The 72,089-nt window shown below is 37.1% G+C and overlaps 2 long non-coding RNA genes across 3 annotated transcripts; both read right to left on the bottom strand.

The window, feature by feature from the left end:
* Window positions 1–17,475: 17,475 nt before the first annotated feature.
* On the bottom strand, window positions 17,476–52,844 carry LOC134735606 (uncharacterized). 2 transcript variants are annotated; one of them, XR_010118867.1, is made up of 3 exons: window positions 49,399–52,844; window positions 19,676–19,772; window positions 17,476–18,197 (listed from the first exon to the last, which is right to left on the bottom strand). It is a non-coding gene; the product is annotated as an uncharacterized lncRNA (long non-coding RNA). The 2 variants fall into 2 exon arrangements; XR_010118868.1 differs by having other exon boundaries at window positions 17,476–18,194.
* A 3,144-nt stretch (window positions 52,845–55,988) lies between these two features.
* LOC129472403 (uncharacterized) lies at window positions 55,989–57,888 on the bottom strand. Its single transcript, XR_010118866.1, has 2 exons — window positions 56,400–57,888; window positions 55,989–56,300 (listed from the first exon to the last, which is right to left on the bottom strand). It is a non-coding gene; the product is annotated as an uncharacterized lncRNA (long non-coding RNA).
* Between the last annotated feature and the right edge of the window lie 14,201 nt (window positions 57,889–72,089).

Here is a 72,089-nt window from a genome sequence, read left to right as displayed (position 1 = left end):
TACTGGTGCTTCCTCTAGTAACTGAGAAATAACTTTCTCTAACTAAATAAGTTTTTAAAAAAAAAAAAAAGTTGCAGCCAAAAAAAAAAAAAAAAAAGGGTCTTATTTTGCTGTGTTCCAAAAATCCTGCATGAGCTGATAGAGTTTTTCACTAATGCAGATGCTTATGCTACAGAAAATGTGTCACATTTGTTGATAAAAACATTAATAATAAGCTATAAAATATTTCCAAAATAATTCAGTAAAATTTGTTATGAGACTGCACATCTATTTCCAGGTTCTTACATCCCTTCAGCTAGTAGAAAATGAAACTTCTACAGATTACTTAAATTAAGAACAGTGGTTCTTAACCAGGGTGATTTTGTTCCCGGGAATATTTGGCAATATTGGGAGACACTTTTGGTTATCACGACTGGGAGGTGTTGCTGGCATCTAGTGGGTAGAAACAAGGGATGCTGCTAAATATCCTATCCTACAGTGCATGGACCAACCTTCCTCATAACAAAGAATTAGTCCAAATTGTCAATAGCTTTGTGATTGAGAAACCCTAAGTTAGAGGCATAGATAAGTATTATAAGTAAGCCAGCAAGGCTGAGAAAAGACAGCATACAGAGCTTGCAGATTTAACAAATGAAACCTGAATAGTCTACGGACTGTCTTCCTACCTTCTCACTGGGTACTCCTTGTCAGTTTCATCTTCTAGCACTTTCTTCTCTGATTGACTGATTCCTAGAATGCTCCAGGGCTCAAGGAAGCCTTTTCCACTCCTGTCTCCCTAGGTGGTATCATCTTTTAACCACTTTCGGTCTATTTGCCAGTTTGTAATATGAAGAGGCTAGATCAGATAATCACTGTGGCTCTTTCTACCTCTTGCATTGCAAGATTATTTTTTACTTAAAAAAAGAAAAAGAAAAAGAAAACAGAAATCCACAAAAAGGGAGAAAAAAAAAGTAAAGCAAATACAAAATAGCTAAAAGGTGTTTAGTAAATGTTTGTAATGTGAAAGAATAAAATACTTCCCATTGTTTTGGGGGGACTACCTTCTATGCTTATTTTTAGGTGATGCAGTGCTGTTTTTTCTGGGACATGAGGAAAGTTCCTGTTCTTCAACTCCACCATTTTCCTAAGCAAGTAGAGTTATTTGACTGTAAGCTCAGCTCCAATTGGGGAAGGTTGGTCAGTAAAATCACTGCTCTCATGATATTTTTTTTCTTAAACAACCTATCTTTTTAATAAAAGTGGCTTGGTAAAATAGAGTTATATGGTCTGTCAACAGATACTCCAGTTTAGGGAGGAAAAGAATTTGGAAGATGAGTGCAAAGGGAAAGTCAAGGTTAAATCTAAACAGTTTCTAACTTTACATAAAATCTACTAAAAGCCTCTTCTGTGTACCTCCACTTTTTGCCTGCTTTATTAGATATGTAGGAAAATTTATGACTCTTCTTCTACTTGAAAGATACTATTTTATTAGGAAGTTTATCACATGAAGAAAGATCCAAACTATTTAATGCCTAAATATCCATTCTGACAAAGTGAGGAAGTACTTTTGATTTGAAATATTCTTGAGAGAGATCAATGTTATCAAAATGTCTCTTGTAATTTTAGAATTAAAATTCAGTGTTTGATAAAATGTACTTATTCCATAGAGGTAACAAGTATAAAAACATTTTCGGATTCCAGAATGTAAATTTTGCATAAGTTTATTGCCAGTTTCAAATAGACTATGATCATTTCAATCAAATCAGCTTTGAAAAATGCGGGGCCTCCTTTGCTAATTTCCTTTTATACAGAGCTCCCTTTCCTGTCATCCTTTTTTTAATTTATATTTTGATGTGTCTTGTATTCCTAACTGGTTGACTAGAAACATGAAATCTACTAACTATGTGATGTTATCCTGAATTGCTACAGTTCTGCATATATGCTAGGTCTACAGTGTACAGCCCCTGGGTCTTTCATTCTATCAATAACATTAATTTTTTGTTTGTTCTTATGTTCTCTGTTACCTCACATTAGAAGTATTTTGGCAAATTACTGACTTGCACCATTCCAGTCAGATCACATATAACAAAGCACAATTCAGCAGGAGTGATCATAAAAACAGAATTATCTCTCAACCTGGGAGGCTTGCCCTTCCTTGTAAAGGTTGAAATAAATACATGGAAGCTCACACTAATAATGCCCCTCACAGCTTACCAGACTGTGAATACAACACAACTTCAGTAAAGGCAAACTGATGGGCATTTTTGAGGAGTAGACTGAAAGGAAGCTAGTAAGCAGATGTAAGTAAAAAAAAATGCTTGCCTGCAAAACCCATACTGAGGAAGTGCCATAATACACAGGCCTTAAAAATGCAAGCATTATCCAATCGCTAAAGTATTGTAAGATTAACCACTTAGATTTAAAAATCAGAATGCATCTTTTTCTTGCTTATATTTCAACGTTCCTTGGAAAGAGAACATTTACAAACATTCATTTTTCTTATTAAGATAGCGGTTTCCTAAAAACCTCATTAATTCTAAAATAAGTTTAGATGGGACCTGAGGGTAAAGACAGCAGAGTAAAAGTGAAATACAGTATCTCTTTTATACCTCCCTCTTGCCCCAAGAAAGAAAGAAGAAAAACACAGCCACCACGACTACCTCAACAGTAATATAAACAGGTAAGTAGCAATATGGTGGCCAAGAACAGAAACAGAAGAGTCTGGTGTGGTTTGTATTTTTTCTAGGGTGCTAAGCCTCCCCTCTCTTTACCTAGTGATATAGCTTGAATATTTGTCCCTACCCAGATCTCATGTTGAGATGTAATCCCCAATGTCAGAGTTGGGGCCTGAAGGGAGGTGCTGGATCCTGGGGGCGGAGGATCCCTCATGAATAGCTTGGGCCATCCCCTTGGTGATGAGAGAGCTCTTGCTCTGAGTTCTTGTGAGATCTGGTTGTTTAAAAGTGTGTGGCACCTCCCCCTGCACACTCCTGCCATACACATGCTTGTTCCTCTCTCTCTTCCTCCTGCTTTTGCCATGTGATATGCAAGTTCCCTTCTGACATGAGTAAAAGCTCCTAGAGGCCTCCCCAGAAGCCCAGCGATGTTGGCACTACACGTCCTGTACAGCCAGCAGAACCATGAACCAGTTAAACCTTTGTTCTTTATAAATTACCTAGAGCCAGGTATTTCTTTATAGCAATGCAAGAACAGCCCAATACACATAGGTAGAGTGCTGGAGATATAATGTGAATGAGCATAATTTAAAGAAAACCATTGACTGAGAGAGAAGCATACTGAGAAAGTGAATAATTGCCTGGGGGGTGAATTGCAGAAAGGCTATTGGGAGAAGGTTCTATCTACTGTGGCGGGGTCTAAGGGAAAAGATAGAACCTGGGCTGTCCCCATTATAAAGACTCAGTTTGGGGAGAGGTGGTAAAAACAGAGAGGTAGGGGCCAATAATCAAAATCAAATGTAGTTAAATATCTCAGGTAATAAAATGGAACTTATTAGAATTGAATACAAACATAAACAAGGCAATGTCTTCAGAAGAAAAAGAAGCAAAAGGACACATAACGATTCCTTCCCAAGTATCAACACTGGGACCACAGGTGGCTTAACATGTCCCCTAGTTTAATGCAGACTCTGATTCAGGGACTCTGGGGTGAGGCCTGAGATTTTGCATTTCTAAGAGGCTCCCATGCAATGCTTGTACTGCTGGTCCACAAAATACTTTGAGGAGCGAGGAAAGAGAAGAAATTAACAAGTGGATCTGACTCCATGATAGAAAAATAGATTTTAGGTTTGCCAGAAATAGAAAGAGAAAAATTATTGAATTGATAAAGAGTCCTAGATCATTGCTTTCATGCTCCCAACTATTGCTATGCCAAAATTTCAGAAAAGAGATCAGAATCCACAGTCTCCAACAAAGACAGCAAATTTGCCAACGGATCTCTCCACTTTGCCCTTCACTTCCCTGCTGACCCTGCTACAAACACACACACACACACAGACACACACACACACACACACACACACGCGCACACACGGAGCTCTTCCCACTACCTCAGACTATAGAGAAAGCAGATCACAACACTCACTTTGTCCTTCTGAGGTGAAGACAAGGTATCTTTAAGAAGGTAGAAAAAGAGAACAGGATAATTCACCATATTGGACTAGAACAAAACGAAAGTTTAAATACAGACCCCACATTATGCTCAAGCAGAAATAAAAAGAAAAGCATGAAGACATACTTTGGAGAACAACAGAAAAGGAATAAAGCATGCAAAAAGCAGATGAAGACCACAGTCAGAAAGAAAATGTAACCCAGGGATCAAAATATTTTCTAAGAGCGATTCACACTATGCAGGAATTTAAATTGCAATAACATTAAGTCAAAGATAAGTGATTTAAAACAATGATTTAGTTGAAAATGGAGATTGTCTAGCTAAAAGAACATCACAGGAAAAAAATAATATGTACAAGAACCATATTGCCAACAGTGAGTGCTATGGTTCCAATGTCTGTCCCCTTCAAAACTTGTTGGAATTTAATTGCAGTTGTGATGGTGGTGGAAGGTGGGGCCTTATGGGAGGTTCTTGGGTCATAAGGGCAGCACACTCATCAATGGATTATTGCTGTTACTTTAGGAGTGGGCTTAAACTCTCTCTAGTCCTCTCTTTGCCCTCCCGCCACATCATGCCCTCCACCATGTTATGAGGCACCAAGATGGTCCTTACAAGACGCCAGCCTCTAGATATAGGACTGTGTAGCCTCCAGAACTGTGAGCTGACAAATTCCTGTTCATTGTAAATTACCTGGTCTGTGGAATTCTGTCATAGCAGCATAAACAGATTAAGGCAGTGAGTTAGGGTTGGCTAAATCTTAGTGATTGCAAATAAAAGTGATAAAGATATTAAAGAAATTAATGATGACAAAATCAGGAACATATAGACAATATAACAATATTTGGTATTATCAAAGTAAAGATTCGAACATGTCGACAAAAGTGATCAATCACTTGATAGAAACTTCTGTGTTTATACATAGGGATACACCTCATGTTCTGTTTTATCAACTCAATGAAAAGATGAACTGAGACAAATTAAATGCATTAAATGGATATAGGTAGCTTACCACTCCCATAGATTATATATAACTATACACAACTACAACTAAAACATTTACAAGCATAAAACATTAAGGACAAACAGAAAAAAAGGAATCATAAGGTGAAAAAAAGGCCGTTTGAATAGTCACAGCAGGTATTACATCCATGAAACAAGAACAATATTGTATTTAAAAATAAATATTAAAAGAACAAGCAGACAAACATAACCTCGAGATTTTAGAAATTAGACATATAACGGAAAGGAAAATGTATTAGAACAATAGGAAAATAAATTTAATATATTTCCCAGACATATAAACTGTCAAATTATTAAACTACTGTTTACCCTTCTCAGGAAGTTACTAGAAGGTGGGCAAATAAGAATGATCCAAGAAAAACACAGACATATAATCTAAGAAAAAAATGGAAGCACATTGAAAACAAAGGCAGATGGTGAAGGGGACATTGACATGACAGCTGTGTAACAGGTATAGACAACATCCAGTCCAGATTAGACCAGGTGAGCGGGGTCAGAGAGACAGGTCCCCAGCATTATACAATTGGCGGACCACTGATGTATTTGGAAATATTGAAATGAAGCTCCCATTAAGTAAAGTTTTAGAGAATTAGTAATTAGTACAAGTATAAGTAAGCAAAGAAATAGCAAGATAATAACTCCAGAGTAAAGCACAAGTTGTTCAAGATAGGAAAAGTAATTATAGTCTCCTCATGGATCTTTTGTAAGTAACACTGACATAGTAAAATGAATACAAAATCTGAGATAAAACCATATCGAGAGGGCAAGTCAGATTAAATAACAATGATGACAACATCAACACTTATATGATGCTTACTATGTCTGTGTAATGTGTAACTTGTTTTATATAATAACTTACAGTAGATAACACTACTATATGCATTTTTACAGGGGAACTGGTCTAACTTGGATATTTTTAACAAAAAATTGAATATTTAAAAAAATAAGTCTACATACAGCAAGACCCATTTATGCTGCAATAATAATTGTGTAAGAAAAGTCAGTGTAGGCCAGGCGCGGTGGCTCACACCTGTAATCCCAGCACTTTGGGAGGCCGAGGCGGGCGGATCACGAGGTCAGGAGATCGAGACCATCCTGGCTAACACAGTGAAACCCCGTCTCTACTAAAAATACAAAAAATTAGCCGGGCGTGGTGGTGGGCGCCTGTAGTCCCAGCTACTCGGAGAGGCTGAGGCAGGAGAATGGTATGAACCCGGGAGGTGGAGCTTGCAGTGAGCCAAGATAGTGCCACTGCACTCCAGCCTGGGTGACAGAGCGAGACTCCGTCTCAAAAAAAAAAAAAAAAAAAGAAAAGAGAAAAAGAAAAGTCAATGCCAATGCCAGTTCATATCCTGGTTAAACTATTGAATCTTGAGAATTATGAAGGAATTTTTTTCATCACCTCAACAGGAGTAAATCCAGGCTAGTATTAGGATTGTTTATACAATATTCATTTGATCATTCCACAAATGTTTTAAGGGCACCCCTTATGTCCAAGTCTTCGTGTCGGCTGCAACAATAACAACAGAAAAAAACAGACAAAGCACTTCCCTCGTGGAGTTTGCCTTCTCATTAATTCAATGCCAGAAGACAATGGAACAATGTGTAAAAGAACCGACAATATTAAATGCAGACCCAATACTGTTTAAATATAACATGAAAGAACAGACATTTTTAAACATGAAAATGCTCAGGAAATACACTTTTTGGTTCTAGCAAACCAAGCGGTAACTCCAAATAAATAACTCTGGAGTACAGAGACCATGGTAAAAGAACAAGGAGTAAGTACTTAATAAGTTTAAATATAAACTTAGTTTTAAATAACTATGAGAATTTTATTACAAACTTGTTAAAAATCTTGACATCACATAATTCTTTATTATTTTAAAATATTAAGACTCAGAAAACATAGATGGGAAAATGTCTCTTCATTTTCTTCATTTAATAGTATAGCTAAAACATATTGACCTTAGCCTTTTAAGTTTTGTAATAATCTTTTTTCTTGAATTGAGAGAAATTGTTTTGGTAACTATGTCTAGAAGTTATTTAAAATGTATCTGGATGTCAGTAATTTCTTTAACATTATTTCAAGATTTTTTTCTTTTTTTAAACATGACTAAAATTACGTTTGCACTTTTGTGGATATATACATATAAACTTTCATGTTTGTAATATTCTTCCTTCTTTTAAATTTTGTTTCTAATTTAACCTACTTATATTTCTGTGGAAAAAATGTTCCCTTTTATCTAATAATGGCCACTTCTGGATGTTGATTTTAGGTATGCTTTTCTTTTCTTATTCTTGTTTGTTTTCTGAATTTGTTATAATAAAATGTATCATTTTTTCAAAATAATAGACAGATCTTAAATATAAAAATATATTCGCAGGGTTTTTTTTGGTTTCACTCATTCAATTTTTTACGTGCTTTTTATAGCACACTTAGACAATTGCCAAAGTAGGTTAAATTTCATTTTTAAAACTCCAATCAGGAAATTGTTTTGTCACGAAAAGGATTAAGATATAACTAATCCTTCCCAGTACTATAGCAAAAACAGGAATGATATAATTACACAGATTCCAGGTGGAGGCTGTAGTTCTGGAGGAACAAAGTTGTCATTTCCCGGGCAATAAGGGATTAATAAAAATCTAATTGCAGAGCATTGGAGAGAACAAAATGCCCTGGAATTTCAGGATGGTTGTAAAAATAAACTTGGTGCAATTACAAATCTCTGGAAAATTTGTGAATGCTGGGGAGTAACCACTTCCTGAACCAGAAACTGAGAATCAGCAATCCCTGAAAAACGCACTAAGTGGAGGAATTCAGATCTACCCAAACTAGGTACCATTCTTTTAATTACACTGAAGAGAAATTGGTGACAACTGCCAATCATCCAATTATAGTTGTTTACAGCTACATTTATGTTATATGTAATCTATCTACATTCATTGTATACATTCAATTCGTTTCAGTTCATCTTTTTATTAAGTTGATGAAATATGGAATTAAAAAACCACTTCAGATGTTTTCATCAATGAGTTCAGGCAATCGATACCAAGTAAGCAATGAATGTTAAAGAGGCCAGTTCCTACCCTGGAGAGTTTATAATCTGATGGAGAACACATCAAATAAGCAGGCCAGAAGAATGCAGGGTGCCCCCACTGACTCTTGCAGTCAAAACACAGGCATACTCATTAGCTAAACTGGAAAAAGGTGCCAGTCCCAGAGGGCTGGGTTTCAGGGTTCATTTAAAGGCAGAAGTTCTAGATGTTACACACCTTGGGTTCTTTTCCAACAAAGCAGATGCCTCTAATCTCACCCATTTGCCTGGTCTTCCTCAGTTCCCATTGCGATTTTAACGCATTTTCTGTAGATGCTTGCTGAAGATCCAGGTTTAGCCTACATCATTAGGAGGCCTCAATTAAGAGTCTACCTTTGACCTTAATCACATTATCACCTATATCCTTTTACCTACTAGATTAAAAAAAGAAAAAAGAAAAAAGAAAAAAAGCCATGTATCATAACCTGGTATCAACCTATCATTTTAATTCTTTCGTATGTGATTCGCAAATGTTTCTTGAATTTCTTCTGGGTAGCCAGCCCAGCCATCCTGCTTTACAACCATGCGAGCTCTTTGGCCAAACTTAGTCTCAATTTCCCCACACTCATGCCTTAATCTTCCCTAGTTGGAAATCTTGCTTAAATCTCTCTCCCACCTGGAATGCCCATCTCCCTAATTCTGACATTTGGTTTCTACTCTCTCTTCAAAGACCAGTTTAGGTTCCAAAAATTTTAACCATCCCCTGATCACTTCAAGCCACAATGATGCTCATCTTCTTTTCTACTCTTCCAAAGAACTGGTTTCCTCTAGATCTAAGTGGATACTTTGAATGTCCCACTCAGTATTGCCAGTTAATATTCATTATGCCACTTTCCTCAAGATGATCGAAATTGTGAAAGTCAGGGGCTTTGTTTTCTATTTGGTATCCTTTGCATTTTCTAGCCCAGACCTCTACTCCTGGTAAGCATTTAGAAAAGCTAAGTGAACTCTTTGCTTAATTGTCCTTTTCTCACCCTCTGTGTTTTCTTCAAGTTTGTAGTGCTCTGTTCTATAAAGGTCAAAGCCATTGTGACATTCCCGGAATTCTGCTTGCAGCATTCAGGTACAGAGATGCTAAATAAATCAGATCGTGTGTCCTAGGTACATATTTCTGCCTCTACAGATATCTTCTGTTGTGGCAGGTCAAAAGACAAAACCAAATTACAGGAATCACCATCGTGCATTAGCATCTGGGATCCAGGGTATCGGTAACTCAGCTCAGGAGATGAGAGGCTAGCAACATAACTGACAGAAAAACTTGAATGAGACATTTAAACAGAAAAACAAAAGTCCAGCTCAAGATTTTTCACATTAGGATTGATTCTTAAACAGATATGCCAAGTTCCGCCTACACTTCCAAACAGAATATGCCCCTTGCTGCCATTCCACTTCTTAAAATAGTCTCTTTAAAACACTTAGTGTGCCTCAATTAGAAATATGAACGTGTATATAAATGTAAGGGCTTGTGCATGAAGAATGCGAAAAGGGAGACTGAATATGAAAAAGAGGGCGGAACAGGCCTTGACAGAGAGAAGCTTCCTCATCTCTGTTAGTCACACCGCGAGACTCCCTTCCCATTTTTTCAGGGTGTGTAGCCTTTTGAGAACACCCAAGATCAAATCACGGCTATCAAAGACCGATGCTGCCTCATCACATTGCCGGTGGCCAGGAGCCAGGACTGTCATCACTTGGTTTTGTGCTGCTTAGAGCAGAAAATCTGATTGTTCAGCAACATGTAATCAGCTTAAAACAAATCTGGAAGATGTTACCCAAAGACTAGATGATATCCAGGCCCTGGAACTCTGTCCAGACAAAGAAAATGAAGGATTTGCTTAAAAAAAAAAAAAATGTATCTGTGATCTGTGGCAAGAAACTTGAGACATTGGAACAAGAGTCAAGTCAATAAGTTTAATAGTAAGGCTTTAAGAAACTGGGATTACAACCCAAACAAGTCAGGCAGGTCCTGCAGAGCAATGAGAAACCAGAGTTGACTTTCTAGAGCCGATATCTTTGCTGTATTTGGTGTCCAGATATCACTTATAATGTATTCCTCAGGAAAGGCTCGCTCTTATAAGAAATATAATTACCTTTACTAAACACCAAGATGATAGAAGTCTTAGGAGTTGATCTGAGTCATGATTTAACTATACACCATGTGACCTGTGACCTTGCATATGTCACCTTGTCTCCATTAACCTTCTTTATTTGAAAAAGTAGGAATAGGAATACTAGTTTTACCAATATTTTGGTACAAATATTTTCTTCTTCCTTCCATATTTTCTCCCCCACCACACCTCTTGGGTGCAGAAGGGGGGTTTATAATATTACAGAGGGTTGGAAAAGAAAACATTAAAAGCGGTGGGAAATATATTAGCAAGACATTACTCCCCAAGTGTAAAAGCCTGCTCTCCCTGGAGAAAATGCACTCTAAGCCATTCCAGTCAGTGTCTTTGCCCCCTTCTTTCTCCACCCTCACAGATACTTTTGGCCTCTGACTCTGATGACCACCTGGGGCAGCAGAATGGGGGTAGAGGATTGGGGTAAGCATGAGAAGCTGTGGGACCTGAGAATACAGATCCTGAGCCCAAAGCCAAGGTTATTTAGAAAGGCTATCTGGGCCGGGCAGTGGCTCACGCCTGTAATACCAGCACTTTGGGAGGCCAAGGCAGGCAGATTACCTGAGGTCAGGAGTTTGAGACCAGCCTGACCAACATGGTGAAACCCCGTCTCTACTAAAAATACAAAAAAATTAGCTTGGCATGGTGGCACATGCCTGTAATCCCAGCTACTCGGGAGGCCAAGGTAGGAGAATCGCTTGAACTTGAGAGGCAGAGGTTGCAGTGAGCCAAGATTGTACCACCGCACTCCAGCCTGGGCGACAGAGTGACTCCATCTCAAAAAAACAAAACAACAACAACAAAAAAAAAAAAGAAAAAAGAAAAGAAAGGCTATTATCTGGAAACAGCAGAATTGAGTGAGCCTTTAAAGGTGAGTGAAAATAGATAATGCTTATTGAGTGCTTTCTACTCACCAGACACCATTTAAGTACTTTATCCATATTATTTTATTTAATCCTCATGATAAACCCTTCAGGAATATACTCTTGAGTATTCCCATTTTGCAGATGATGAAAGTGGGGGCAGAGTGAGTTTAAATAATTTGCCTGATACCTCCCATGGAGTAAGTGGTAGAGCTGAACCAACAAGGTCTAAACCCAGAAACCACCCTCTTTCCCAAGATGATCTAATACAATGTGGAATTACCCAGGAAAGAGGAAGAAAGTGGCAGATTGAGGCAGAAGAAGCCATGTGAGTGAATGCACAAAGGCCTGAAAGAAGATTTGTCTTCAGAGACTTAAACATATGAGGAAGCACATAGGAGAAATTTTTGAAGTTGGCTATAACCAGGTACAGAAATATGATTTGCTGATTTATAAAAAGCTGGATAAGCATTAATATTAACTGATATAAATTTTCCCTGTTATCTCCTGTTATTCAATGACCTTTCTTTTATCTTCTGGGCCATGATCCATCAGTTGTCTCAAGAAACGTTGATAAATCGGAAGCAGAAAATATCTTGAGCTTTAAAAGGGCTTTGGAATTGCAAGAACTCTCAGATTATTGTGTTTCTAAGCACTAAATTACTTGTGACATAAAAGAAAAGACTTAGATTAATTCCTCATAAATAAGAGAAGGTCTCCACAGATAATACAAAATCATTCCACAGGTTGATGGGAAGGGCAGGGAGAAAAGCAAGGATGACAGAAACCTTGGATAGGGTGGGGTGTCTAAGAGAAAAAGGAAATGTACCCCCGAATCCAGATAAAGTCCAGAGCAAGATCTGGAGTTTCTCATTATCCAGCACTGGAAAGGGTAGCAGCATACAAATCGTATCATGGATCATCTAGATAAAAAGACTAAGTTGCAACACATTTCCAAGAATGTTAGGGTGGAAGCAGGTAAACTTGTCTTGCTGCCTGAGGAAAGAACAATATTTCCTATGAGAGAGCTGACCTGGAGAGACCATGAGTTTGCAATAAAGAAAAAATAGTGGTGATGTGCATATATTCAGAAGCAGAGATCAGGTGGTGCGATCTAAGTCTCAGCAGGTTGTCAGTGTGGATGAGTGCTGTCAACCTGGACCAGATTCCTTTTGCCCTGCCCGACCTCCACCTATCTCTTGCCCATATAGTTTTAACACTAGGCCCTCCTTTCTCAAGGACTGAGTTTAGGGATGAGAGACCATTCAGCGGCAATTTAATTTTCAATACATGGCAAAAGGAAGCTCAAAAGATAAAATAAATTCAGTTATATGAATATAAAATTAAATTCCTTTGTACCTAAATTTATGACTTGGCATTCATGCCTAGTTCACATCTAAGTGTTATTGTTTTGTTAGTTTTTCCTATCTGCAATGTATGAGCCAATCAAAAAAGTATACTCTGAGATAGATTTTAAGGAAAGCAACTAATGGGAGGAGAGTAGGTGAAGCTATTAGGTCGGAAGCAATTAGTAAGACTGACCTGGAGGGCAGGACCAAGTCTTATCAGATGAGCAGGTATTTCCCAGAGGTGGACAATAGTAATTTTATACCTCTGTACTCACATTTGTTTTTCAAATTAATCTGCAAACAAATGCACTTGTTTATTTGTCACCCTTTCTGTCTATGTATGACTACTGGACACTCTTCTTTCCATTTGTTTTCTCCAGACAATTATTCCACTTCTCACTTGGGCTGGTCAGCCTCTCCTAACCTTGGGTGATTAAGGTATTCAGATCTTCATTCCTTAACTGAAGCCTGAGATTTCAGAAGCCAGCATTTTGCTTAACTTCTTCTTAACTCTTTGCAGTGCCTCACACAGTACTATAAAACCTCTGTTAATATAATTCAATTCAATAACATATTTATTTGCAAGTTTCCATTCTGTTTACTTCATTTAAGTTTTCTAAACTTGGAAATAATTGTCAGGTAGTTTGATTTGGTTTGAAATTCCAGAAACAGTACCATTTGTGCCAATATCGAGGATCCAACCTAATTTGAATCATTATTTCAAATAACCATAACTTTGTACAACTCTAAATTTTCCAAATCTTACCTTTTTATATACTAATCTGTTCCAAAGTAGGATGGCAATTTTAATGACCTTAAAAACTTATATGTAATCCTTAACTCTTCATATAAAACTTCGCTTTTATTATATCCATATGATTATTTGAATAATTTTTGTATTTCTCTTTTCTAAGTGTTGTCTTATTGTGACCTAGCTCTGAAGAGTCTGTATGACATTTAACTTGTTTAGACTCAAATTTTGTCATCTTCAAAACAAACTATATTTATATTAAAAGTTATAACTAGAATATTTATTTTGCAAACACTTACATGGTACTTGCTGTGTGCCAGGTTGTATTCTAAGCACTTTGCAGATATTACTTAGGTTCATCCTCATAAGAGCTCAGTGAGTTGGTACTAGATAAAGAAAAATAAAGGCAAAAGGGATTAAGTAGGCTGGGTGCGGTGGCTCACGCCTGTAATCCCAGCACTTTGGGAGGCCAAGGCAGGTGGATCATGAGGGCAGGAGATCGAGACCATCCTGGCTAATATGGTGAAACCCCTCTCTACTAAAAATACAAAAAGCTAGCCAGGCATGGTGGCGGGCCCCTGTAGTCCCAGCTACTCTGGAGGCTGAGGCAGGAGAATGGCATGAACCCAGGAGGCAGAGCTTGCAGTGAGCTGAGATCGCGCCACTGCACTCTAGCCTGAGCGACAGAGTGAGACTCCGTCGTTAAAAAAAAAAAAAAGGTATACTCAAGACTGAAAAGTTTACAAAATAAAGAGTTTTAACTGGACTTACAATTCCACATGGCTGGGGAAGTCTCACAATCACGGCAGAAGGCAAGGAGGAGCAAGTCAAGTCTTACATGGATGACAGGAGGCAAAGAGAGAGAATGAAAGCCAAGTGAAATGGGTTTTCCCTTAACAAACTATAAGATCTCATGGGACTTATTCACTATCACTAGAACACTATGGGATAAACTGCTCCCATGATTCAATTATCTCCCACCGGTTCCCTCCCACAACACCTGGGAATTATGAGAGTACAATTCAAGATGAGATTTGGGTGGGTACACAGAACCAAACCATATCAACATGTTTTCATTTTCACAACAACCCTTAGATATGGATGAGATCACTACTCCATTTTTGAGATGATAAAATTAAGGCTGAAATGTTAACTAATTTTTCAAATTCGCAAACATATTTAGTGACTGAAGCTTGATTATATCTTAAAGTTTTATTCTGTTTCTTCTATCTATTGCTTCATGACAAATGTCCGTAAAACTTATTGATCTCAGACAACCATTTTATCTTACTCATAGATTGATGAGTGGGGAACTCAAAAGGGCTTGATTGAATGGATCATCTCTGATCCACATGGCATCAACTGGAGCTGCAGGGGCTGGAGAATCCACTTCCAAGATGGCTTCTTTACTGTATTAGTCCATTTACATAAATAATTGCTAAAAAGAACTGCCTGAGATGGGGTAATTTATAAAGGAAAGAGCTTTAATTGACTAACAGTTCAGCATAGCTAAGGGAGGACTCAGGAAACTTACAATCATGACTGAAAGTGAAGAGAAGGCAAGGTACCCTTTTCACAAGGCAGCAGGAAGGAGGAGTGGTAAGCGAAGGGGGAAGAGCCCTATATAAAACCATCAGATCTTGTGAGAACTCACTCACTATCATGAGAACAGCACAGGGAAACCATCCCCATGAATAAATTACCTCTACCAGGTCTCTCCTTTGATGTGTGGAGATTATGGGGATTATGGGGATTACAGTTCAAGATGAGGTTTGGGTGGGAACACAAAGCCTAACCGTATCATTCTGCCCCGGCCTCTCCCAAATTTCATGTCCCTCCCTTTCACATTTCCCTTACCCACTCTCCACTTTGTGTCTCATTATCTAGAGCAAGCTTGTCCAATCCATGGCCCATGGGCCACATGGGTCCTAGGATGGCTTTGAATGCGGCCCAACACAAATTCATAAACTTTTTTAAAACATGGGTTTTTGTGTGATTTTTATTTTAGCCCATACGCTATCGTTACTGTTAGTGTATTTTACTTGTGGCCCAAGACAATTCATCTTCCATTGTGGTCCAGAAAAGCAAAAGATTGGACAACTCTGCTTTAGAGCATCTTAGAGTGGATGGGCTCCTTACAGCACAGTGAATTTAAGATGTTGTCACTTTTTACATGGAAACTTACCTTTAAGAACAATTATTTACAAACGAAATCAACAGAAACTGACAGTCCTTTGAAAGTATACCTACAGCTAGCACAGCACCACTTCTGCCATATCCTATGGTCCAAAAAGTCAAAGCCCATCCAAAATTCACCAAGCAGGAAAATAGACCCCATCTCTCAATGGGAAGAGTGTCAAAGTATTTGCAGCTATATTTAACCAACCAAGCATTGGCACTCAGAAGGTGGGTGGGACTGGAGTCATTCAAAGACTGGGAGGGACATCTGAATTGGCTCCCTCATAGGACTGAAAGCTGATGTTGGCAATTAGCTGAGAGCACAGATGAGGCTGTTGACCAGGGTGCCTACCCTATACACAATCTCACCATGTAGATTCCTACATCATGATGGCTGGGTTCTTAACGAAAGGGTCCTAACAGGATCCTTATGAGAGACCCACTCAGAAGTTGCAAAGCTCTGCTTCAATCTATTGGTGACACAATTCATTAAGAACAGGTTAGATTCACGGGGATAGTAATTAATTCCACCTCCTAATATGAGGTGAAGTATTTTCCAAACTCTAGCACGGTTGCTAAGCCTTCTCTTTATAAATGGTTGCTGAACATGTGCTTCCCTTTGTCACTGCATTTAATTCTATCAGACAGCATTGCTTTTCTTACTAGTTATGTATTTCATGCAATGAAAGGGTATGGTTTATAGTATTCAAGAAAACATGATTCCTCAAATTAAGGAACTCTTAGCAGAGAGAGATTGAACCATATGAAATGTCTAATATTTAACCAGCATTGACTAACAAAAATTTGTAGGATGATTTTCAATTTTGTATGATTCAACTTAATACTTCAGGTATCCATCAGCATTGAGATGTATATTTTAAAAATATTTTATATTAGTGTTTAGCAAATTCAGAAAGAAAGCTTTGAAATCTTAACTTTGAGAAAAAGTGAACATTTTATGCTAGGTCAGGATTGCCAGACCAACATGTCTATCTTCTGGTTACTTATGTCCCTTAGTCCAGATTCCTGAATCCCTTCCTGGCATTGATTCTCTGAGTTAATGAGGCCAATGCTTGGATTTGGCAAAGACTTGTAAAGGCCTTCTCTCCAACCTTATCCCCTTGGGAGGGAATAAGGTCAATTCACTGTGTCAATAGCAATAAAAGCGCTCTCCTTCTTACCAAATCTTCTATTTTTCTTTGTGACTTTCCCAGTGTTGCTCCCCACATGAAGGACCTGTCTTACAATTTACTTCTAACTGGAAAGCTTTTCAATAATAGATCCCCTGTGAAGGAACCCACAACTCTTAAAGTGAGGGAAGGTAGCCAAACCTCAAAGCTCAGAGCTGACTACTTGCTGAGTTGGTATATTTTAGGAAGGGATTATTATGTGTCAATAACTCTCTCATACTATGGTTTATATGGTATGAAACACTCAACAAATATAAACTAGTAACAGCAACATGACTATAGCTCTCCTTTGTCTTCTATTACTTAAACAGTATTAATTGAAGTACACAAGTTTTCTATCTCTCACACGTTAGACATTTTAAATATTTAATTATATGTGCTTCAAGACTCTAGTGTCTCTGGTCTCTAAGATAACTCCTTTTGTCTTTTAAGTGAGGTTCTAGTTATTAACATTGAGAATTTATAGACATTACAAGCTATTCGAAACACAACATTCTGATAATAACACTTCTGACCCTATGAAGCCAGAGTAGACAAAACGTTAAGTGGGAATCAGAGCAAAAGGGATTGTCTCCATCAGTGATGTCCTCATAGTGGATTACAAGAGGGTGTGAACTCATAATAACTAAGGAGAGAAAGGCTGCTGACTAAGATCAGTTCTATCTTTAAGGAAGTCTGGGCTCTGCTTAGTGTTAGGGCTGAGATACAAAACAATTTCTCTATTTTCCCAAATAGTTCATCCCTCCCTAATTATAGCCCTCAGATGAATGTTTTGTTACCATTAGAAAGCAGGCAAAGCAGGAAGGAAATAATCAGGCATTTTTATTTAGAACATTGAATTTTAATACTGTTTTCCTCTTGCTAACAGACCTTTCAATTTTACTTCTTACATATTTTAAGTGTGATCAATTTTACCTTTCAGGATATTATTCCTCATCCATAAAATTACACAAAAATTGCCATAAACAAGCTGGCTGCAAAGGAACAATCGTCATACATTAAAAAAAATAACCTTCGTGTTTATAGAAATAATACAGCCCATGCAGTACTTCTTTTAAAGATCTTGCTCTAAACAAACTGAATTATTCATGCATAGAATTGTGCAGCATTAGAACACCTGTTTTCAATCATGCATAATGTAAAATCGCTCATTACCTCACAAGAGCCTCTACATCTCCAGCAATCAAATGGCATTGAAACAGCAAAACAGGTGCCTGGCAGGTGGATCCAAGCAGATGTTTTGGGCTTGCATGCCTTTTCTTGTACAGGTGTGATGATTTTGTTTTCAACTGCATAATTGCTATTTAAAAAGGTAATATTTAATTCTTATGTACTTTAATATTTATTTTTGCTTCTTCAATTCCTCTCCTTCTTTGACACTGCCTGGGCTTGAGGTGGATTTGAAAGCTTTCAGGATCCTGTAAGGTGGAGTGATGCCAGTTGAAGGTGCAATCCCACTTAGACTTTCGTTGCAAAGGAACTCTTCTGGGTGAGCATTTGGGGTTTCAGCAGCATGACTAACTACTGAACAGAAATGGAAAAGTTACTTTCCCTTGTTAGGTGTCATCCAAAAGTCATATTTAACCATTTCTCCTGTGCATACAAGGAATTTTAAATTAAGTTGATGCAAATCTATGAGTGCAAATCAGATAGAGAACATCTTTCTTCAGCTGCCGATACACACTTTATTGAACTTCTTCAAAGATAGCTCTGTGTGTATCCTCCTTGTGAGGCATCCAAATGCATTTGCTTAAGCATGTTTTAGTAAAACATCTTTAAGTCTCAGCTGGAAATAGGGTTTTCACTTCGTACTAGATTTATCCAATATAAATTCATTCAAGCGGAATAAGTAATGCAGCTTTCAACACGGGGTGTTACAGGCACCTTATTTCCCTGTCTGTTTGTATAGTTCTTCCTTTTTTTAATAATCAACAAATTTAGTATCAGTGGAAGGTGCTATATTGAAAGCTGCAAAGACAGGAAGCTCTATTTTTGAGAACAGGTGCAGCATGAATTTCTATGGCATCCCATCAATGCTATCCTTCTCTACAAATCCTTGTGACTCTTTTAGCCATGGGTTGACAGTGAGTTAGCCTGCCAGAGTAAAATTAGAAGTCCATTCTGCTGACATAGTTGAAGGTTTGGGCACGCATATATCTCAATACTTTAGTGACTGCCATATCAGGCAAACAAACTCTGGATCACACCAACAACAATGTATATTTTTGACATGCTACATTATATCATAGATAATATGGGTAAACTCTAAAATGTCCAAATACATCTCCGTAAAGAGAACAATGTTTTCCATGATACAAATATTGTATTTATCTCTTTCAAGTATCCAGACACCTTGCATTATTCATGTACAACCAAGACCTGGACGATGGCTTTCTCCTATTCTAAAGGTAGTTGGCTCTATGTAGACACGGCCATTATTAAGATTAGACGTGTGATATTCTTTCCAATGAAAATACTCTGAAATGAGTGAAGGAAAAATTCTATTACGTTTATTTTACTAGCTAAAGTATTTACATTATTTAAGTTACTGCAATAGATTTTTAAAGTAAAAAAGTTAACCCTTTGTATTTTCTTGTATTTTCACCTTATTACTGATGATTTGCTGTATGGATAGTCATAACTTTCTCTTGAGTTCTACCTATATCACAAGTACAGTGAGAATGAACTGTCTGTTGCAGTCTATATTAAACAAATCAATCCCATTTTTTCATATCTATTATATTTATCCTACTTATATATTAGTTATTGATATTTTCTTGTTAGAAATTATTTTAACTATTAGTTTTATGTTAATTAAGATCTATTACCATGTGTGAATAATAATCATAATAAATCACTATTACCACCATTTCTTAAGTGCCTATCATGCACCAAAAATGGCATTAAATGCTGTTGTACCATACACCCACACAAATATTACATGCACTATTGTTACCTTTACCATTTTTATTATTTGAGTATGTTACAAAACGTAGACATACCAAAGGTGATAATACAAAATCTATTGTTAAACTTGGTTTCAAGTTCTTTCCCAGGTCAGCCCACTTTAGCTTGTCAGAGTTTTTAACTCTTCAGGAGCTGTGGAGTAGAATATAAATTTGATATAAGACTCCATAATATCCCTATGTGGTCACTGATAGAAGAAATACAAGCTGGTTCTAAACAAGGCATTTAAAAAAGCATTTCCAATACAGTTATCAAAGCAAGTATTACCCTAGATACAGAACCACTCTATCCTTAAATACATCTGTATTTATGTATATGTATACAAGTTTATCTATCTATACTACATCCTTATCAATAATCTATTTTTATTCTTTAACATGAAAATATATATTTAGTGTTTTGCTATCTCAATGCAAGAATACAAGAGTATGCTTTCTCTGGAGTAACATACATTTTAATATAAATATAAATAACATTCCATATCACTTATAGTTGGTAGCAATACGAGTGGAAAAAAACGAAATGCAAGCATTCATTATTATATAATTTTTAAAAATCTACAATAATAATGTAAAATGCAAGGATTTTTTAACTTATAAAATTGCAAAATTTACTCAGAAGCAAAGTAGAATAGATAAAACAAGTCAAAGAAGCTTAGGAGAAAATGGAGCTTCGGTAAGATGGAAATTCAACACAACACAAGATAAAAGTGTCACCACCAACAAGCAGCTACACTACGATCTTAACAACAGTTCATTACTGGTATCTTTCGCAACTTTTGCAGTAGAACTTCATTTACCTGTTCCCTGAATTTGTCCTGAATTTTCTACTCTATAATCATTTCATCATTCTATCATCTACATTCATATATATACAAACATACATATGTTCAGAATGAATCTGTGCAGACGTATCAAGACTGAGTCCACTCCAGGGTGGTTGACTGAGTTCTTACTGAATTCTGCCAAATATACAGAAAAGAAACTACACTGAGAGCAAAACACAAGAATAGAGGCTCAGGGATGAATTTTTTTTTATAAGACATTATATGGTATTAGCTGGAATAGATAAATAAGTGAAACATTATAATGAAACACTAATGATCGGTTTCATTTTCAAAAAAAATAATGTCTCAGAATCTATTTGGAGACAGGAAGGATTGTGGTTAGCAGCTCCCACAAAATACCTAGTCTTCAAAGATTGGAAGGTAATTTCCATCCTCCACTAATCACCCTTTTTATCAGAAATTGAAAAATAACTTGCAGAATAGTCCCATTTGCTACATTTCCTTTCCTGCTAGCCTACCTTAAGGAGTCTCAAGGACACCTGCCTCCATGGAAGTAAAAAGTGACAGGAGGAACAAAGAGCCAAATGATCTTGAGAAGTGAATATCGATGTAATAGACATCAATCTCTGTTTCATTAGAAGAAAACTAGTGTTCAAATGTAAGTCTCAGCTTAGAAAATTATATGACTTTCTTTTTCTAAAAAACACTATAGACAGAGTATTGGGGGAAATAAGATAATTAGGCATAGACATAGGGAAATAATACAATTTTAATCTCAACTCAAGCACACACTCTAAAGCCAAAATACGTCAGCAAATTACATAAAAACAACTTTTCCCAAAATCCATCTGTATTAGTCCACTTTCACACTGCTATAAAGAATACCTGAGATTGGTAATTTATGGACAAATTCACTCACAGTGCTACATGGCAGGGAAGGCCTCAGGAAATTTACAACCATGGCAGAAGGCAAAGGGAAGCAAGCGACTTCTTCACAAGGTGGCAGGAAAGAAAGAGAGTGAAGTGGGAAGAGACCCTTACAAAACCATTAAATCTCGTTAGAACTCATTCACTATCATGAGAACAGCATGGGTAAAACCACCCCCATCATCCAATCACCTCCACTGGGCCTGTCCCTCAACACCTGGGGATTACAATTCGAGATGAGATTTGGGTGGGGACATATCACCAAACCATATCACCATTTACCAAGAGGTCCGTTCCCAAAGGAGACCTTTGTTAACAGCAAGAATTATCTTGATTTTAATAGAACTTGCCACCAAGTAAAATTTTCTTACAAACCCACTAGAAAGTGCATACAATATTTGGAAATAAAATTATGAAGTGTAGCTGTTCTTTATAAAATGATATTAAAGGCAGTATTTTATAATTAAACACATTTTGGGGAAATAGAAGTTGGTGATAGTGCCTGGATTGATATAGAGATGAGCTGTTGATGTCCTTCTTATTACTTACATGGTCACCCTTCCTCAAGACATGAAGTGTCTCTTTAACTCATGGCAGTTGTAACATTGGGTTCATTTCTGACTTCTTCTCCTTGTAAACCAACATAGATTCCCTGAGCTTCCAAAGTTGAGACCGCCTCCCCTCTGCTACCAGGCAGTGAGGCTAAGCTTTCACAGAGTTCCTATTTCATTAATTCTGTCATTTCCACATATGGCATTTCCTATTACCTCCCCCATGACTCGGGTTCCCCAAACTTAGGAGCTTTAGAATTGTATAGAATGGGTATCCATTAAGTTGTACTGCTGAAACTGAGTTATTTCTTTTATTTATACGTGCTACAGTTTTTGATTTTGTCTTACAGATGTAGGGTCATGGTCTTTTCTACATTAGCCATACAAAAATATCTTGGACTGCTAAACAAAATCAACATTTTTCTGCCATTTTTCTTTTATTTATTTTCATAAGAATTAGTATCCTCTTAAAACCTATTTTTTAGCCCCTTTAAGTTCTGAGTAAATCAATTTTTCAACTTTTTGGAGAAGTTTACTTTCTTCAGAGTTAAGGGACTGGCAAAAACCTATCTGTAAACCAAAATAAACTCCAGAGCACAGATTTTCAGCATTAACCAGAAAGCCAATGACCTAGGACAACATATCAACTCAACTTATAACTAATGTTCGCAGTTAAATGCACGCTAACTACAGTATTTAGTTATCTGGTCCATTTCTTCAAAGTTCCAATTTCTGTCCAATTTACTGAATGCCTCACTCTCCTTCCCCTATCTGTCATTTACATAATACCTAGGTGTAAGGTACCAGTTTACTCTTCACAGGTAATTTGATCACTTATGATGAACCATTTGAGTGGAAGCAAGAATAAATTATTATCAACCCACAAGCAAGTGGTAAGAGTTAGAATCAGTGTAATATGAACAAATTCTTAATTTTACTCATTGATATGATTTGGACCACTGTCCCCACCCAAATGTCATGTTGAAATGTAATCCCCAATGTTGGAAGGTGGAGCCTGATGTAAGGTGATTGGATCATGGGGGCAGAGTTCCCCCATGGTTATCACCATCCCTTTGGTGCTGTTCTTGTGATAGTGAGCGAGTGAATTATTGTGAGATCTGGCTGTTTAAAAGTGTGTAGCACAGCTGGGTGCGGTGGCTCACACCTGTTATCCCAGCACTTTGGTAGGCCGAGGCAGGCAGATCACTTGAGGTCAGGAGTTCAAGACCAACCTGGCCAACATGGTGAAACCTCATCTCTACTAAAAATACAAAAATTTGCCGGGTGTGGTGGTGGACACCTGTAATCCAAGCTACATGGGAGGTTGAGGCAGAAGAATCACTTGAGCCAGGGAGGCAGAAGTTGCAGCGAGCTGAGATCATGCTACTGCACTCCAGCCTGGGTGACACAGTGAGACTCCATCTCAAAAACAAACAAACAAAAAAGTATGTAGCACCTCCCCCTTCTCTCTCTTCCTCCTGCTCTGGTCATGTAAGTAAGACATGCCTGCTTCTCCTTCATCTTCTGTCAGGATTGTAAGTTTCCTGAGGCCTCCTCAGCCATGTTTCCTGTACAGCCTGCAGAACCATGAGCCAATTAAATCTCTCTCTCTCTCTCTCTCTTTTTAATAAATTACCCAGTCTAAGGTATTTATTTATAGCCATGTGAGAATGGTCTAATACACTCATATTAATAGATATTTTGCCTAAAGCATTTATACTTATTTAAAAGTAGATGGCGAATTTTCAACTGAAGAGAATAAAATGGAATTTACCAACATGATGAAAATGAGTTTAACAAGTTGATTCATATGGTCTTTTAAGGTTTTGAAGTTCTTCAGAGTTATCATTTTGAATATCAAATCTCATTATATTACATACGGGCAGACATGAGGTTAAAGAAATTTTTCACTTGGTAGAATGCCATAATTATACTTTTCTGCTTTTAACATTTTAGAAAATAATTACAGGAGTATAATTTGTGTATTCTGTCCTAAGATTCCTTGCTCAAAAAATTGTTCAAGTTATTTAATAAAACATGTTTTCATTAGCAATTATTCATTTTTGCTATAGGTACATGTAACTTCTCTGCTCATATTGGATTACATTTGGCAGCATCCAATAGAAATTAGTCAAATGAATTAAATTTACAGAAAAAAGCTAAGATTTTTACTTAAATTCACTTCTTTTTTATTGTATCATTTGTAAAGTCTATCAGGCCAAAATTAAATTTAAAATATTTATTTGTAGAGGCAATAAACACAGTGTTATTTTGGGAATCTTTCTTTTACCAAAGGGCTTTTTCAAGTTTCCTTTAATATTAATCATAAATCCTCTTATTATGGGATGGCTGGCAAGATGGTCGAATAGGAACGACTCTAGTCTGCAGCTCCCAGTGAGATCAGCGCAGAAGGTGGGTGATTTCGGCATTTCCAACTGAGATACCTGGCTCATCTCACTGGGACTGGTTAGAGAGTGGGTGCAGCCCACGGAGGGCAGGCAGAAGCAGGGTGTGGCATCACCTCACCTGGGAAGAGCAAGGGGTCACGGAACTCCCTCCCCTAGCCAAGGGAAGCCGTGAGCGACTGTGCTTTGAGGAATGGTGCACTCTGGCCCAGATACTATGCTTTTCCCAAGGTCTTCACAACCCGCAGACCAGGAGATTCCCATGGGTGCCTACACCACCAGGGCCCTAGGTTTCAAGCACAAAACTGGGCAGCCTTTGGGCAGACACTGAGCTAGCTGCAGGAGTGTATTTTTCATACCCCAGTGATGCCTGAAACACAAGTGAGACTCTCCCCTGGGAAGGGGGCTAAAGCCAGGGGACCAAGTAGTCTAGCTCAGCAGATACCACCCCTACGGAGTCCAGCAAAGTAAGTTCCACTGCCTTCAAATTCTTGCTGCCAGCAGAGCAGTCTGAAGTCAACCTGGGATGCTTGAGCTTGGTGGGGCAAAGGGGGTCCACCATTACTTGGATTGAGTAGGAAGTTTTCCCGTCACAGTGGAAACAAAGCTGCCAGGAAGTTCGAACTGGGCAGAGCCCACCACAACTCCGCAAAGCCGCTGGAGCCAGACTGCCTCTCTAGATCCCTCCTCTCTTGGCAGGGCATCTCTCAAAGAAAGGCAGCAGCCCCAGTCAGGGGCTTATAGATAAAACTCCCATCTCCCTGGGACAGAGCACCTGGAGGAAGGGGCAGTTGTGGTACAGCTTCAGCAGACTTAAACATTCCTGCCTGCCAGCTCTGAAGAGAGCAGCAGAACTCCCAGCACAGTACTCGACTTCTGCTAAGGGACAGACTACCTCCTCAAGTAGTCCCTGGTCCCCGTGCCTCCTGACTGGGAGACACTTCCCAGCAGAGGTCGACAGACACCTCATACAAGAGAGCTCCGGCTGGCATCTGGTGGGTGCCCCTCTGGGACGAACCTTCCAGAGGAAGGAACAGGCAGCAATCTTTGCTGTTCTGCAGCCTCCACTGGTGATACTCAGGCAAACAGAGTCTGGAGGGGACCTGCAGCAAACTCCAGCAGACCTGCAGCAGAGGGGCCTGACTGTTTGAAGCAAAACTAACAAGCAGAAAAGAATAGAATCAACATCAACCCAAAGGACTTCCACACAAAAACCCCGTCCGAAGGTCACCAACATCAAAGACCAATGGTAGATAAATCCACGAAGATGCGGACAAACTAGAACAAAAAGACTGAAAATTCCAAAAACCAGAATGCCTCTTCTCTTCCAAAGGATCACAACTCCTAGCCAGCAAGGGAACAAAACTGGATGGAGAATGAGTTTGATGAGTTGACAGAAGTAGGCTTCAGAAGGTGGGTAATAAATAACAAGCTCCTCTGAGCTAAAGGAGCATGTTCTAACACAATGCAAGGAAGCTAAGAACCTTGAAAAAGGTTAGACGAATTGCTAACTTGAATAACCGGTTTAGAGAAGAATATAAATGACCTGATGGAGCTGAAAAACACAGGATGAGAACTTCGTGAAGCATATGGAAGTATTAATAGCCGAATTGATCAAGTGGGAGAAAGGATATCAGAGATTGAACATCAACTTAATGAAATTAAGTGTGAAAACAGGATTATAGAAGAAAGAGTGAAAAGGAATGAACAAAACCTCCAAGAAATATGGGACTATGGGAAAACACCAAACCTACCTTTGATTGGTGTACCTGAAAGTGAATGGGAGAATGGAACCAAGTTGGAAAACACTCTTCAGGATATTATCCAGGAGAACTTCCCCAACCTAGCATAACAGACCAACATTCAAATTCAGGAAATACAGAGAACACCACAAAGATACTCCTTGAGAAGAGCAACCCCAAGATATATAATCGTCAGATTCACCGAGGCTGAAATGAAGGACAAAATGTAAACGGCAGCCAGAGAAAGGTCAGGTTACCCACAAAAGGAAGCCCATCAGACTCACAGTGGATCTCTCTGCAGAAACCCTACAAACCAGAAGAAAGTGGGGGCCAACGTTCCACATCCTTAAAGAAAAGAATTTTCAACCTGGAATTTCATATCCAGCCAAACGAAGTTTCATAAGTGAAGGATAAATATAATGCTTTACAGGCAAGCAAATGCTGAGAGATTTTGTCACCACAAGGCCTGCCTTACAAGAGCTCCTGAAGGAAGCATTAAATATGAAAAGGAAAAACCGGTTCCAGCCACTGCAAAAGCACACCAAATTGTAAAGACCATCGACACTATGAAGAAACTGCATCAACTATCGGGCAAAATATCCAGCTAGCATGATAATGACAGGATCAAATTCACACATAACTCATTTTATGAGGCCAGCATCATCCTGATACCAAAACCTGGTAGAGACACAACAACAACAACAACAAAAAGAAAATTTCAGGCTTATATTCCTGATGAACATCAGTGCGAAAAACCTCAATGAAATACTGGGAAACTGAATCCAGCAGCACATCAAAAAGCTTATCCACCACGATAGAGTTGGCTTCATCCCTGGGATGCAAGGCTGGTTCAACATCTGCAAATCAATAAATGTAATTCATCACATAAACAGAACTAATGACAAAAACCACATGATTATCTCAATAGATGCAGAAAAGGCCTTCAATAAAATTCAGCACCCCTTCATGGTAAAAACTCTCAATAAACTAGATATTGATGAGCTCAAAATAATAAGAGCTATTTATGACAAACGCACAGCCAATATCACACTGAATGGGCAAAAGCTGGGAGCATTTCCCTTTGAAAACCAGCACAAGAAAAGGATGCCCTCTCTCACCACTTCTATTCAACATGGTATTGGGAGTTCTGGCCGGGGCAATCAGGCAAGAGAAAGAAATAAATGATATTCAAATAGTAAGAGAGGAAGTCAAATTGTCTCTGTTTGCAGATTACATGATTGTATATTTAGAAACCCCCATCATCTCAGACCCAAATCTCCTTAAGCTGATAAGCAACTTCAGCAAAGTCTCAGGATACAAAATTAATGGGCAAAAATTACAAGCATTCCTACACACCAATAATGGACAAACAGAGAGCCAAATCATGAGTGAACTTCCATTCACAATTGCTACAAAGAGAATAAAATACATAGGAATACAACTCACAAGGGATGTGACGGACTTCTTCAAGGAGAGCTACAAATCACTGTTCAAGGAAATAAGAGAGGACACAAACAAATGCAAAAACATTCTATGCTCATGGATAGAAATAATCAATATCATGAAAATGGCCATCCTGCTCAATATAATTTATAGATTCAATGCTATCCACATCAAGCAACCAGTGACTTTCTTCATGGAATTAGACTACTACTTTAAAAAAAGAGCCCATACAGCCAAGACAATCCTATGGAAAAAGAACAAAGCTGGAGGCATCACACTACCTGACTTCAAACTATACTACAAGGCTACAGTAACAAAAACAGTATGGTACTGGTACCAAAACAGATATATAGATCTATGGAACAGAACAGAGGCCTCAGAAGTAATGTCACACATCTACAACCATCTGATCTTTGGCAAACCTGACAAAAACAAGCAATGAGGAAAAGATACCATATTTAATAAATGGTGTTGGGAAAACTGGGTAGCCATATGCAGAACACTGAAACTGGACCCCTTCCTTACATCTTAATACAAAAATTAACTCAAGATGGATTAAAGACTTACACATAAGTCGTAAAACCATAAAAACCCTGGAAGAAAACCTAGGCAATACCATTCAAGACACAGGCATGGGCAAAGACTTCATGACTATAACACCAAAAGCATTGGCAACAAAAGCCAAAATTGACAGATAGTATCTAATTAAACTAAAGAGCTTCTCCACAGAAAAAGAAACTATCATCAGAGTGAACAGGCAACCTACAGAATGGGAGAAATTTTTTTCCATCTATCCATCTGACAAAGGGCTAATATTGAGAATTTACATGGAACTTAAACAAATTTACAAGAAAAAAAAACAAACAACCATGTCAAAAAGTGGGCGAAGAAGATGAACAGACACTTCTGAAAAGAAGACATTTATGGGTCCAAGAAACACATCATCATCACTGGTCATTAGAGAAATGCAAATCAAAATCACAGTGAGATACCATCTCATGACAGTTAGAATGGCGATCATTGAACAGTAAGGAAACAGATCCTGGAGAGGATGTGGACAAATAGGAATGATTTTACACTGTTGGTGGGAGTGTAAATTAGTTCAACCATTGTGGAAGACAGTGTGGCAATTCCTCAAGGATCTAGAACCAGAAATACCATTTGACCCAGCAATCGCATTACTGGGTATATACTCAAAGGATTATAAATCACTCTACTATAAAGACACATACTCACGTATGTTTATTGCAGCACTGTTCACAAGAGTAAAGACATGGCACCAAGCCACATACCCATCAATGATAGACTGGATTAAGAAAATGTGGCACATATACACCATAGAATAATATGCAGCCATAAAAATGGATGAGTTCATTTCCTTTGCAGGGACGTGAATAAAGCCGGAAACCATCATTCTCAGCAAACTAAAACAGGAACAGAAAATCAAACACTGCATGTTCTCATTCATAAGTGGGAGTTGAACAATGAGAACACATTGACACAAGGAGGGGAATATCACACACCGAGGCCTGTCAGTGGGTGGAGAGCTAGGGGAGGGACAGCATGAGGAGAAATACCTAATGTAGATGATGGTTTGATGGGTGCAGCAAATCACCATGGCTCGTGTATACCTAGGTAACAAACTTGCACATTCTGCACATGTATCCCAGAACTTAAAGTATAATAAAAAAATTAGTCATACATTGTTTTGCCATTATTCATCAGAGTTTTTCAAAACAAGTTTAAATACGGGTATCTACAATACTATTCAAAAATATATATACATAATTTTTAATAATATTCCTATAAAGAAATACTTTTATTATTTAAACATTTCAGACACACTTATTTCCCCCATAAAAACAGTTAAGTAACTGTATATACAACTGAAAAATATTTTTTTATTTTATTTACTTAATTTTTTTTTTTTAAGACAGAGTCTCATTCTGTCGCCCAGGCTAGAGTGCCGTGGTGCAATGTCGACTCACTGCAACCTCCACCTCTCAGATTCAATCCATTCTCCTGCCTCAGCCTCCTGAGTAATTGGGGCTACAGGCACGTGCCACCACACACAGCTAATTTTTGTATTTTTAGTAGAGATGGAGTTTCACTATTTTGGTCAGGCTTGTCTCGAACTCCTGCCCTCAGGTGATCCTCCTGCCTTGGCCTCTCAAAGTGCTGGTATTACAGGCATGAGTCACCATGCCCAGCCTACAACTCAAAATTATAATAGGCATTTATTATCAAGCACATTTGTATTTTTAATAATTCAACATTGTTTAATTGCTTTTTCAGAGTAAGGCAATGGGTGGATGAGTTTATTCTTGGGACAGCGAGAATGGTGTTTAATAATACAATAACTAAATTACTCAGTAACTACATAACTAAGTACATTTTTCTTTGTGTTTAACGACCTTGAGGAAAAATAATAAATCAAAATAGCAGCTCTAGTGAGGTACCAAAGGTCAAATATTAAAATACTTTATTTCGTTAGAGGCAATATAATACATGTTGAGTATCCCTTATCCAAAATGCTTGAGATGGAAGTATTTAGGATTTCATATATCATATTTTTTTTGCAAATTTTGAAATATTTACATTATAGTTACCAGCTGAGTGTCCCAAATCTGAAAATCCAAAATCCAAAACCCTCCACTGAGCATTTCCTTTGAGTGTCATGTTAGCACTCAAAAAGTTTCAGATTTTCAGATTTGGGATGTCCAACCTGTATCACATTCAACAGTGAAGTAATATGTATTGAATGCAATTGCTTTTGAGGCACAAAACAGACAAAAGTCTCTGACATCATGGGATTTATATTCTAGCAAGTACAGGACAGCCATCTGAGTGGCCTTGGACCAAACCAGTTCTCCCCCATTTCTCACTTGTCTTTCTCAAGGAAAACTATAGAATGTGCTGAGAATGCTGCATCCTGAGATAAGGCAAAACTGACCAGAACATCTGGGGCTCTATTCCTGTCCCTCCTAGAACAGGATATCCTTCCATGCTTTAGCCCACATGTCATTTGACCCCCTAGGTCGAAAGCCCAGGGTGGACTGCTTTTGGGGTACCTCAGCTGTGGTGTGATGTAGGGCATATACAGATGAGATTCCATTAAATGAGGCAGCTTTCCTGAGCCCTGGAAACCAGCCTGCCATGAATCCTAGGCTTCCACAGTCCTTTGCTGCCTATTGATGAGTGATAAAGTTGCTTTGCTTAACTTGTCATGTGATTGTTCTGTCTCACCAGACTCATGCAAGTAGCATAAATTGAAGCCCATGAAGCATGGGATGAAGTGGTAGCCAGAACACAGGGAGTTTGCTTTACAGCAAAAAAAGAAAATTTTATTTAAAGTTAAAAGTCAGCAAATTGTATAATCTGTTAGAAGGTTGTGCTATGAATAAAGGAAAAAAAGAAGAGCAAGTTAAGAGGGAATGAGACTATAAAGTGTAGGGTGTGTATTACAGTATTACATACTCAGTGTAGGTCACCCCATTCAGCAGGTGACATCTGAAAGAAGTAAAGAGAATTAGCAATGTGGAGATCTAGGTAAAGGGCAATCTAGGGAGAAGAGTTAGTGCAAAGGCCCCAAAACAGGAGCAACAAAGCCAAGGCAGCTGCAGCAGAGTGAGAGGAAGGGAGCAATAGATGAGGTCACAGATGTCACAGGAACCAGATATTTTAGGTTAAAGTTCAATACACTTTTCTGAGAAGAGTCCAATAGTAACTGTTTTAGGCTTTGCAACACACAAGATGTTTGTCGTAACTATTCAATTGCCTACGTAGTGTGAAAGTAGCCGTAGATAATAATGCACAAATGAATGAGTGGCTATGTTCCAATTAACTTTATTTATGGACACTGAAAGTTAAATTTCATATAATTTTGACACATCATACATTTGCAAAATTCTTTTTCAACCATTTAAAAATGCAATGTCATTCTTAGCTCAAGGGCTATTAAATCATGATCGGGAGACAATATGCTGACACTTGGTATAAGAAATTGTTAGGCATTGCAAGAACTATGGTTCTTAGTCTCAGTGAAATGAAGTTTCAGTCTGGGATTTTCAGCAGAAGAAAGCATGATAGGTCATATGCTTTCAAAAGATTGTTTGGGCTGTGATATGGTTTGGCTGTATCCCACCTAAATCTCATCTTGAATTGTAGTTCCCATAATCCCCACAGGTCCTGGGAGGGACCAGGTGGAGGTAATTGAATCATGAGGCAGTTTCCCACTTCCTGTTCTCATGATCGTGAGTTAGTTCTCATGAGACCTGATGGTTCTACAAGGGGCTTCCCTCTTTGCTGGTCACTCATTCTTCTCTCTCCTGCTGCTCTGTAAAAAAAGGACACATTTGCTTCCCCTTCTGCCATGATTGTAAGTTTCCTGAGGCCACCCCAGCCATGCTGAACTATGAGTCAATTAAACCTCTTTCCTATATAAATTACTCAGTCTCGGATATGTCTTTATTAGCAGCATGTGAACAGACTACTACAGGCTGCTGTGTTGAGAAGAGAGTGTATGGAGTAAGGATCAAAATTGAAAGACCTGATAAGAGGCCGATAGAAAATTCCAGGCAAGAGATGATAGAGACTGAGACTGGGATGGTAGCAGTGGAGGTGGAAGGAAGATGTCAGATTCTGGACCCGTTTTGAAAAGGCAACCAGTCGTCTTTCCTGACCAACTGTATAAGGGGTATGAAACAAAAAAGAGGCCTGAAGGTTGGCTGCTGAGCAACTGGCAAGAATAAATAAAGACACTGGAAGACTTCAACCGTGTCTTGATGTGATATCAAGCAAATTGCATAACTCTTCCATGACTTAGTTTTCTCGGAGTCAAGTGGGGATTATAATTTGCAGAGCAAATTGTTGAGCAAAGAACAGGCATTCAATGGTAGCACTGCTCTACCCCCTAACCCATGGCCTTGTGGGGAAGAACCTGAGTACACCCTGCAGTGCTGCCCAGTACCATGCTGGCCATACCTTGCGGGACTGCTTCTGAAACTGTTTCCATCCAGCTCCATGCTTTTAACCACTATACCATGTTGCCTCCTTGAAAAAAATTATACTTCATTTATCATAAAAAGAGACAACCAACCAACAAATGACTTAGTTACCTATCAGACGCTATCTTAAAGTCAGATATAGTGGATTTCAGGCCTAGGAATTTAAATCTTAGAAAAGAGAAGCAAAAAGCATGAACTAAGCACAGTGTTATATTGGACAAGAAACTAAAGGTGGAATATGAACATGGTAACAAGTGTACATGGGCAAGAAATTTAGGGAAAACAATTTAAGACAAAATCTCACATTGAATTTTGATTATCCATGAAAACGACTTCTGCTACATAGGAAGATGGAAAATACGAATTCACTCATTCATTTGACAAATATTTTGGAGTGCCAACAACCACTGCTAAAACTGGAAATATATGAGACTAAGGTAGATACGGCATCTGCCCTCTTGGAGAACCCATCCTTTGTGCTTGTGATTAACCAATTACAGTCACACTCTGATTAACCAGAACCATTTTCAGTGGGGTTAAGAGACCCTCTGTATTTCTTTCCCCCTCGCTCCTTTTTTTTTTTTTTTTGAGACCGTCTTGTCCAAGTAGCTGGGACTCCAGGCGCCCGCCACCATGCCCGGCTAACTTTTATATTTTTAGTAGAGATGGGATTTCACTGTGTTAGCCATGATGGTCTCAATCTCCTGACCTCATTATCAGCCCGCCTTGGCCTCCCAAAGTCCTGGGATTACAGACATGAGCCACAGTGCCCAGCCAAGACCCTCTGTATTTCTAGGAAATAATTCAAAATTACAGAAATATAATTCAATCCCAAATTTTGTGTCTGTTAATTCTTAATAGGGGTTTATAAAAAGGAAGAAGAGAGGTCAGTTGCGGTGGCTCATGCCTGTAATCCTGGCACTTTGGGAGGCCAAGGCAGGCAGATCACCTGAGGTCAGGAGTTCGAGACCAGCTGGCCAACATGGTGAAACCCTGTCTCTACTAAAAATACAAAAATTAGCCGGGCGTGGTGGCAGGCACCTGTAATCCAAGCTACGCAGGAGGCTGAGGCAGGAGAATCACTGGAACCTCGGGGCAGAGACTGCAGTGAGCCGAGATCACACCACTGCATTCCAGCCTGGGCGACAGAGTGATACTCCATCTCAAAGAAAAAAAAAAAGGAAGACGAGAACAGGAAATATGAAATGTACTGGATTCTTATTATTCATCTGTCAGACTAAAATGACTATCTATAATAGGGTGCTGCTATCTATTGATAAGAGGGTGCTGCTATCTTCAGTGTGCGCCACAAACATCAGCACACTTGGAAGGAGGTCAGGAGGCAGAAGAAAAGAGAAAAGAAACCAACAAGCTCAGTTATAACAAAGAAATGTTTCTCTCAGAGGGCTTGTATTGATCAAGCTAAATTTGTTTAATAACAGAAAATATAAACACCAATATGAGAACATATGTCAAAAAACATGAGAATGCTATGAAGTATATAGAAATATTCTTGTGTAAGGAATGTCGTACACTGTTTACTTATTAATAATCAAAATATGTAGATGTGTGCATGAATATTGACAAGAAAAATGTAAATATCTTGAAGGAGAATATCACATCAGAGGCAGGTCTATTGTGGAGATATTCATAGTTCCAGCTAAGTTCTTTACATTTTCCTTAAAATCTCAGATCCAGAGGCTGGCGCATGTCCTGGCTTTTGGTAGTGCTGTCACCCCTGTGCACCCAGCATTGCCTGCTGGCTAGTGACAGCGTCTCCTTGATGAGCAGGCTGGGGCCAGTCCCAGGCAGCTCCCCTTTCAGCCTGACAGCTGCATATCCCAGGTGGTCTGACATTTGAGATGGAGGCTGTGGATAAGATTGAAGGTGTTTTACGGGAGAAGTAGGCTGTGAATAACACCAAGACTTCATCCAGATGGAATCACTCATGAGACAACCTGAGATACTCTATTACTGTCCATATGTCTTCCAGGTCTCCAAAGGCCAGACTCCATTGATTTATTAGAAACCCACTATTTATGCTTTTGGCTCATCTCACAGCAGACTACAGTAAAGGATTTATCAGAGATGCTGCTGTTTCTGTCAGTTATTAGAATTTTATAAGTTCTTTAAATAAAACAGCCTCCATAAATATCCTAGTAAACATCAGACAATAAAGTAAATATTTGGGGGTGAGATTCAGTTTATTTCCTCTTAATATACACCACCTTTTTACAAGTTTCCTTGTGAGTGCAGCCTCATGGCAAAACCCTTTATAGAACGCACCTATTTTAAGTAAATAAATAAATATGTGACTCCAAAGAAATCCAAATTACAAGATCTAACTATGTGAATGGTTTTGCTTAAACACAATTTTTCCCATGCAGATAAAGCTCAGAAGAATTATTTCATTGTTTTACCAGCACAAACAGTTGTTATTAGTGTATCTTATTTATAGATGGTTCTTTGAAGGACTACAGTAATATAGCAAAATATCAGTTATTCCATCACACTGGTGAATTTAATGAACCTGAAGGTGTGTGTTATTTTAGCACTTGCTGTAGCTCCTGTGAAAACCCAGTGGTGCTAAAATCTGTAAACCTGTCATTGCTTAAGTAATAACCTTGTTAAAAGCATCTTCATTTAACTTACTTTAGCTGCTGCAGGATGCAGGTTTTATTTTATCGGTGTAAAGAGTAGGTGTTTCAAACCCAAACCACTTATTGTAAACATAATTAATTGTAGTTTATTAATTTATTCTCAGTGTTATTGCTTTTATTTTAATACTTAGTTTAAATTAAATATGTCTGGAATCTAGTACCCATTTTCAATTTTTCACAAACTCTGAATTTCTGTTGAATTTCTGTGGTCAAGAGAGTAAATTTTAGTCTGCACCAACGAAAACGTTCATTTTCATCTTTACTACTCCTTTACGGGAAGCACAATAGCCTCTTCCCCTCACCCCTGCTGTATACGACATGGATGAAAAAACAGATCACATTTTCGTTAATTTACTCGGAACGGATTTGAGTTTATTCTCGCCTTTTAAAAATATGAAGAAAATTGCATGTTGGTAGGTGTTCAGAATTATCAATTGATTTCTACAAGAACAATCTATAATTTTTGAAATGCTGGCAATAAAAATGGAAAGTCCAGCAGGGCATGGTGGTTCATGCCTGTATCTCAGCATTTTGGGAGGCCGAGGCAGGCAGATCACCTGAGGTCGGGAGTTCGAGACCAGCCTGACCAAAATGGAGAAATCCTGTCTCTACTAAAAATATAAAAAATTGGCCAGGCATGGTGGTGCATGCCTGTAATCTCAGCTATTGGAGAGGCTGAGGCAGGAGAATCGCTTGAACCCGGGAGGCAGAGGTTGTGGTAAGCCGAGGTCATGCCATTGCACTCGAGCCTGAGCAACAAGAGCAAAACTCCGTCTCAAAAAAAAAAAAAAAAAAAAAAAAAAAAGAAAAGAAAAAGAAAGTCCTTCCTATTTGGAACTCATTGAAAAGGGAGAGAGGGAGAGAGAGACAAAGGAGAAAGAGAGAGAATAAGAGAGGAGGAGAGAGAAAAAGAAGAGAGAGAGAGAATGAAAACAGATAAAAACTGTAATTTGTATTTACAGTTACAGCCTTAAAGCAAAACAAACTTTCCTTAATTACCTGGACAGGCCAACAGCAAGGTGTGTGATAAATCCTATATGTTATCAACCACTTTGAAATCCTTGGCCGACTGCAATAATTGTCAGTGAATGCTGATAGGTGTTATATAACCACACCTACAAAAAACATTATGAAAGGTGTTGGTGTCCAACCACTGTTTCAATGCTGAGTGAAATTAGTTAAACAAATACTAGCCTGAGTGGTAGATTAAGATTTATATCGAATTTATTTTCCCTAAAAGATATCAATAAAAATTCAGAATAGAAATATTGTAATAGTTCCATGTGACAATAAATTGAAACTGTTAAAGTCAGTTTGTTTAGGAATCTACTATTTTTAATAAAACATTTGTCTAAAATCATGAAATTTCTTTGTATTTATGTTAATGTCTCAGAAAGCTGACTAGTCAATGTTGTTTATCTCTTTAAAAAATCTCCAATTTAACTTGAATTTTGGGGCTTTAAAATGTAATAATCAAACAGATTGATTATTACAATATTCAAGATATTTTTTGTAAAATAAAAAAGTATAATACTGATATTTATCATTCCTTTCCAGTCCTTTAATTATAATGTTGATTTTAAATTTGGGGGTGGAGGAGATAAAGAGAAGACATATATCAAGAACTGAAGCAATTTCCTGGGTTATCTTTAAAGTTAAAAACAATACTAACTAGACATTGCTCTCTGTTAGTTTTATTTTTATGATAATTTTTAGAGTTATTAATGCTCAGATTGCTTGAAGCATGGATTATTCAAATAATATGGGCTCTTAAAATATGTAGTGACAAAAATATTTTAAAATTGTATACATATAATTTTGTAATTATCAGTCTTTTTGTAATGTACCTACTTTCAGAAACTTATTTTTTGTAATTCAGTTAATGTTTGTATGCTTTGAACAAATGACATTTTAAATCAGAATATTAAACAACCCTGTTAATTTTTGTTTGGTTTGACAGTACAGTTTCTAAACAATAGCCAGACAAAAGATTACACAGTTGTATCACTCAATAAGATACACTTTAAATATATATCAAAGTTAGAATAATTTAATGAAATTCACATTTTATCAAGGATTTTTTTTAATTAAATCTATTGGTTGTTAGTATCTGTGAACTCTTAAGAATAAACACCTGCAGTGTTTTATTATGTAAAAAGGTGGTTTAATTGCATCATATTTATCACAGACAAATCAAGCCCTATTCAGAAGATAATAATGACACAGTAATTGGATCAGTAATTGGTTAAGGATGATTCAATATTGTACTAATAATCATAAATACTGCTGTCTTCTGCTTTGATACAGGGCTGACATGCTAATATAGATTGGATTTGGAGCAATAAATATTAGTGAACTGGATTTATTATTAATGTCTAGATCCTTAGTTTGGCTATGCCAGCCAGAAACAGGTACAAAACAGATGTACCACTTGAAAACATACGTATTTTAAATTATAATATGAATTTAGTCAATGTACTTTGTTGGCTTTTCTTAACCAGGGTATCTTTGAAATGAGTATTTTCAATATATAGAAAGGGAGGGGAGTAGAAATAAAGAATGTTCTTTACTTTCCTTATGAAAATGATCATTTTGTGGGAGTAATATAGTTTTTACATTTGATTGAGCCAAGTTGCCATGGCTGATGTGACATGATGACCTGGTGGGCAAAATTATTCACGTGCCAGTCATGTAATGATGGATAAGAAAATCATTCCCATTACCGCACTGTGTTCAGCAGACACTTGGCGGTTAAACAGAACTATTTCTTAGCCAGTGTGGTGGCAGCCTTTCACTGAGAGCCAAAGGAGGGGGAGGCTCATTATAAAGGAAACAATGATCCTTATTCACTCAACATGGAAACTTGCCTTACAAGGGCACATTGGACAGCTCTGGGCTGGAACAAAAATGGCATATTCCCTTTTATCAATGGAACAGAAACCCAGGATCAACATGCCTGGCTTGGAATGCTGCCTACTGGTGACAGAAATGGATATATTCAGGCATTTGTTTATTTATGATAATTTCTGCCTATGAGGGGAGGGTGCTTACTGTCTACCCCCGCCCAGCACTGGAATTGGCTTGTTTTGTGGACGTAAAGAGGGGCAACTCCCAAGTGCCAATAAAGAACCTAATTATGCAGTTATAACTCTAAAGTTGTAAAACCAATTAGAAGTGTATTATTTACCTTGGAATGAGAGAAAATTTTTTCTATCATTCTTAACTAAACATAGGGTAATGGTATGCACAAAATCTCTGCACAAGACTAAAAGAATGCCATGGGGTATGGAATTGATGCTTTCTGGCAATGAACCCCAAACATAAGTGACACATTTCCTAAAAGAAACCGAGAGACTGATGGCATCCATATAGAAGATTCTGGTTATCCTGTTACTCATCTCGTGCCTTGGGTTTTTGTTCATTACAAATTGAGAATTTGAAATGGAGTTATTCTCCAAAGGTCATTATAAAGAAAATGAATATAAAGCTTACCAAATCTATGATTTATACAAATGCTCAAGGATGAGTATTGAATTCTTTCATATAATTTATCTCTGTATTAATTATTAAAGAACCTTTGAAGGTAGGCAGAGAGTCAAGTGATTACTTTCTCATTGCCAAAGTCAGCCAGGAAAGCACCAGTCGATGAACAGTGTGTTGGAAGGAAAAAGAGCCAGGGAATACTAGATCAGTGAGATTTTGAACAACCCAGTGATTCCCATTCAAGGGAATGGGCTTCAACCCATTCTGGTGTTCTCAACATTCCCTCCTTATGCAAAGTATGGATGCCACAATTTTCTCAGCATAAGCTCAGTTGAATCTCTCTAATGGCATCTATGTTGGCCCTATTTTCTACATAGGCATAGAGGGATGTCTTCATCATTTGCAGGAGTCTGGGGTTACTGCCAAGGGCAATGATCCAACTACACAGTCAAGGGAAACAGATAATCTATTTCGGTTCCTGAATCAGCATTGCATCCAGTAACACCTGAGCAGTGAAAATCCTGTGGCGTCTTCATTCAAGAGCCAGAAAATTCCACGTGTTTGTGGAATCAAGTTCGCTCCTAAGTGGAGTGACTGTTTATTGTTAAGTATCCATGAACGGAAATCTGCAGTCAAATAGCAGCCAGGCAGTCACAGGTTCACCGTGGATCTACGCCCCAGTGGCTCCAGCTCTGAACCAACTGCTCAGGAGTTATATGATAACTAATTCACTGGGTCCTATGTCTCCCTGAAATTCTACGTGTAGTTGTGGTTCACTGGTTTAGTGACGTGAATGAAGGGAATTTAGTGCACTTCAAATCTCTCATTACACCTTAATTAGGACCCCAGCTAGAAATATCAATGTTTGAACAACTGTAGCAGACAGGGTTTCTTTTCTTTCTTTAATCACGTATTGTAAAGCAGATTGAAGTAGTTTATCAATGTTTTCTTCTTTTGTTTTTCTCCCGATTGAGAATCTATAGACAAATAGATTAACATAAACACTAACACTGTGGTTTTTCAGTTTTAATCCTTAGCTCAGTCAGCAACTCTCAGTCAGAGAAATAAATGGTAAGTTATTACAGAAAATATGTTAAGAATCAGCAATTTCATAATTGTTTTTTATTGTCTTTTTTTCTGTGTTTTTATGTTTTTTTTAACAGAAATCATGCCACTGAAACAAATTATACCCTTTTTTATTTGTTAGTAAATTTCCAGATCTTTTTTAATTCCACATCCATTTTGATCTTGAAAACTTGTCCTTGAACCACCAATTACCAGTGATCTTAACATGGGGCACCTGTGTAAACTCCTCTGCAATAAAGCTTTATTGAAGGAAATTCATTTTAATGCATGTAGCATCTGTATCATAAATAATTTTAAAAATTAGCTTGTAGGTGTCAGTATAGTAACAGTCTTTTTAGCAAACTAGGGGAAACACCTCATTTTACTTATTTATTTAAATATTTACCTTCCTAACAAGTAAGTTTACAGTATATTTCTAATTAAAACAAAATACAATAAAATTATAACTTTAAAAATCCACCTTTAAATCAAAGAATGAAGACAAACAATACTAAAATTTAATCTCTCCTTCGGGGCAGGAGACAGCTTACAGGTCTAGTCAGCCAGCTAAGTGACAGTCAGGAAAGATCATGTGATGGGGATCTAAAAACTAATTAATCTCCATAAAGCTGTAAGTGAGGTAGGTAGGATGACTTGAAATCTGATTACATTATCGCATTTAAGGGAAGAAAATGCAGCATGTATTTTTCATGTTGATTTTAACCACCTGAGCCCATAATGACGTTTTGTACCTTGGAAGAAAACTCATCTTTCATCCATATTTAAAAAGAACTACAAAGATGCTACTATCATTGGTACTTGATTTATGCGTTTGGTATAAATACTATGAAAATGAATCATGTTGGATGCCTTTATAAAGTTTTTCAGGAATAAGTAATTCTTTGAAAAGTAGATTCACTGTAAAAAGCTAGCCATAAATCCAAAGATTAAAAGAAATTGACAAAGATATTTAAAGGAAATAATAATTTTACCATTCCCACCCCTACCTCCAAAAAAAGCAAATGATTAGGTAGTATATTTTGGCTACTGAACATTTATGGGCTGAATTTTTATTAGTTCTAAAGTTAAATTGCTATTCAAAATAATTCCAAAAATTGATTAAAATACGATATTCTCTATAGCTTCCATTATTCTAGTCACACACAACTTATGTAAACAGCATGAATGTTAGGAGGATTCATTCAGAACTCCATGAAATTGTCCTGAATATTTCACATCTAATTCTTTTTCTATTGTTTTAATATTTAAGTAAAAAAGACTTCCATAATGGTTCTTTGAACTCTCCTTTATCTGCAAGAGAAGAACAAGGAGTCTAGAATAAAAATTTGAAACATTACACTGGAATGCCCTAAAAATAATCCTTATTAGATAGGAATGCGCCCTGAAGGGAGACAGAGAGTGGGTATGTGTGTATCGTGTGTGTGTGTTTGTGGGTATATTGTGTGTGTGACTTTATGTGTATGTCAGAGAGAGAGAGAGATTTGGCGTTCTATTAATAAACATTATTAATCACAGATTATGTAAATCATACTATGCAAAAATATCATTTAAGAAAACATTGAAAGTGCTATATCTGAGTAGAAACTCAAGCCAGAAAAAATATTGCTGGCAGGTAATTCATTGTATATTGAACACATAGGGAAGATGACAGAATATATTCTATAATTTGTTTTATGAAAATGATAATTATTTTCCCATAATAATATTAATGAATGTGTAAGGAGACTAGATCATAAAAATAGAGTACTTCTCACTGAAGATCTGAAAGCACTTTATAGATGAAGGGCTTTTTTCTGCTGTATTTTACATGAGCAAAGTTTTCATGAATTAAGATATATTCACTATTTTAGGACAAAAGTATTATTTTTCATTTCGGCAAAAAAGAATAAAGGCTACTCAATTTTTCCCAATGTGCAAACTGCAGAAGAATCTCAAGGGTAGTGTAATTTGAGCTTCAAAAGATGAGACTTTTTGCCCCTTCATTTCTCCATTCTCTACTCCCCTTAAGGTGAATGTGCAGGCATACAGATAGGTGCACGCCCAGAGATATGCTCCTGTGCAGAGTCAGATGAGGAGAGGCTGGAAGGCTCCAGAGGTTGCTGAACTGGGCAAAGTGAGAGAAAACCCACAGGATATCTTCTTAGGAAGGGGGGCCACTCCATCTTTTCTGACCTCTGCCTTCACACCCATCTAATCTCTTCTGTATCCCTTCCTATTATCCTCTATCTTTCCACTTTACCCTTTAGATACAGAGTATGGAAAACATTTTCCCTGACCTAAATAAGCATTCACCAGAAGCTACTTCCTGAGGTCAGTGAATATTTTTAGACCTTAAAAAGCACTGTTATTGTAACTTTCTGACTATGAATGACGATATTAGTTAAAATATTATCACAATTATTTAGGACTAAGTTCCTACTACTTACATATCTCAGGTCTATATTTCCAATCACTGATGATTTAAAGCATTAACAGAGAACTCTTACCAATAGATAACTAGTAAATACACATGATTAAAGCTAAAAGGCGGTAAAACAAAAACTATGACGCTGTAGGGTATTCTAACAGTTTGTGCCAAGAATTTATAAAATGTTCTGTGTATGAAATAATTTAGAAAAAAATCCTTTTAAAATTATTCTAAAGAATGTTTAGTGGGATACAAGGGTATACTTGAGGTATAAGATATCATTCTGTCAAATGCTAAATTTTAAACAGAATTGTGCTCTATCATATAATGAATCACAAATGCCTGATCATTTCCACCAACTGTGTACTGCAGAAAAGTTTTATGAGCCTATACACAGTCAACATAATCAAATAGACAAAACTTGTCACTCAAGGTTTTAAAAAAATAGATGAAAAGGAAAAAAGAAAATGGAGCAGTCAAAGGAAAAGCTGATGTAATTCACAACTCTGATACCTTTCTCTAAACTTTTACCTTTACTTGTGATATTACAGAACTACTCAGCCATTTTAGAAATTCTGAGATCCAAAATGTGTCAACAATATAACGTACTTTATTAAGCTGCTTTAAAGTACACCCTCAAAAGCTTGCTTTTTTAAAGCAGTAATTTGTATACATGGCATGTTGTCAACCCTTCTGTGATCTTGAACCAAATTTTGTTTTGGTTGTGAAATTTAGGTTCCTTCTCTTTCTTTTCTTCTTTTACTTCCTTTCTGTCTGACAAGGTATTCCCTAACACATCTAAATTTTGGATGTAAATTGAGACCTAGTGTGACAATTGAGAGACAGATTTATGAACCACCAATACTCCTAATTGGTAGTTTGATTTGAGTGTTTATTTATGTACTTATTTACTTATTTCTTCATTTATTCATTTACTTATGGATAGAACATTAGATAAAAATCCATTTGAAAATACTTTAATGAGAAAGATGGTGAGCAAATTCTCCTTTAATATAAAAGCCACTTCAACTATTAATCATGATTACAGAAAACTCCCATTGTGACAGAATATCATTTAACTTCCAAAAACTAGAGGCAGTAACAGCACACATTTTTTTAAGCTCCACTATGATAATAATTGTGTGTAACGAAATATTGTACAACCTAATCTTTGAAAGAGCTTAAATTACCAATCAAATATACATAACCTATTTCATTTGTTAGGGTCTTGGTTTTATATATTATTTTGGCTTTGTTTTAACAAATACACTTGGCCATAATGAAAATAAACCTGCTGAAGTCTCCGAGGTCTGAAACAAGATATAACACATTTCTGCACCACGGGGTGGGCTCATGGGATACCTACTGAGAAAATGCATGCCCACTGAGCATGCCCAGACTATTAAAATGAATTGACATGTTAATGCTGACAGGAAAAGAGCACAAGAGAGCTTGCTAAATTACTGCTCAGTCAGGCACTAGGAATTCCTGAGTGGCTAAGTCCGGAGCAAAACCCACAGCAAGCACAACAACAACAAGAAAACTTTATTGTCAAATACTCCCAAACAAACAAACACTAACAGGGTTGTCATGTTAGTAATCCACCTACCCATAAATCATATGGATTTTAATCATACCTGCCACCTTAGCTGCTTATCCCCAGAGAAATTGTTTTCTTTTTGCTCCCTCCTTCATTCGCTTTCAATTATCTGGAAGCTGTTTCGCGTGTTTATTTATTTATCTAAAGTTCACATACAGTATGCACGCACAAATTTTCTCCAGGGGTCTGGGACCAGGCAGATCATACACAAGGATGCAGTGGCGCGAAGCAGCTAACAGCTCAGATGAATGTACTCTGTCTCAAAACCCTGCTTTCGACCACAATGACAAGGAAAGGGGAAGACAGAAAGTAATTTGTGTGTGTACAATGATTGATTATGGTTTAACATGTAGGCATTTCACCTTAAGACCACTCTAGGTAGACTTAAAGAATGATGGAACAGGAAGTCCATCTGGTTTTTGATAAGCAAAGAAGAAAAAACTGCTTTTGCACATTTAAGTCATTAGCTTTATCTTCTACAGAGGTGGAATAAAGTTTATTTGCTTTTAAACACATAGATTTGATTAGTCTACTTCCTGCATCTAATAATTGTTCAAATTCTCAAATGTTAGGGTGAACATAAATAAGGGACTTTCAGAATTGGGCAGACAGAGAGGGAGAGAAAGGAAACTGCATGTTTCATATGAAATTATCCAATCTTGCCATCATCTTGTCTTATTCCCATAAACAACTTGAGAAAGTAATACCAATTTGGCTACTCAGGAAATAAGTAGTGCACTGTTCATGACCTTTACTCAGCTCCAGGAGGTGAAAGAGTAGCATAGATGCATCATGATGTCCATATCCTTTAGACACAAAAATCATTTTCATGAGACAAAAGTGGGTCATAAATAGATGTTAGGGGAAATTCAACAGAGAACTTTTGCTTTATTACATCTGTCAGATTAAAGGGTTTTTGATACTCTGTGTGAGTGTGTGTGTGTGGTATGTGTGTGCAAGTTGTGATGCCTTTTATGCATATTCTGATCTATACTTGCCATGCTGTGTATTAGCTCCATCTCTAAATATGATCTGTTTAGAACACCCAGAGAAATGAAAAGGATCACATGCAGTTTGACATTTTGCAAAATGAAAGAATAATGGATTTATTATATTGTATGTTTTTTTCCTTTTAATAAAAATGTCTAACTGACCCTTGGGAAGCTTGGCTGGAAGTTTAGAAGCCTGAATCATTTTTCTTCTTCTTTATACTAAAACACTATAAGAATGTAATTTCTTCAGTTTCATATTTTTTGATATTTTGGTAAATTTGAGTTATCATTCTCACTCATAAATCATAAGCCAAATAATCTACATTTATCGTTAAGTAATTCGTATCTTATATTGACTTACAATGTTATATTCATATGCCCAGATAATCAAATCCCCCTACTTTATTTGCTGTTACATTTTCCTTCTTATTACTGTGACTGTGGACATGCCACAAAATACAGAAAGTATCTGGCCTTTGACCTCAAGTCTGAACAGATAAATCATCCGTGTCATATTGGATATAAAATTGTAGTCTTCCAAACTTAAGTAAATATTTCTGAGTGGAATATTAATCATTGAGTCACACTTCATAGACATTTTATTTTATATATCTATCTTTTAGAATTTGTTACCATGATTTCATATTTACTCTTCCTTTAAGAATTATATTCATTAATCTATTTGACAATTACTAATTGAACACCTAATATGTATCAGGTAGACAACATATCACAGTGTTTTGGGTGAGATATCCCTTAGTTGGTACATAGAGCTATATCTATCTCATTTCAAAAATATGACATCAAAGTCTAAAATTAGATTATTCCTGTACATGGTTTAGATGCATCAAAATATCCAAAAGATGCCCATAACTTTATACCAATACAAAATGGCCAACAGGATTTTGGTTGTCCAAGTCTCTATTGATCTATCTGCATCTTATGAGTGAGAAGAGAAGCTAGCCTAACGCAGAATATAGAGCAGCACAGAACTGTAAGAATCCTCATAAAGACTGAGAGGGAAGAGTCAGAGAGGTTGAATGAACTTAGGAGAATGTGAAAAGGGAAGAGAATATTTCAAGAAAGAGAATCCAAGGCTGTCAAAATGTCAAACAAATGTCAACTAAAAAGAGGCTTTGGTTTAGTAAAAAGATGTCATTGTTGATGTTGCAGGCCTGGTAGAGTGGGAGCCAGATTGCAGTGACTTTAGAAATAAATAGAAGAAGAAAACGAAAAGGCAACCAGGGCAGAAAATTATTTTAAAGAGTTTTTGCAGTGACGGGGAGAACAGAGAGATAAGGCTGTAGCTGGAACAGGGATCTGAGGTGGATGGAGACAATTGTTCAGGGACATCACGCTACAACTACCAACTACTTACAGCATAGTCTGTGTCTGGCTGTCTCTGGAGTTATGCAGTGCACAGACAGTGGAAATTTCTAAGGTGGCACTGTTATTATTTATTCATTTTCAAAATAATGAAACTTTGAAAGAGAACTTTGGTATGTTTAAGTGCTTATGCAAAGTGGCCAATACTGAAAAAAAGGCTAGAGATATGAGGAAAGAAAGAGAGATTCAGAACTAGTGTAACAAGGGATTGGCCACAGGAGCACCATGGGATATCTCTTTATTTAGTTAAGTGTGAATTCAGGTCAGTTGTGTCACCTGCAAATCTTCCATGGATGTACACATGGCCAGGGTACATAAAACAGCCTGCCACACCCTCACCAAGTCACTCTTTACCATTATGAGTTTTATCTTTTATACTATCAGCACGTGATATTACTTATTTGAAGTAGGAAAAAGAAACTCTACTTTTTATTGTACCCCTAGCTCCCAGAATACTACCCATAGGAGGTGCTCAATAAATATGTATGGATTTTTCAGTGATTTCATAATACAATTATTTGTAAAATTGTGCTATGTTCTTGAAGAAGATACTATTATTTGTCCAAGCAACAGCAAATTCCCCTTTTTCCTCATGTTGTTAGATCTAAATTTTGTTAACGTGTGTCCACTTCTTCCCCAGCAATTCAGGAGAAACATAGCTGGTCTTAGCAGGTTGTGATTGTTTTATCAGTCTGCTTGCCAGGGAATAATTATATGGTGGGCATGTGACCCAGGACTGGCCAATGAGATATATGAAAGGATTATCTTAGTGGACTCTGGGAAATGTTTCCTTACTGATACAAAGAAACAGTAAAAAAGAAATAGTTTCTTATTTTCTGCTCTACATCATTTTATCTTTTATTTTATACCTGGATCTAGGGCACCCATCTTATAAGCATGAAAACAGCCAGTGTAAAGAATAAACTAACTTGCTTAGTAGAGAAAAAAGATTTCAGTTTTTGAAGAAGTTAACCCTGACTTTCACTTACTCACGCATCTGAGTACCAGTCCTACCCCATGAAGTGTCAGGAGACAGTAGAGATGACTGCCATAACCTCTAATTTCAGAAGCTTACAAACTCTTGACCTTGAAGACAACATGTCCATGTATAGGTGAGAGGACACAAGAAGAGATTAACAAACAAACACGTATTTCTAACCTAGAGGCTTGCCTGAGGACAGGCCCACTTAGAACTTGATTGAAGATGTTGAAAGAATTCATTTTCATGTGACTCTAAGACTCATGGCAGCGTGCTTATGCAAAATCAGCATCATAGAGAGATTTCCAGCAAGACGGTTCTTATATAATGTAACATTATCTTGGGAGTGATGTTCTGTCACCTTGTATATATTCTATTAATTAGAAGCAAATTATAGGCCCTACCCACACTCTAAAAGGGAAGGGATTATACAGGGGCATGAAAGTGAAGACCTTCAGGGCCATTTTAGCTTCTGTCTACTGCAGTCTACCCTCCAGCCACCAATGATTAATGTCTCTCCCACATGCAAAATAAATTCACCCCCTCCCAAATTTCCTGAGTCTCATCCCATTATAGAACCAGCTCAACATTCAAAATCTCATCATTTAAATCAGGTCTAGGTAAAAATGAGGTTTCTGGCGATAATCTGTTAAGTATAGCTAGCTCCTGAGGCACGATTCCTCTCCATCTGTGATCCTGTGAAACTAAAGACACAAGTTATCTGCCTTCAACAAACTCAATATAAATTCGTGGGACAGACCAAAAATAACATCTATAGACTGTCCAGTTCAAAAAGGGGGAAATGAAAGATAAAAGGAAGTCACTGCTCCATGGCAGCCGTGATATCCAGAGAGGCAAAGGTTTGATTTCTGTAAGAGGTTTCAAGACCTAAGGATAATTCCATGCGGCTCTAGGCTCCGCCTTCTTGGTTCTTGGTTCTGCTTTCTGAGTCACCCTTCCTTTTTCATAAAAGGTAGCAGCTGAGTAGTTTTATCAGTATTTCCTGCCAGTAGAATTTTGGGAGTTTGACAGCCTCCTTTCACATGTACTCTGTCCTTTTTAGTCCAAGCTGGTAGCACCTTCATTGAAACAATTATCTCAAGTACTTTGTGGGTCTCCTGTGGATTTTAAAGGGGTTCTCTCCATTAGACAAAAACCAGGCCCACAGGTCTTTTTGAGTAAATCCCTTCTCTTCTTTGGCATCCTGCTAAAATGACTAAAGCACATCACCATTTACTCAGTGGAACCTTTATGGTTTGACTGGGAGAATCTGTGAGGCGCAGCCTTATCTCTTGAAAGAGCCCTTTGCATTACTGAATACCCTAACCTTTTCATCTTTCCGAGGCTTTAGTAAAAGACTGTAGAGGCACATCCTCTGCTTTCTCTCCAGAGCAAGCTTTCTTGACAGCAAATCCCTTAATTTTAATTTTTTTTTTTTTTTTTTTTGCCATCTGGAGAGACTGAGAATTTTCAAAATCATCAAGTCCTGGTTCCTTTTTTTAGTAGTTCTGTCCTCAATTTATCTCTCTTCTCTCACATTTTACTATAATCAGCAAGAATAAACAAGGCAGCACCTTCAACACTTAGCTTGGAAATCAGCTATATGACCACATGCATCACTAACAAGTTCTGCTTTCCGTGTAACTGTAGGAGACAATTTTGCTAATTTTTCTGCCACTCTATGACAAAGATCCTTCTTCCTCCAATTTTCAATAACATGCTCATCACTTCATTTTTCAGCTCTCATTGACAGTGTCCTTAATATCCAGGTTTCTGCTAACAATCTGTTCAAGACTAGGCATTTTCTTTTTACTTTATTTTTTTATTTTTATTTATTTTATTATTTTATTTATTTATTTATTTTTGAGACAGAGTCTTGCTCTGTCTCCCAGGCTAGCGTGCAGTGGTGCAATCTCAGCTCACTGCAACCTCCACCTCCAGGGTTCAAGCAATTCTCCTGCTGCGGCCTCCCGAGTAGCTGGGACTACAGGCGCACACTGCCACTCCCGGCTAATTTTTTTTGTATTTTAGTAGAAACGGGGTTTCACTGGGTTGGTCAGGCTGGTCTCGAATTCCTGAGCTCAGGCAATCCGCCCACCTCCGCCTCCTAAAGTGCTGGGATTACAGTTGTGAGCCACCGTGCCCAGTCCTATCTAGGCATTTTCTATCGTGTTTCTCAAAATTTCCCCTGCCTGCACCCACAGCCTGGTTCCAAAACCACTCTGAGAGTTTAGGTATTAGTTTTCCATACTATGTAACAAATTATCACAACCTTAGTGTCCTAAAACAATGCATATGTCTTACCTCCCAATGTCTGCAGGTCAGGAGTCCTGGCACAGCTTGGCAGAGTCCTCTGCTAAGGACTGCAGTCAAGGTGTTGGCTGTGACTGGGATTCTCATCTGGAGGCTTGACAGAGGAAGAATCAGCTTCCAAGTTCACTCAGATTGCTGGCAGAATTCATTTTCTTGTAGCTACAAGGCTGAGGGAGCCGGCTTCTTGCTGGCCATTTCCTGGAGGCCTCCCTCAGCTCCTTACCATCTGGGACTCCTAACATGGCCACTTCACTTTTTCAAAGTCAATAAGAGAGACAGAAAATCTCTAGAACAAGACAGGTTATTCTATCATGTGACATAATCATGAAGTGACTCCTATCACCTTTGCCGTATTCTATAGATTAGAATCAAGTCAAATTTCCCACCCAAGGGGAGGGTATGATACAATGGGATAATACAGAAAGGTGAGTGTTAGGAGCTGAATAATGCCCTCTTCCCCACAACCCACAAATTTATATGGCAAAGCCCACTGTACCTCAGAATGTGACTGTATTTGGAGATAAGGTACTATCGTCTGAATGTTCGCATACCCACAACATTCATATATTGAAACCTAATCACCAAGGTGATGATATTAGGGGGTGGGACCTTTGGGAGATGATTAGGTCACGAGGGCTCTGCTGTTGTGAATGAGATTGCTGTCCTGATAAAAGACCCCAGAGAGATGCCTCACCCTTTCACCTTGTGAGGACACTTGAGAAGGCATCATCTTTGAAGCAGAGTGAGCCCTTACCAGACACTGACTCTGCTGGTGCCTTCATTTTGGACTTCCCGGTGTCTAGAATTATGAGCAATAAGTTTCTGATGTTTATAAATTACCCAGTCTAAGGTATTTTGTTATATTAGCTTAATCAAACTCAGACATAAAGTCTTTAAACAGATAATAAGTTAAAATGGGGTCATTAGGGCAGGCCCTAACGCAACGATGGGTGCTTTTATAAGAAGAAATTAAGAGACAGATAAGTCCAGAAGGAAGACCATGTGAAGACACAGAGAGAAGATGGCCATCCACAAGCCAAGGAGAGAGGTCTCAGAAGCCAACCCTGCTGACACCTTGATCTCAAACTTCTAACCTCCAGAATTATCGGAAAATAAATGTCTGTTGTTTCAGCCACCCAGTCTGTGGTACTTTGTAGGGTCATTGGAGCCACTTTTGAGTCTACTCACCACAACTGGGAATATTATTGGTGGTTTTAAGACAGTGTCCTAAGAAACTCTTGGAGTTTTTACAAGGTATTCAGAGGGCCCTCAGAAGGAGTGGGTGAGAGGAGCTAACAAATGAGACCCTGGGGTTTCCAACTCCACCTAAATGAATGAGTTCCATTTAATCTGTTCTATTTATTGGAATTTCTACCTAGTGAGAACTTTCCAAATTCAAAGAATCTCTATAGTCTTTTCTGATGTGTTCCATCTCAGGAATATATTGCTCTTAGAAATTTTACTGATTGTTAAAATAGCACTGAACTTATATTTAGAGCTGACTTCTGATATCCAACTTTATAGATTCCAGGTTTTGAACTTTGAACAAACTCCTAAACACTCTGGATTTTTGTTTATTCAATCATAAAATTATGAGTTTGAACAAAATTATTCTAGATTTCTTTCCATCTCTTACTAAATTATAGCACTTTTCATATTTTACTTTTAATTACTTTGTTTCTACTCTTACAGAGGAAGGATAATTCTATATTATAAAAAGCTTGTTTTGCTTGATTAATAACAAGGATTTCCGAGAATTAAAAACAAAACATAGTACAAGTACTGCATATATTTTACTGAAAAAGAACTTGACACTTTTTCTCCAGCATTAGCAAGATGTATGAGATTTGTGTTTTGGGCATTGATTACAGTTTTTATTCTGAATTATGTATCTTTGGGAAAGAAAATTAAATTAGCCATAATAGATTGGCTATTTTCATAAGTTCTATCAGTGTAGAAGTACCATAGCCAATTTTAAAAGAAAATATCTTCTGTCTTAAACCGCAATAGCTTTTACCTTTGTATTTTCAGAGAATAATTTAATATTTCTGTGATGTTTCTTTGGTGTCTATAAGAGCAAGCGACAAATTAGAAAGTGAAAATAAACTTCTTTTGTTTAAATTCCAAAGACCTCATCTGTAATTTTATTGCTTTTAGCCATTTCACTCACTTGTATGGGAATTTGAATCAATGAATAATTCTTTTCCCTCACACCTGTTGTCTGAACTTGCTGCCATAGTTAAAAACTTATCATTTTGTTTTACATTGTCAAAACTCATCCAAGAAATAAAGTACACATTTAACTTCACTCACCATAACTCAGTATTTCCTTTAGGCAGTGGTTCAGAGTTTGAGGTTTGCATGAGGTTAAAAAACTTCCAAATGTTCTTTTAATTATCTGTTGATACCTATTTTGGTTCTTTTATTTTCAGTTCCTACAACGAAGGTCCCAGAACAGAACTTACATGAATACTTAGAAGGCCAAGTTTCTAAACCTTTACCAGACTAGCAAGAGATGTTCCATTCAAATAAGTTCTCTGATGTATGGGTGACAGGCAAGGGCTAAATTGACAGAGTTTGCTGAATTCCGCAAGCCCACAGGGGGCAGGACTTCACCTGCTTGGGATCTTCTACTGGCGTAAACTCAGGGACCAGGCTTATAAAATAAAATGGGCTGCGAGGGAACAGCCAAAGTGAAGGCAGATTGTGTGCTCAATGACCGTATGGTTTTCATTATCTTGTTCTCAAGGAAGAATTCATCCAAAGAACAACCAAATGAAAGCAATGTGTAAACCATGTCAACCCATCCTTGGATGGATGTGCCACATTTGCTCCGTTATCTTGTGGTGATTGTATAAAGGTGGGGAAAGGAGAGAGGAAGTGGGAAAAATGAAGGTAGTGCAAAAAGAAGGTGCAGAAGGAGCAAGAAAAAAGAAATGTTAGCCACTCAGCTGTCTCATTATGTAGCTTCCCACACTCACCAAAGATGTAATTCATCCTGCAGGTGAAAACATCGTTGGCTTTCTCATGGACTCTTGACGGATGGACCGGATGCATGTTTCCTTACCCCAGATGCTCTTTAGCAACACCAGCAATGAGATAGGGGATTGTGTGCACCTGAATCAGCACATTCACTGAGTCTTATTTGTCTTGTTTCTTAAATAACCAGTAGTGTTGTGCACAGAGCGACAATAACCAGGCAGAGGAAGCTTTTTTAAATATTAAAAAATGGCCAATCTAAACACTTTTGTGAGTCACTTCTTAATAATTGCCTCTAAGATAAGTATGTCATTACTGCCCTGATACGCATCACCCACAGACTCACTAGTGGACGATTATCAGATCACATGACAGCATTGGACCCTGTAATAAAATTCATCCTCATGTTTTCTACAAGATTTTCAAAAACTGAAGATGAATTTTCTACTATAAACTGAGAGAAAACTAGATTTTCAAGTTATCTGAACAGATAACATATTAGAAATGGGAAGGTTCCTGCTGTCTGAATCAGCTTCCCCTCCCCTCCCCTCTGGGCTCATTGGCTCCCACCAACTTTGAAGATTCTGAGATCCCAAACAAAACTGATTCTTTTCTGGTTGAAGTTCCATGGACTCTTGGCAAAATGTAACTTCCTGGTTCAAAGAAAAAAAGCTTGTAAAAAAAAAGCTCACAAGGCTTCTTAGACATCAAATGGGTCTTATGAAACCACATTTTGATGAGCTAAGTGTAAATGAATCAGAAACACATGGATTAAATTTCCCTTGAAATACACATGGGTTTGAAAATTAAGGAAAAAGTGTTTAGCCAAATGTGTTTTGGGTTTCCTTGAACTGAAAACATTTGGAAAAAAAAAAAAAAAAAAAAAAAGTCAAGGCATTTGCTAAACCCTAATACACTGTTGTGTTTGCTCAACCCTCCTTCAAACCAACTAAATTTCCACGAGGCTTCCTCCATTCCCCCGTGGTTTGTTTTGTCACCTCTGTCTTGACACTTTACAGACCAAACTCAAGTTCCATTAAAAAAAAATAGACCGTTGCTCATCTACTTAAATATAAGGGAGCTATTAAAACACCCACCGAATCAGAGACATTAAGGGATAGAAATCACCCATTAGGTCATGATTTCTGTCCTGAGGGTTGGAACACATACATTCACAGCTCTCTAGTGCTTTATCCAGTGTAGTTTTAAATGTCTCAAGTGACAGAACTTCCACCAGCTCCCTTGGGAGAATATTGTGCATTCTAATAGATTTTGCCATTAGGAACTGTGCCTAAGTCTGTAACAGATGCACAGTGGGACGTCTAGGGTAGGGGGAGGAATGATGGATAATTAACTCTTTCACTACTGCCTCATAATCACCTGTAGCATGTTCAGCAACTTTAGCATCTTAGCACTAAAGAATGCTATGTGTGTGTGAGTTTCCATTAAAAGAAAATTTGATTAACGGTGTAAAGTTGTGCCAATTTCAATGCAAAATAAGGCTTCACAAAGCACAGAACCATCACAAAAATACTGTGGTAAGTCATAAATATATTATCTCACCTGATAAATTTTACTATTTCTTAAAATACAGGACTTTGAAAGTCTCATGATTTTCACTGATCAGGAAATGTCTAATTAGCACTAACCTGAATCTCAATGCTCATAGTACTTGTATATGTATTCTATTACATATCTTCTCACTAAACCACCTTCCTTCTGCTGCCAATATATTTTCTTTAAACCACTTTGCAGCAAATGGACTTATCTCCCATTTCTGCTCTCCTCAGGAAAGTAACACATTTGTGAAGAAATATTTGTTTGTCTTTCTAGATAGAAAACAAAACCTAGCTTTCCATGTGACTCACATGTTTTTAGAGGTCCTACAGCAGTTTACATTGAATTTGCTCCAGTTCTCATTCTACTTACAAATGAATTATAAAGCACATAATGACTTACATGGCCTGTCATACTGCTACTATGTTGACCTTTTCAAGATTCTGCATTGTGAACAGCTGAGAGGCACACCTCTTCCTTGCCAGTTACTGCAACCTGTAAAACTTAACCAATGGAGTGGCAGCAAGAATCAGGTAAGGGGAAATGGGAAGCAACATGATCCTTTTGAGCTCTTTTTAATCTGTCTTGGCATGGAGTGGCCTTTTATGTTTCACCCAACCTTCTCGTTTCTTTTAAAACGACTATTTTTTTTCTCCCCTACCCTGTTCCTTACATTATTTTGCCCCTCTCTGTGCTCGTTTCTGTGGCAGTCATACAAAACGAGGTCCCTGTTGGGGTATGGAGTTCAGACATTGGTATCCAACTAGCTCTCTCTTTCTCTGGTTTTTGTTTTGCTTTGTTTTTTTGTTTGTTTTTTATCAATTTTAAGATTTGGGAAGGGAAAGTAGGAATTGAGTTGAATAAGCATTTTTGATTGTTGCTATACTTATCCACTTGCTTAAAGATACTTTAAATAATATTTAAATCTGAGGAGTTGCCTTTCAATTACTATATCCTTTACCTAATGATACTTATTATTAGCAAATAGAACTGGGTCATTTTCCTCCCTCAATTACACCAAAATGTGAAGTTGCTTTCCCCAGACTGTATATATCACTATTAGAGCTTTGGCTTGCCATGGTTTTGTCCAGCAACAGATCTAGCATTGTTTTTTTTTTTTTTTTCTCTGATCTCATAAGTTAATCCTTGTGACCCTTTTAATGCTCTTCTCTGAATTTCTTCTAATCGTTCCTTTTCCTCCCTTGCTTAAACAAATTGCTAATATTTAACAATTTCTAAATTTTGTTTTCAAAAGTGGAAATTGCACTTTTTAATATTTGTGCTGGTTTTAATTCACATCAAGTTTTGCAAAGCACAGACTAAAACACACATATGCTATTGCCAGTTGGGAGCAACCAGGACCAAAAAAGGGGGGAACTACTGTTTATTTTTCTTCCTTGAAAATCATGTGATATTGATGTGATTCCAAGCAAAGAGTATGAACAATATTCTGAATCTAGCTACTGAGTTATGTATTCTATTCTGGATTTGTTAAGTTTCTGAGTAAAGGAGTATTTATTTTATCATCTAGAAAAATGCTTTAAATTAGGTTTCATGCTCAAAAAGACAGAAATAATTGGCTCAGTTCTTCACAAAGAGTTAAATTTTGAGATTATGGTAAGCATATGATGCATACTGCCATATTATGCCACTAGCTTGTTTTTTTGATTATTGGCAAAAGTGAAATTCGATTCAGTAATGCATACAGTGTGATGCCTTCGGCTTACACAAACTTAGTAAAGTCTAAAAATCTATCAGAAGGAGCTGTTGGCAAGGCCGTGCTCATCTAAGTGTGCATATTTACTTTTCTGCTTCTTATATAATGGATCCTTTAAATAAAAGTCACTATGTAGTTCATCTTATTAAGGACATCAAATAAGTCATTGTCTGAACGGGAAATCAAATTCAAGATTTGTTTCTTTAAAGTGATTTTGTTCTGTCTTACAAATACATGTTATTTCAAAAGGAGATATTAATAAATCCTTGAAAGCCAACATTTTCTATTCTGTGATCATTCCATAGACACTGAGAAAAAAAAGAGAAAATATTTATAAAGCATTTAGTGATGAGTAATTCACAAGGAAATAATTATAAATACAAGTCAAACAAATTGGCAATTGTTTGCATTTCAAATTAGAAATCACATGGAAAGAAGCATTGCTCTGATTTGCTTTATGAGCATTTTAGGGAAAGCGCTTCCTACCTACTTTGGGGAGACTCACATGGAGGTCGAGCTGATAGAGCATTAGTGTGAGAGTCTGGATTTCATGAAGTCTCTCCTGGCTCTATCAGACCTCGCTGTGTGGCCTGGTGGAATTTACTCTGGATTTTCTGTTTCAGTTTCCTCATCAGTGCAGCTGGGAGTAAAAAGAAATAAAAAAATGTTAAAGATATTAACGGTCAAGCTCACTAAACATTTATTAGGACAAGCCATGTTTTTCTCTAAATGTACTCACATCTGCCCACCTTCTCAATTCCATATAGTTTTGAGACAATCATGAGGACTTTGCATGTCTAAGAGAAGAGAAAATTCAGTTGAAGAGATGACAGGACTGACCCAGGGCCACTGTATCAGAACAACTGGATCATGCCTCATTTATAGCAGTGCTCAACAAATATTACTTAATGTGATCCTAAGATGTTCAACCCAGATTCACCACAGACGGACTTTCCTTGCTTATTAACTCCTTAATTGACACTGTCAGCAACATCTGCTTGTTTTTTCCTATATGTAGCATCAGATAGCAAAAAGGTAGAGCTTTTAGGTCTTTTCTAAATAGGCATGCTTAAAAACCACAAAATATTCAGACTTAATGCTTAATTGCATTCTCAGCTAATGGAATGAAGAACAGTAAGTGGCTAGGGAAGGAGACAGGTTAGTCATGCCAGCCCCAAATGTGGTATTTGCCCACACACAGGCAAACCAATATTAAAATATGTTACATGAAAATGCATGCATAACTAATGTAATTTGTGATCATTCTTTTTTCTTTTTTCTAGGTAGTCTTGCTCTGTCACCCAGGCTGGAGTACAGTGGTGTGATCATCGCTCACTGCAGCCTCAGCCTCCAGGCTAAAGTGATTCTCCCACCTCACCCCATCGAGTAGATAGAACCACAGGGCCACACTAACATGCCCGGATAATTTCTTTTTTTCTTTTTCTTTCTTTCTATTTTTTTTTTTAGGAGGTGGGGTCATCCTATGTTGCCCGGGCTGGTCTCAAAACTCCTGGGTTCAAGAAGTCCTCTTGGCTCACCTCAGCCTCCCAAATGGCTGGGATTACAGGCGTGTGCTACCGCACCCAGACTGTGCTCTTTCTTTCCTTAGATTGACCCATGCGTGTTTCAGTTAATCTATGCACAGACAGTAAGAAAAAATAGTGACTTTTATGTAGGGGGGTTATATTATCAGATTTGCTCAGGGATGCCAAACTTACATTCTTTGTCCCCCTTCCTGTTAGCCGTGTCCTAGTTTTGTTTTTTTTTTTATTCTTTCTTTTCTTTTTTCTTTTTTTTTTTGAGACAGAGTCAGTTCATAGATGACTGTGCCAAAGACAAAAATTTAACAAATATAACTAAAGAAGATAGGTTTGCATATCATTATAAAAGCAATGATTTCCATTTAGTTCAAATTAATATTTTTCATTAATTTTGCTCAGGTTTCAGACCAAATTTTCTTGTGTACATACAAAAGTGGAAATGGTATCTGCTGATGTATTGGCTTTATTAACAGAAGAACTTTGTAAATGGTGAAATGATGGTAGTTTTGTATTCTTCTGATTAGATCCCTCAGAGAAACAAAAAACAAACAAAAAAAGACTTAGTTTAGGCATTGCGTCCTCTAGAAAGCCTTCTTTGACTGCCTTTGGGACAAGCATTTTTAGAATGCCTTAAATATAGTACATGGGTAATAAATTCAACAAGCACTACAGTAGGAAAATATTATATATATATATATATGAAGAAAGATCCTTCAAAAGGACAAGTTAATTCCCATAATCAGTATTTTCACCCAATTTATAAAATCAAAGTTTAGAGTAGTTCACTTTGCTAAAATGAATCAAAATTAATTAAAATTAAAAGTTAAAATTAAAAATAAAATTGTTCTGTAATTGTAAATAAATATTAACATTGGTAAAGGAAATAATCATTTAAAAAATACTCTTACTAAATTAAGAAACATGTGGAATAGAAATACACTTGAATTGGCTACGGTGCATACATAATTTATAATTTTGTTTCCAAACTATGAAAATCTCCAATTGAAATAGAAGTATCTGTAGTCAGAATTTACAATTTTTTAAAATGTCTACACCTCAGGACTAACTAAAATACAGAATTTTTTGGATGAAGCAGATGATTAATGATAATTTTATATAAAAAATAGCAATACATATTTTTTCATTGTCCATCAACAAATCGATTTTAGAAATCTTTGAGCCTTTGAAAAGCTGCTTTATAAGTAAACCTAAATATTCTAAAATAGCATTAAAACTTTTATAATTTTATATTACTCTTAGTAATCATTTGGAAGGCCTCCCTAAAGTATTCTTTTAAATGAGGCCCCAGAAATTGTCATTTTGAATTATGAGTTTTGTAATATAGGATAATGAAAAACAAGCCTTGCAAACAAAAAAGAATTAAAATTTATACTTGTAATGACAAAGGGAAAACTGAGAAATTTAAACAATGAATGCTCAAATAGTGTTCAATATTTACCTTTTAAATTCTAAAATTGTCCTGTAAAATATCTCGACAATTTAATCACGACAACTTTATTTTCCTGAAAAGTGGCATTTTATAAAAATATTTATGCACTGGCAAAAGTGAATGCAAATGTAGTAAAAAGTCAGTACCTGTAAAAATATTCAAGTGGAATCATATTCATATTTTTACTATTTTTTGCTTGTTTAATTTTGTATTTTTAAAGTGGCTACTAAAAAATTTAAAATTAGATATGTGGCATTACAGTGTTATAAACTGATGCTGGCATAGAACCAGTTTAGTGGTTATGTGTTACTTGATTTTTAAAATTGATACTACTTTAATACTACATCCTGCCTGCCAAGTCCTCAATTCACTACTCACTCTTTGTCCTGCTTTTATGTGCATATTTTTATACTTAAGAAAATTAGAAGTCAGAATATCCACTCTTTAGTAGAATTTGCTACTAAATTCTATTTACCACGTACTTCAGTACCTATTAACTGATAATTTCCTCATTTAAAATATTATGGTCCATAAAGAAGAGTCAATCAAAGGTATTAATATGTTCAAGTTAACTAACCATGAAAAGAAACGTGGAAGAACTTTGCAGGTAGTTTTATGAAAAACTTAAAAAAATGAAAGCCTTTATGATGATGTTAGCACAACTTTGTAAATCTATTTAAAAACATTAATTTGTATACTAAAATGTGTAAATTTTAGGGCACATAAATTATACCCTAATAAAGTTGTTTCAAAAAAATTAAAATTAGGCCGGGCGCAGTGGCTCACGCTTGTAATCCCAGCACTTTGGGAGGCCGAGGCGGGTGGATCACGAGGTCAGCAGATCGAGACCACGATGAAACCCTGTCTCTACTAAAAATACAAAAAAATTAGCCGGGCGTGGTGGCGGGCGCCTGTAGTCCCAGCTACTCGGAGAGGCTGAGGCAGGAGAATGGCGTAAGCCTGGGAGGCGGAGCTTGCAGTGAGCCGAGATTGCGCCACTGCACTCCAGCCTGGGCGACAGAGTGAGACTCCGTCTCAAAAAAAAAAAAAAAAAAAAAAAAATTAAAAATAAAAACACTGAGAAACAGAGTTTTTTGTTTTAGGGACCAAAACCAGTAACACAATATTAGACACAGACACAAACACAAACAAACAAACAAAAAAATAATTAGCCAGGCACGGTGGCTCACACCTTTAATCCTAGCACTTTGGGAGGCTGAGACAGGGAGATCACTTGAGGCCAGGAGTTGGAGACTAGTCTGGGCAACATAGTGAGACCTTGTCTCTACAAAAATAATGAAACAACTTAGCCAGGCATGGTGGTGCATGCTTATAGTCCAGGCTGCTTAGAGGCTGAAGAGCGAGGATTGCTTGAGCCCAAGAGTTTGAGGCTGCAATGAGCCATGATTGTGTGATTGCACTCCAGCCTGAGTGACAGAAAGAGACTAAAATAAAAGTTTAAAAAAGAAAATGGACTAAGGTTCATGAAAATATACTAGAAATAATTGTTCTGTTTTTATTTCTTCATAATATTCAACAAATAAAATATTGTGTTTTAATGGTTATGGATATCTATTTAAAAGTTTTCCTTTTGAAAATATTTTTTGAATAAGCTAATATTAGTTTATACATAGGCCTTTTGTGATCAATAAATAAACATTTCAAAACATCATATAAACTTTAATGCTTTTATCACCCCCTTTTTCTATTAAAAGTGTTCTGCTTTGGATGATACATTACAGACAGTCCCAGATGTATGATGGTTTGATGCATAATTTTTCGACTTCATGATTTCTATGACTTTACACATTCATTTCTACTGAACATGTATCACTTTTGTGATACACATACTTTAAGTACCATATAATCATTCAATTTTTCACCTTCAGCTCAGTATTTTTAAAATTACAGGAGATATTCAACACTTTATTATAAAATAGGCTTTGCGTTAGATAATTTTGTTTAACTGCAAAGTAATGTAAGTGTTCTGAGCAGGTTTAAGGTAGACTAGGTTAAGCTGTGATACATCAGGTGGTACATTAGGTGTTATTAAGTGCATTTTGACCTACCATATTTTCAACTCACAATGGGTCTATTGGTGCATAACCCCTTCGTAAGTCAAGGAGCATCTGTACATGCTCACACTATTTGAGTGACACCTGCTGAGCCCTGTTCTCAGATTTTAACAAATGGTAACTCTTTCATCCCTCATTTCAACTTTATGAGGCAGGTTATATTGGGAAAATTGGGGCCTGCACAAGTGAAGCAATTTTCCCAAGTTGCACAGATAGCAAATGATGACCCCAGGATCTACATCCAGGCAGTTTGGCTCCAAAGCTGTGTCAGTAACCACCAAGCCATTGTCCTCTTGAGTTCTTTGCTTTAGGGGATATGTCTGTGGCGTATATTTCTATGCTGGGTATTGTTGTTTTCAGATCACCAGACCCTCTTCTTTCTTCTGGTGGGTAGGTTTAAACCCAGGGATTTGTTTTCAAATCATTTCTGCATTACTGTTTTGGTTTATTATGTTGCAGAAAGCTTCATAATCACAGCCACATTATTCTCCTGTCTCCTACCCCACCTTCATGTAAACATCTGAAGAAAGCTAAAAGCTGGTGAAACAAAGTGAATGCATCTATGAATAGCAACCTGAACTGTTACAGTTGCTACTGAGAACTGTGTTATACACACGTAATAATACAGTATGTGCAGCGCTGACTGACATAAACACTTCTACTTTAAAATGACATCTCTTTTCCTAACTTCATTATCCAAAATCTATCATAACGATGTGAAATCTCATAAAGGTAAGATGATACCTAAACAAGAAGCACTTTTAAATGTGAATGCAGTTGTTCTTGGATAGGAAAATATTCCTTTGCCTTCCCGTACTAAAAAGATGGGAAAACAGAGTAGGATCTATACCTATTATTCCTGATCAAGGGCTACAGTGTATTCAGGGATGTTTTTTTCAGAATTCTGTCTTTATCCCTCTTAATTCCACCAGCATAAATCCTCCCTGTTACCCTCCTGCCAAGCATAGTTCCATAGGTAATCATGGCCAGCTCTATGCTTCATCCTTTTCCAAAAAGGCCTATGGCTCTATTTTATACTGTATTGGTGGTGTTCCGATAGTATTGTTTATTACTTTCCTTCTCTTCCTCTTTCTCCTATTCAAATTCTACTCCTCTCCAAAGATCTGGTTGCAAACCTACCTCTTCAACAGAACTGCAGTTGCTCCTTGACTTACAATAGGGCTATGTCCCAATAAACCCATAATAAATTGAAAATAGCATAAGTTTAAAATGCATTTAATACAGCCAGTCTACCTAACATCATAGCCTACCCTATTTTAAATGTGCTCAGAACATAAGCATTAGCCTGCAGTTGGTCGAAATAATATAACACAAAGCCTATTTTATAATAAAGTATTGAATATCTTATGAAATATATTGAATACTGTACTGAATTATGATTTCTACTAGATGTATATGGCTTTTGCACCATCATAAAGTTGAAAAATGGTATGTCAAATCATTATAAGTTAGGGATCATCTGCATTTCAATGCACATGATTTAATGTTAGGGATCACCTGTATTTCAATGCACATGATTCAATGTTAAGTTCTAATAAAATGTATTGCCTATATCATATCACATAAACTGATTTTACACATGTATATTGTATATATAGAGATGTACATATACATATATGTATATATACACATATATGCATACATACATATATACACATATATGCATACATACATATATATTATATATCATATATTTTATATATATATATAGTTTCTTGTTTTTCTTCTTTTTCCCTAGTAAACTGTAAACCTTTTGTGGAGAGGGATTGTGTCATGATTTGTCTTCCTCTCCAGCTATGCTCCTCATACAGTTGATAGGTAGTTGTATACACTTAAAGGGTTTCTTTTTCGTTTGATGGGTTTTAAGGCATTTATTTATAAGAAAAAGGGCTGAGCACCAGTGGAACAGAACAGAGAAACCAGAAATAAATCCATAGAACTACAACAAACTCATTTTCAACAAATACGCCAAGAAATACATTGGGGAAGGACAGCCTCTTCAATAAATGATACTGGGAAAAGTGGATATCCATATGCAGAAGAATGAAACTAAGACCCCTATCTTTCCCATCTACATAAATCAAATCAAAATGGATTAAAAGACTTAATCTGAAATAATAAACTAGGAAACTATGAAAAGAAAACATTGGAGAAACTCTCTAGGACATTGGATTGGGAAAAAATTTCTTAAGTAATACTTCACAAGCACAGGCAACCAAAGCAAAAATAGACAAATGGGATCACATCAAGTTAAAAATCTTATGCACAGCAATAGAAACAATCAACAAAAAGAGACAATTCATAGAATGGGAGGAAATGTTTGCAAACTATCTATCTGACCCGGGATTAATAATCAGAATATATAAGGAGCTCAAACAACTCAATAGGAAAAAATTATAATAATCCTATTTAGATATGGGCAATAGATCTGAACAGAGATTTTTCAGAAGAAGACATACAAATGGCAAAAAGATATATGAAAAGGTGCTCAACCTCATTGATCATCAGAGAAACGCAAATCAAAATAAGAAGATATCATCTCACTCAAGGTAAAATGGCTTTTATCCAAAAGACACAATAATGAATACTGGCAAGGATGTGGAGAAATGGAACTCTCGTACACTGTTGGTAGGAATCCAAATTACAACAGCCACCATATAGAACAGTACAGAAGGTTCTCAAAAAACTAAAAATAAAACTACCACATGATCCAGCAATCCCACTGCTAGATATATACCCCAAAAGAAAGGAAATTAGTGCATCAAAGAGATACCTGCACTCCCATGTTTATTGCAGCACTACTCACAATAGCCAAGATTTAGAAACAACCTAAGTGTCCATCAACAGGCAAATGGATAAAGAAAATACAGGCCAGGCGCGGTGGCTCACTCCTGTAATACCAGCACTTTGGGAGGCCGAGGCGGGTGGATCACAAGGTCAGGAGATCGAGACCATCCTGGCTAATGCGATGAAACCTCATCTCTACTAAAAAAAAAAAAAAAAAATTAGCCGGGCGTGGTGGCGGGCGCCTGTAGTCCCAGCTACTCGGAGAGGCTGAGGCAGGAGAATGGCGTGAACCCGGGAGGCAGAGCTTGCAGTGAGCCGAGATTGTGCCACTGCACTCCAGCCTGGGCGACAGAGTGAAACTCCGTCTCAAAAACAAACAAACAAACAAATACTGTACATATACACGATAGAGTATTATTCAGTAAAAAAAAAAAAAAAAAAAAAAAAAAAAAAAAAAAAAAAAGGAATGAGATTCTGTTATTTGTAACAACATGGATAAAAGTAGAAGACATGATAAGTGAAATAAGCCAGGCACAGAAAACAAACTTCGCATGTTCTTAACTTGTAGGAGCTAGAAATTAAAAAAATTGAACTCATGGACATAGAGAGTAGAATTATGGTTAGCAGAGGCTGGGAAAGACAGTGGGAGATGGTGGGTGAGAAGGAAGATGGGTACAGTCAATGGGTACAAAAAAAACAGAATAAATAAGATCAAATATTTGATAGCAAAACAGGGAGACTACAATCAACAATAACTTATTGCACATATAAAAATAACTAAAAGAGCATAATTGGAATATTTGTAACACAGAAAATGATAAATGCTTGAGGTGATAAATACCCCATTTATCCTGATGTAATTGTTATGCATTGCATGCCTGTATGAAAATATCTCATATATCCCAGAAATATATACATATACTATATACCCATAAAAATTACAATTTTTTTTTTTTTTTTTTGAGACTGAGTCTCACTCTGTCACCCAGGCTGTAGTGCAGTGGCGCAATCTCGGCTCACTGCAAGCTCCGTCTCCCAGGTTCACGCCATTCTCCTGCCTCAGCCTCTGAGTAGCTGAGACTACAAGTGCCCACCACCACACCCAGCTAATTTTTTGTAAAAAATAAAAAAAAAATTTAAAGATAAAATGGGTTCGGCATTATGATACTCTTTATCCCTAATTATTTGCAATGTAGAATATAGAATATGTTCTTCCCATATTCCAAGTTGCACTTTAAATCCTATTAAAAGCACTATTCCATGAGTCCTAAATTCCACCAGGCCTAACTTCTATCCATATGTGCTGCAATTACACTGGTACTTAGCCATTAACACTCCTGTTCTTTGAGGATATAACAGTCATTGTCCAATATGTTGATTTAAAAGGCAACAACCTGGATCAGATTTCACTATGGCACATCAGAATACCAGACACATGGTGACATCATACAAAATTCAACCCCACTCATTAGCCAATCAGCACTTAAATTTCCTTTAACTTGAGATCATATTTGTGGCAGTTTTGAAGGGTTCAATGAATGCGTGTGACCATTAGCAAAGAGGAAAGCACATGAAACAGAAACAAAAAAATTAGCAAACGTATGAGTAGTACAAGGTTGCAGAATCATGGCCTTCGTCTTCTTCTTCCGTTTGTTTTCCTTTTTTTTCTCCCCTCTTCTTCCTCCTTTCTAAAAATCAAGCTTAGGAAAAACTTTTAGCAATATACAACATCGTCTTTCTAGTCTCTATTAACAAATACCTTTGAAAAACAATATATATATTCTGCTCAAAGACTGGGTTTAAATAAAAATGGTAGCAATATGTTTGTGCATTACTTTGAATGAAACCTGGATATATCAGTTTAAAATATAATAAAAATCATTATCACTCAATATTTTTATTTTATTATAAAATAATAAAATGTAATGATCAAATATCAGCATCAGATGTTTACAGAAAGGGAAATAGCATTCTTTTTTTCTCAGTCAACCATCTCATTTCCAGGTAGTGAAACTTGCCCACCCTGGAGATACAGATATGATCTTTTGAATGTTTCTATTCACATTTTACATTTAAAAAAAATTGAAAGATCTGCAGTTTTATTTAAAAACCAAAAAGATACAATTAAAATACATTATATATTATTTTATTCCAACATTTCTAAAATTTATCTCATTATTTATTAAATAAGTACATATATACATATATTAAATAATTGTGTGTATTATATATATATATATACACATACATATATCTTCACTATGTTCCTCATTTTACATAAGTGAAACCATGACCCAATAAATGATATGTTACGTTACTGAAGTGAAGCAAATATTTGAATTAACTTGCTTGGTTTAGGTTTCTGCTCTTTTGCTTTCATTAGTGTTTCATTTTATGTCATAATCATTGCACCAGAGGAATTTTTTTAAGAGGTTAAAGATGGAAGAAGTATCTTCTTTTTGCAATAAGTTTATACAGTGATTGTATCACCTCTACAGTAATTCATCAAATATGTTCATATTCAGGTAAAAGGAAATTATTTGAATATAAAAATCATGGTATGGAGGTTTAATTTCTTGCATTCATTAATTGTGCATTATTTTTAAGGCAAGTAATAGTGTTTTGTCAATTATTTGGGGAGAAACATGCATAAGTAATATATTTATAAATGTCTTCATGATAATATTTGCAGCATAATCATTCTTTGCTTTCTATTTCTAAAACAAACATCACTTGAGTTCCTTCTGGATTAAATATCATAAATACCTCACAGCCTTCTCTGAACAGTGTATGAACTCTCCAAAAGAGGTGGAGTTTTATTTGGTGTACACAGAATGAGTAGGAGGTGAAAGAACTTACTTTGAGTTATTCCATGTGGCACAGATGATTTATTCAGTTGAGCAATCTTCAGAGCCATGAGTGGAAAGGTAACTTGGCTTTGGATTATAGAAGAAATCCATTGCCAAACTAAGTTCTTGTTACTTCATTGGTAATTAAATTAATTTCCACTTTTTAGTGGACATGTAAGTGTACTAACTGTAATGCTGAACAGATTCAGCACACAAGTGTAGAATGGGAAAGGGAGATCAGAAAAAAGGGAGTATGAGAGTCTTTGTGGTAACATACCCTTGAGAAACCCCAAATGAGGGACACTTTAACTGACTTCTACCATGATCGGTCCAGAAACACAGCTCATCAGCAGAAGGCTTGTCATCAAGACATATACTTAGCAAAAGGCTGGAGGAGAACCTGAGCTTTACCTGAAATCAAGGAAAGGAAACGGTAATCAATACTCACAGTGATGGACACATTCCAACACTCATTGCTCTGGTATGACCCCTCATCTTCACTGGTTCCTTCACTGACACAGCACAAAGCCTGAGTATTCAGCTACCCAAAGGTGAGGTCATCTAGATTGAGTGTTCCCCAACACCAGTTCTTACACCACTTTAGCCTAACTTCAAAACAGTTGTTTCAGGGGCAGGAAGGTTAGGTACATTAAACAAGATTTAATGTGCCCTACTATGAATATTTATTAGGATATACTTATGACCAAAAGAGATATAAAATATGTCCTTATGAATGTACATTTCTTTAATATTTAAATAAACCATAAAAAATAGAGAGCCCAGGCTGGGTGCGGTGGCTCACACCTGTAATCACAGCACTTCGGCAGGAGGATTGCTTGAGCCCAGGAGTTTCAGACCAGCCTAGGCAACATGGCAAAACCCTGTGTTCACAACAATTTAAAAAAAGAAGAAGAAAAATTAGACAGGCATGGTGGCACATGCCTGTAATCCCAGCTACTCAGGAGGCTGAGATGGGAGGATGGCTTGAGCACAGGAAGGGGAGGCTGCAGTGAGATGAGGTCGTGCCACTGCACTCCAGCCTGGGCAACAGAGCAAGACACTGTCTCAAAAAAAAAAAAAAAAAGAAGAAGGAGAGCCCGTGATTAGGGCTTAGGTTCAGTTTTTCGGTTTCTACCTAATGACTAGCCTTCAAGTGATTAGGGCTTAGGTTCAGTTTTTCGGTTTCTACCTAATGACTAGCCTTCAACATTGAGGAAGGTCATTTGCAGACTCTGAATTGTGTTCCCGAACAGCAGTGGGTTTGGGGGGACAGTTTATTTTGATGTAATCAGAATTGCAACAAATCAACGGAGAAAATTTGAATACCACAAGTAGTGTTTAATCATAATTTAAGAGACTGTACTTGAAACATACTTTACTCCAGATACATGTTCAAGTTCTTAATTATAAAGAGAGGAAGTAGATACTGATGGTGTAAGCCCTATTGTATGTCACCTGACTCAAGGCTATATGAAAGAAAACAATGTTTACAATCTTCTCAGCATAGCTCAAAGAATTCTATTCTCCGTATTAAATAATTAGGATTTCAACTGGATGACCAGCTGATTTTTGAACTATAAAATAAATTGCCTATTCAGATAATTTAGAAAAATCTTTTGTAATATTCAGGATAATTTTAACCCATCTGTCTCCACACCATTCCCTACTCAATGATGCTTTTAATACCTTCTAACGCAGTCCTTTCAAGAACTTTCTGTTTTTTTTTTAATTTTTATTTATTTACATTTATTTATTTATTTACGTATTTATTTATTTGAGATGGAATCTCTTTCTCTAGCCCAGGCTGGAGTGCAGTGGCGTGATCTCGGCTCACTGCAACCTCCGCCTCCCGGGTTCAAGCCATTCTCCTGCCTCAGCCTCCCAAGTAGCTGGGACTACAGGCACTGGCCACCACACCTGGCTTACTTTTGTATTTTTAGTAGAGACGGGGTTTCACCATGTTAGCCAGGATGGTCTCAATCTCCTGACCTCGTGATCCGCCTGCCTCAGCCTCCCAAAGTGCTGGGATTACAGGCGTGAACCACCATGCCCAGCGAAGATTTCTGTTTTTAAAAGAAAATATAATCATCTTTCTAAATACTTATAAAACATATGAGGAAAAAATTGCATAATTTTCTTTATAGATTGACAGCTCTTTGTTTTCATTTTACTTTTAATGTGTTCTTTTTCTGTGTATCCAACTACATAATAAATGTTCATCACAGTTCTCAGGATAAGAAACAAAACAACAACAAAAAACCCTATACATCATCTATTTACTCATCTATCCACTTCCAACACTGTATATGTCCTTTGGTCCATTAGTATTACCAACATTTCTAATGAGGATAATTTCATTCATTTCTTCCCAATGTTGTCCATTATGCTCTAGATATCTCTGATTCCCATCACAGCCATTGTAGATTCTGAGTACGTACTCCAAAAAGCACTATGCTATGTATTTTTAGTGCATTTTTCTAATCCTGATATCAAATCTATAAAGTAGAGATCTTCCTCATATTATTAATATGAAAATAGAGGTGAAGAAGAGGAAAATAAATTTGTTCAAACTCATAGAGTAGCTTTATAAGCCAGAGTTCCATGTTAGATCTGTCTGACATCCATGTCTATATTATTTTTCTAATTGATCCCTCCAAGGATTCTACAATGTGGTTCTCTTTCTTCTTGATCATGCAGAGTAACTCCAACCCTTTTTTTTTTGCCAAGTCTTTTATTCAAGGCACCATGTCCTTCTCAAGACTTTTCTAAAGGTAAGCCTTCTCAATTCCCACAACTGCTCCTTACGTGCTGTGCTATAGTGCATACTGTCTTTAACTGTCACTATTCCTTGCAAATGCGTCCATGTGGAGCCCATAGGGCTGACTGCACCCTTCAAGTGTTGTGTGTATAGCATCAGGCAGAGTGGCACCATTATCTCCCTTATTCTTGCACAACACTTCTATTAATGCAGCCTCGGGGCCCATCAGCCTTTTTTGGCAGCCACATTACTGTTAACTCCCACTGAGTTGATTGTCAACTAAATGCCTAAGACACTTTCACACATGCTGTTGCTAAGTCATATCCCCCCTAGTTCTTTGTGTATTTTGGTTTTGAATTCAGGTGTAGGCCCCTACGTTATTCCCATCACATGTATTTATATTAGAGCTAGCCTGGTCATCCTAGAGGTTTACCATTTCTCAGCACCTTTTAGTGTCCGTAGTTGGGGGGCTGAAGGCAGCAGGGATTGTGATCCTATCATTTTATATATCCACTCTCCCTCTAATTTGAAGCCATCTTTTTTATTTTTTTCAAAATCTAGCCACATAACTTTCCATGTATATTTCATTTATTGGTAAATCTCTTCCCTGAGTAAGACTCGAAGCAGACCACTGGAAACCTCTGTGCAGGATGAAGAAGAAACTAGCCTCAAGGATTATGGAGCTGTGAGGCTGCAGCCCAAGCTGTGCCTCTCAGTATACTGCACTTAGGAAATCCTCAACAACTATGTGAATCTTGTTGTTTCGTACAGAGGATTTGAATAATTATAGAGACTTTAAGAGTTGATGCTCAGGTAAGCAAAAATTTATGAGTAGCTTAAAGCAATCAAACTGTTGCTAGGCTGTTCACTCAAACCAAATTGTCCGCATATATTAAATCTCAAGGAAAATAAAAAGCTATGAAACCATGAGAGCATAAGCAGGGACATACACTGTATAATAATTTTGTCACCAAAAGAATCACTACCTGCTTAAAATTATGTAAATATGATGTCTGGAGGCACTGCAAAGTTTTTATATGAGGTCAGAGATGAAAAACACATTTGAAGAGAAACAACACTTTCTGCCTCTCTTTATCCTTTGGTCTCACTGTCTTCTTTCTCTCAAATCTTAGACAAATATTAAGTGACCTAAAAAAAAAAGGAAGAAAGGCAAGAATGTTCCATGCCAGATAGTTTTTATCTGTTTCCTCTAACAGCATCCAAGAAACTAAAAAGGGAAAAGTGGAGAGAGGAGGTAGATAATCAGAGTTGATTGTGAATCTGGGAAAAGTCTCAACTATGCATTGAGATTCACAAAAATGAAAGATGAAAGATCACAAGAGAGGAAATGAATAACCATTTTGCCCACTGCCAGTGTTCTGCTCCCCATTCTTCCAGCTGCGGCCGATGCTTCAGCTTCACCCTTCAGACTTGAGTTAGAGGCGCATGCAAACATCTCAGCTGCGGCACTTTCTGGTACTGTAGTTTGCCTTTCTTTAGAATGCCCTAAAGATAGCATTCTTAGTAAACATACTGTTAGGCTGAGGAAATTTCATCGGGGAGATGTAACCATCCTCTCTGGTAGGAAAGGCTCTTCCACCTGCAGGGTAGAAACTACTGGAAAAATAAAAAAGTTTTTGTTGTTGTTGTCGTTGTTTTTTGGTGGCATCAGCAGCCAAAGTGCCTGATTCAGCTCTTGAAACGCTTTTTTTTTTTTCATCTCTGCAGAGGACAGAGTGAAGTTGTCTGGTGCCTACCATCTTCACAGTGTATCCTCTGTGCCAAGCACAGTGCACAGCACATACAAGGTACTCGATGAATATTTTTGACTGAATTTGTTGACCATAGATGAACTGTGTCTGAGCCATCTAGGACGAATAATCCTTTTGGTTTAAATAAGAGTGAGCAAACACTCAACGTGCAAACATTTGGGTCTTACTGGGCAGTGGACACTGCCAGGTAAGGAATTTTGTCTGCTCATGTAGTATTTTATTGTTGTTTTCACTGTGTTTTTCATATATTTGATTGAATGGCTCAGGTCTTTCAATTGTGATAGAACATGCCGTATCTCAGCGTACAGCAGTTCAACATTCCCTTGAACTCCCATGGTTTCTCATTCAGTTAATTTGGTATGGGACCTGAACATTTCTATTTTTAACAAGCTCTCAGGTGCTTCTAATACTGCTGGTCCAAAGACTACATTTTGAAAATTGATGCACTAATCCAAGTTCCTTAAATGATAAATGAGAAAACTAGATTGGAAACTAGAGAGAAATGGGTTGCAATGTAGGCATTCTATTTACTACAGCAATACCCACAGCCTCCTTCCAGCCAAGGCTTATTTCTGTTCTTTCATGAGGCTTCTCCAAGCAAAGGCAGCATGAGGAAGAACAAAGGAAGAGAACTTGGTAAAGCAAAGGCAGCACCAGTAAATGAGGATAGATCTGATGTAAAATTTGTGGATTAAATAAAAACTTTTTACTTGTTTTAAAGATCTCCAGGGGGAAGTGAGAGGTTCTATAATCTCCCTTGCTAACTTCTTCCACATCTAAAAACATTATTCAGAACATTCCTGCTACAAACTTAAGCCCATTTTCCATTGCTAATGAGGCATTCTATATTATACTACTAAGGAGCTGATGTTGGAAAATAAATGTGTCTATGAAGTAACCACATTTTAAAAAATAAAATTGAAATAAAAATAATTAAATGCAGCCAGCTGCTTTAAGCAACCATTTCATCACATGGCAAGAAAAGTATTCAAAAGCTATCCAAAATCTGTTCTCCTCTGTTACTTCTTGCCTTATTGCCTCACTACAATGAGCCATATCAGTTATTGAATCCATTGTCTCAGTGCATTTTCTTGTTCTATGACCAGTGCGGAGCCCTTTCAATGAATGGAACTGTCTTCATTTATTTCTCTGTACTTATCTGGTTTTATGCAATTA

This window comes from Symphalangus syndactylus, chromosome 22 (genome assembly GCF_028878055.3).
Source record: "Symphalangus syndactylus isolate Jambi chromosome 22, NHGRI_mSymSyn1-v2.1_pri, whole genome shotgun sequence".
NCBI classification, from domain to species: Eukaryota; Metazoa; Chordata; class Mammalia; order Primates; family Hylobatidae; genus Symphalangus; species Symphalangus syndactylus.
This window is presented reverse-complemented; position numbering and strand designations above follow the sequence as displayed.